Here is a 72089-nt window from a genome sequence, read left to right on the forward strand (position 1 = left end):
TTCCCTTACTTAGATTCTTGCAATAATGCACTGGCCTTGTGGCCAGCTGCAGAAAAGAATGCTCAGTGTGTCTTTTCCTTCCATACCCAAGCCCCTTCCATGGAACTGAGGGCCCTTCCACCTTGGGCTCCCCCATGATTACACTGGCTGACGGAGTGTAGGCAAACCCAACACAAGCTGTGCTGGAACCCTCCAACAACATGTGACCAGGCCTTACCTGGAGGGCTAAGAGAGAAAATCTTGAGTGAAGAATAATGATCCCCACCCTAACTAGAAACTGACTGAAGAAGTCAGTCAAGAGAACTCTCAGGCCAAGCACAGCCTAAATTGTCAACAAAACCCTAAATAAATGGTGGTGGGTTGTTATTGTTGTTGTTGTTTGAGAGACAGGGTTTTACCATGTTGCCTAGGCTGGTCTTGAACTCCTGGACTCAAGTGATCCTCCCGCCTGGCCTCCAAAAGTGGTGGGATTATAGGCATAGTCCACTAAGCCCAGCCTGGTGGTTGTTTTAAACCACTGTGTTCGGGGTGGCTATGAAACAAAACCTCATGGAAACAGGACCCTTCATTCATTCCCCAATTGGGAGCCAGTTACCTTGCTCAACTGCAAATTACATCAAATGTCAATTGATTTCCATCAATTTCCAACTAAAATTTAAATGGAAACTGATAGACTAACATTAATATATGTGTGTGGGCTGGGCACAGTGGCTCATGACCAATCCCAGCACTTTGGGAGGCTGAGGCAGGAGGACTGCTTGAGCCCAGGACTTTGAGACTGGCCTGGGCAACAGAACAAGACCCTGTCTCTACAAAAATAAAAAATAGGATTAGTCAGGCATGGTGATATGTCCCTATAGTTCAAGTCTTGAGAGGCTGAGGTTGGAGGATTGCTTAAGCCCAGGAGGTTGAGGCTGCAGAGAGCTATGATCATGGTGCTGCACTCCAATCTGGGTGACAGAATGAGACTGTCCTTAAAAAAAAAGAAAAGGAAAAGGATATGTGCTACAATCTGTCCCATATTACCCTTCAGGTCTGCCTCCTACTCCAAAGATTGTCTTTTATCTACAGCTACTTGGGTAGCTGAGGCACAACAATCGTTTGAACCTGGGAGGCAGAGGTTATAGTGAGCTGAGATCATGCCACGGTACTTTAGCATGTGTGACAGAGACTCTGTTTCAAAAAAAAAAGAAAAAAGCATATCCAGCCAAAGTATCTTCAAAAACTAAGGTAAGGAAACCTCCAGGTAACTAAAAACAATGGCCAGTGAGTGATAAGCAACCTCCCCAAATCTCCTCTTAAATTCTATAAAGTAACTCTCTAATTATGAACTTTTACAGAAAACTACACCTTCAACACTGCCTTTAAGACAGAGAGAATGCCAAAATTGCAAAAAAATTATGAGTAAAATGAGAAAAACCATTAAATCTTAGCACCACAGTCCCACACATGCCCACCAGAAGGCTCTGTGAGATAAACTGCAAGAAAGATAGACAGCTGGTGGGGGGCCTGAGACAGAGCTGGAGCAAGACCCTCAAACTGATATACCCTTAATTTGAAAATGCAAAAACAAAAACAAAAAACAACAAAAAAAACCCTAATCAATCATAGGAGAACTGCAGGAAATGAACTTAAAACTATGTGTCATTTATAGACCTCAGCAACTGTGTCTCATGGTGCTAATAAAGACATACCCAAGGCTGGGTATAAAGAGGTTTAATGAACTCACAGTTCCACATAAACTGGGGGCCTCACAATCACGGTGGAAGGCGAATGAGGAACAAAGTTACATCTTACATGGCAGCAGGTAAATGAGGAAAAAAGTTTTGTTTTACATGGTGGCAGGCAAGAGAGCTTGTGCAGGGGAACTCCCTTTTTTAAACCACCAGATCTTGTTAGACTTATTCACTGATCACAAGAACAGCACAGGAAAGACCTGCCCGCATGATTCGATTACCTCCCACTGGGTCCTTCCCACAACACATGGGAGTTATGAGAGTTCAATTCAAGATGAGATTTGGGTGGGGACACAGCCAAACCACATCAGAGAGTCTTCTAAACACAAAGCTTCTGGAAGACAGAAGCAAAGGGAGAGGGATCCTTTGGCAATTGGGTGGTGAAGGAAAAAGAGAAAATTTTACAGTTTTCTAAGACAAACACCAAATTGAAAGACTCACAACCTCTCTCCTACCGTTTTTGAGTTCTCTCTCCAGGACCCCAACTAGGTTCTTGCTGTGAAGATCGGCCTGCGGGAGGAAAGAGTATTTCTGATTTACACCCAGAACATTCTGTTCTTAGCAAGGCCTGCCCTCAAGGGAATCTATGTTGCCAGAGACTAAACTACTGGAGTTTTACCACAGTCTAAGTGACCTGGGGAAGGGAAATATCCAACTCAGGCTCACTAAAGACTGAGACCTAATCCTGCTATTATAGACGCTTCACTGTCTGCACAGTAACCACCACATCAGGGCTCCTATATAGTAATAGGACTTCAGTTAGAAGCATTGCAAGCCTAGCTCCTATTTCAAGAGTGTCTAGGAAAACTGAAAGACAATGTAGGGGATGAGAGTAAAGACGCTAGAGGGAATTTTAGCCTCTGATACCACCGCTACAGCAAACAGTAAACAGAGGCTAACTTTTAACCAGAACAACCTCAATGAACGCCTTTTGTACTGCTGTTCCTTTCACTGAATGCACCACGCCCAGCTTTCAACAACAAGCTACAAGGCACATTAAAGTTAAGGAAACACAGCAGGCCAAGCCAACAAAGAAAGCATTAGAACCAGTCTCAGATATGGCAACGATTAGGCAATCATCAGATTGGTAGTTGAAAATAACTATGGTTAATATACCAAGTATTCTAACAGAAAAAGCGGACAACATGCAAGAACAGATGGGAAATCTGAGTGAGGAAGGAGACAGGTAGGGCTTATTTCCTAGTCTAGACAGAATGAAAAAAGAAACTGGCAGATCCAGCAAACGGTGCTGAAGGCTACCTCCAGGCGTGCTTTCTGCCCATCAGCATAAGACACTCATACCTGGAAGTTACCACTCCTTTTCTAGAGCTATACGAATAGCTCACCCTTTAATTTGCGTGTAATTAAAAGTGGGTATAAATATACTGCTGGCCAACAGTCCATATGGTGCTACTCTGGGCATACTGCCTATGAGTCACCCCTGCTCCATAAGGGGCAGCCACTCGGCTGTGCCCTGGTGCTCCAATAGACCCAATTTCTTTTACCACCAATGGCTCTTGAATTCTTTCCTGAGCAAAGCCGAGAATCTCCTGGGCTAATCCCCAGTTTGGGGGCTCATCTTCCTTGCATTATCAGCAGAAAAATGGAAACTCAAAGAATCAGAAGGAAATATTCGAAATCAGAGCCATCATAAGAGAAATGGAAGAATGCCTTTGATAGGCTAATCATCTGAACATAGCCAAAGAATCAGTGAACATGAAGAGGCATGCCACAGAGTGGGAGAAATATCTACAAAACATATATCCACCCAGTGGGCTCACATGCAGAGTATGTAAATCAATAAGACAAGAAAGGCAATGTGAGTATCTTCTGGTCTAACTCCACATAATAGTTTGTTGGACTATAAACTGTAGAAAATGGGCAGCGTCCACTGAAAATGAACAAATGCATCTCATATGACCCAGCAATTTCTGTCCAAGGTATGCACCCAAGAGAAATACATGTACTGTGCACAAACAGAAATATTAAAATGTGCATATAGCAGTATTAATCACAATAACCCCAAACTGCAAAGTTCAATGGCCATCAGTACAAGATGCTTACATGAATTGTACAATATTCAAACAAAGGAATAGAATAAAATGTACTAGTTAGAGATACAGGAAACAATATGTATCATTTCACAAAAATATTGGGAAAATTAAGACAGACAAAAGGAAAAAAGAAAGAATGCATACTTTATGGCTGCATTTGCACAGGGCTCAAAAACAAAAAGCCAGACTATGCTGTCAGAGTTGGAATACTGGTTACCTACAGAGTAGAGTGTGTAATTTGGAGGAAAAAAGAGGAGGTATCTGAAATACCAGTCATATTCTTTCTTGATCTGGTGGTTATGTGGAAGTTTTCATGTGATAACTGGTTTGTACACTTATGAATTAAGCACATTTCGAACTGTATGTTACATTTCAATAAAATCTGTTTTAAAACACGTGCACGCACACACACACACACACACACAGTATTATTATACAACCATAAATAAATTTAAAAGAAAAACAAGGAAATATCCACAGCATTAGAAATAACTTTGGCATTATACTGATAAGATGAACATGGAGAGACCTAACAACCCAGAAACTTCGCACTCCTGGAAAAACTTACCAGTGTTCCAGAAGGCATGTACACCTTGCAGCAACACTGTTCATAATCGGGAAAAATGGGAAAAATCGACTGTTCATTAGCAGTACGAAGCATACTAGTGGGATAACAGTAAAAGGATCACTGTCTGGAAGTGAAAATGAAACTACAACTATGTTCATTCATCAAAGTGACTCTCTCTCCAACCACTCTTCCTACTACTTCATCTGGCCGCCATTACATTTCTTTTGAATTCTGCAACGACCTTCTTTTTTTTGAAATTTTAAAAATGTTTTTAATAAATTTATTTTTACCTTCATTTCAGCAAAATCACCAATTATGCAGTTGTAATCACTATTTTCACATAATTTGGCAATATTTATAGCAATTACAGATTAACCATTCTTTCTTGGAACACTGTAGCTCTTTGATGGTTTGTTTTAAAAAGTTTCCATTAAGATAAACTTCATTATGCTGACAAAGTAATACCTGAGATTTTTAAATGACATTTTAAAAACATTCCTTATATTTGGAAATTAACCATGAATTTTACAAGTCATGTTTAATTATTGTAATAGGGTAGATTGGATGCATGATTAAGTTATATAATTTATTGCAAAACATTTTAAGTGTATCATATAAGTCACTGGCACCTATGTAGCAATTTCATGTCCTCTTAAAACAATAACTAGGTTCACAGAGTATTTAAGTTTGACTTTAAAATTTTTAAACATTGGAATATTCTTAAGAAAAATATAAAATGTAGTATATTGCTATTTCCTTTTCAAATTTCTCTTTAATTCAAGACTACACTTGATATACAATGTCAAGAAAATAATCTGTAGAGAAATTAGTCTGGAGATTATTTGTATGTGATTCTTCTCTTTACAGTCCTATAAACATTGCCACTTCCTTCTTACTTCTACATATTTAAAAATAATGTCATGCTTGTTACATCATTTATATAAATTTTCTTATAATTTAGGAAAACATTTTTCTAGATTTTTATTAAAAAATCAATCATTCGGGCCGGGCGCGGTGGCTCAAGCCTGTAATCCCAGCACTTTGGGAGGCCGAGGCGGGTGGATCACGAAGTCAAGAGATTAAGGCCATCCTGGTCAACACGGTGAAACCCCGTCTCTATTAAAAATACAAAACATTAGCTGGGCATGGTGGTGCGTGCCTGTAATTCCAGTTACTCAGGAAGCTGAGGCAGGAGAATTGCCTGAACCCAAGAGGCCGAGGTTGCGGTGAGCCGAGATCGCGCCATTGCACTCCAGCCTGGGTAATGTGAGCGAAACTCCGTCCCAAAAAATAAAAAAATAAAAAAAATAAAAAAAAATCAATCATTCGAAAAGTGAAATACTCAAACTTATATCTGCTTGGAGATTTTGTATTCAATAACTGTGAATAGAGCAAAATTCTAAATAAATTTTCTTTTCCATGAAAGACCAGGATTTACTCAACTTGACGATCTTTTTTTGTTTAGCTCAATTATTCTGATATGCTTCATATCTTTTAAAAATTAAGTCTAATTAGTTTAACAGTCATGAAATGACATTTCCTCACATGTCCAAGAATTCTTGGGAGGAAACCCAGCATGGAGAGAGCCAAGGGAAATACCTTGATTGCCTGTTCTAGCTCTCCATTGGCCAAAGCCAGTGGATGCCAGAAAGCACAGATATTAGCTGTTGCTATGCAGCCCAGAGCCTTGAGAATCCCTCTCAAAGATTTGGTTGGTGTGCTCATTCCTCAGTTTTTGCAGATGCTTCTGCTATAGACTTAACACCTGCACCCTTCTCAGAAGGCTTACCCTTAGGTGCTTGAGGTCACTTTACCTGGAGGTGCCTGGAAATTATACATTCTTTCCCCACCTAGTGGCCAATGGCCTAGGACTGACTGGAGAGGTACTGCAAAGTCCTTGTTTCCTTGTCCCAAGTTGAAAAAGACTGCATCAGAATTTACACTCTAGAGCTTTTCACGGGATCATGCCATGGAAGCTAGATTTCACCTGAAACCACATTCTTCCATAGCTCTTTTTCATCCCCTATCTGCCTCCCTCACTCCCCTGAGGGTTGCTCCTGGGAGCACTGTCTCAATATGTCACGTGTACTCAAATCCCCACCTCAGGATCTGTTTCTAAAGAACCTGGCCTGGGAAAGCATGGCGGCCTCTGGAACGCAGCCCTGGAGATCAGCCTCCAGAGTAGAGAGCAGAGTGGGACGGGTGGAGAGTAGATCTGAGGGAGCACATGGAAGAGTCTGACAAACTGGGATACTGTGCAACTGTGGGAGGCACTGCTTGGTGCCATTTCTACTCCAGCCTTCCTTACGAGGACATTCTACGTTTGTTAGAGAGTGAAACGGAAACAGCTATGTGCCATAGTTCCGGCTAATGAGATGTAGGCAGAAATCTCGGGGGGAATTGTCTTTCCTAATCAAACAGACAAAGCTGCACTAGGAGAAAGAGGTCCGACCCTCTTTCTCTTCCTCTTCTTCAGTCTGGAACATAGGAGCTGGAAGCCAGGAAGGGCAACAGCCATCTGGTGGCCAAGATATAATCACAAGGTGAAGTCCCACGACAGGCTGTCTGCAAACTGAAGAGCAAGGAAGCCAGCCTGAGTCCCAAACATCAAGAGCAGGGAAGCCAACCGTGCAGCCTTCCATCTATGGCCGAAGGCCCGAGAGTCCCTGGCAAACCACTGGTGTAAGTCCAAGAGTCCAAAAGCTGAAGAACTTGGAGTTTGATGTTGGAAGGCAGGAAGCATCCAGCATGGGAGAAGAACTTGGAGTCTGTTGTTAGAAGGCAGGAAGTATCCAGTGTGGGAAAAAGATGAAGACGAGAAGACTCCGCAAGTCTGACCTTCTAACTAGCTTCTGTTCATATCTCATCCCTCTTTAGCCTATCAACCCAGAAGCCACTGTGATCCTTTTGAAAACTGAAATTGGATAGTTGTCACTCTTCTGTTTAAGATCTAGTTAACCAGATGCCCTTGTGAACAGTCTCTGATACAGCTCTGACCTCATCATCTTCTACGATGCCCAAGCTTGCCTCACTCCACCACACCAGCCCCTCTGCTGTTGCATGGCTTCCCCAAGCACAGTTCTTCATGGCCTTTGAGCTGCCAAGGGTGCTCTTCCCCACATTAAGGGCACATGCTGGCAGTTTCCTGACATCTCTGCTTAAATCAAGATTTTTTCTACCCTCCCTACAGCTTCCTTCAACCTACATACTCCCTCTTGTCACCATAGTTGTTTCCATTGCATTTACCACCACCTGATACACAATATATTTACTGGCTTGTTTATCAGGTGCCCCACCCCTAAATAGAATGCAAGCACCACCAGGGCAAAAATCTGGAATCACTGCTATAGACTATGGACACCACAGAACAGTGTCTGTGCCTGGCATAAAGGAGGCATAAGCTCTGAAGCCAGGCACCAGGATTCAAAGGCAAACACTGCTACCGCTAACAGGCTGACCTCGGACAAGTAAACCTCAACTTTCTTGCCTCAGATTCCCCATATGCAAAACAGATGCCGACAGTAACTGTCTCCTTAAGCTTTTGTGAAAACCAATGTGCCTCTATCAATAAGTCAAGAAAAATACAAAGGTAGATCGAAGACCTGAAATACAATGTAAAAGATTGGTTTAAGCAAATGAAAAAACCTGTATCTTACAATTAAAAGTATACATGTTATGTCCACACGTTTAGGTACTAGTTGTAAAACTCACCAATGACCAGGTATATGGGCTCCAGGCAGAATCCAGTTGGGTGTAGAGCTCCCCTCCCACCAATAAATAAATTAAATAGAAAAACAAGCCAGATGTGGTGGCACTTGCCTGTATTCTTACCTGTTTAGGAGACTGACACAGGAAGATTGCTTGAGCCCAGGAGTTTGAGCCTAGCCTAGGCAACATAGTGAGACCCCCATCTCAAAATAAATAAATTTAAAAGAACAACAATGAAATATCAACAGCAGCTTAAACCAATAATCAGTTTTATTTTTTCTCATGTGATAGAAGTCTGGAAGTAACAAGTCCAGGGCTGGTGCCGGCACTCAAAGGACCCATAAGGGAGGCCAGGGTCGCTGTGGGCTTCCTGCAGTCACTTCCTTAGACTATGGCCTTTACCCGCATGGTCATAAGGTGGATCTTCCAATACTAGGTACTGGATCTCATTGGAAGGTGAGAAGTAGGGGGTAAAGCAAAGAGCCAAACATACAGGGAAAAATTCAGGTTTAAGAAGAACCCCTGTTCAAGAGCTTTCTTGGAAGCCCATGCAGTGACATCTGCTGATTTGTCAGTGGCCAGGGCTGTGGGACATGGATGGTACTAGTTGCAAGAAAACCTGTAAGAGATTTTAAAAAATAGCACACCTTACTAATCTGACAGAACCCGGATTCTTTTGATATTGGAAGAAGATAAGAGTGGATACCAGGGAAGCCACTAGAAGTATCTGCCACTCTTGGCTGGACAGCAGGCTGCAAACATGCCACCACTTGATGGAGACACCATGCTGTGGTCATAATGCATGTGAATTAGGTACCAGTAACAATCCGGTGCTGAGAAGTACTCACATGTCACACAGATCTAAATATGCGATTGGTCAAGCAGGTTGTCCAAAAGGAAATCAGGATGCTATCAAGGATGAAGCTATAGTAAAAATACTATATACAGATCTTTGGTGATGAGGCTTCAGGGTTATTCAGAGGAGTGTAATCTTAAAAATCAAGATGAAAAATTTATGAGTGGGGGTCTGTTTTCATGATGAGAGAGTAAGTGCAATCCCATATTCACTGGAAAATCCTGCTGGGGCTTCTCTCCCAGTGACAATATTCACATGCACAAGTGAGGGGACCATGGCTGGAATAATTTCCATATACAAATTATTAGCACTGATTGTATTTTAAAAGTTTTGTAAAAGACATTTCTCCTAGCGTAAATGCTCACAAGATGCAGAAAACTGAGGGATTGTTGCAGGCAATAATTGAGGAATGACTGCAAGATTATTTCCAACCTCAGCAACAGAGACATTTGGGGGCACAAAACTCTTTGTTGTGGGGGCTCCTGTGCACTGGAGAGTTCTTAGCAGCATCCCTGTTGTCTTCCTACTACAAGTCAGGAGCACTTTCCCCCAGTTCTAACACCAAAAATGTCTCCAGATACTGCCAAATGATGCCTGGACAGCAAAATCGCCACCTGGCTGAGAACCCCTGCTGTCGATGAAGGATTAGCCAAGTTTCTCCGGAAAGGGACAGATGACAGGAAGTATTTCAGACTTCGCTGGCCACATATGTTCTGTATCACACATTCTTCCTCTTTAAAGATGGAACAACTATTGTTAGCTTGCAAGCCATATGATCGACAGCCGGCCATGGTTTGCGGACCTGTTCATGACCTTCCCACATTCCTTACATCACTGATTTCTCTCTTCAGTGTGGTTTCTGTCATGAGGAATCGAGTGGGACCAAGAAGGGTTTCCCCAGCCTTGCATTTACAGAGATTCTCACTAGTGTGCTTATTAAATTACTCATGGGCCCAGAGGCTAGAAGTCGTGCTAAACTCATTTTGACATTAAATGCCAAGCTGGGATTTCTCGCCTTAAGTCCTCCTGTGTTAAGAGCTTCTCCACGCTACAGATGTACACTTTCACCCCCAGTGTGAGTTCTCACAAATCTCCTATGGGATGAGATCACTTTGTCTTCCCACAGTTTTTTTTTTTTTTTTTTAGATGGAGTTTTGCTCTTATTGCCCAGGCTGGAGTGCAATGGCACAATCTTGGCTCACTGCAACTTCCGCCCGCCCCACCAGGTTCAAGCAATTCTACTGCCTCAGCCTTCTGAGTAGCTGGGATTATAGGCATGCGCCACCACGTCTGGCTAATTTTGTATTTTAAGTAGAGATGGGGTTTCTCCATGTTGGTCACGCTGGTCTCAAACTCCTGACCTCAGGTGATCCACCCACCTTGGCCTCCCAAAGTGCTGAGGTTACAGTTGTGAGCAACCATGCCTGGCCCTTCCCATAGTTTTTACAGGAATTGGACTTCTCCCCAGTTACATGGATTATTTTGCACCCATGAAGGTGTGGGCTCACAGAGGCTTCCTTTTACATTATAACATCTGTTTCTGGTCTGAGTAATCCTGTGTCTTTAAAGCAGACAGCTCACTGGAGCCTTTTCCACACGGATGAAACAAAGAGCTTCTCTCCCTGGTGAGTTTTTACCTGGCTTCTCAGGGATGAATGATTGCTGAAGACTTTCCTGCAGACAGGGCATTCGTAGGGCATTACCCTAGTATGGATCCTCCTGTCCATGTTCAGGTTGGAGCCGACGCTGAAGGCTTTTGCACAGTGATTGTATTCCTATGGTTTCTCCCTTGTGTGGCTTCACAAGTACATCTTCAGCATTGACTGGTTCCTGAAAGCTGTGCACACTGCCTACACTCCACGCGTTTCTTTACAAGTGAATGCCCACGTGCCTCCTCTGGAATAAACAATCACTGAAGACATTGCTGCAGGCGGTACATTCGTTATGTCTCTCTTGCATGGGTATTTTCCTGTGTGTGCTGAGGTTTGAGCATGCAGCCGAAGGCTTTCCCACAGAGATCACACCTGTATGCTTTCTCTCCAGTGTGAGAGTTCATGTGAGTCTTAAGGATGGACTGGTTTCAGAGGGTTTTCCTACACTGCTGACATTCCACAGGTTTCTTGATAATGTGACTCTCATGTGTTTCTTCTGGGACACGAGATCGCCAAAGGATTTCCCATATTCTTTGCATTTGTAGGTCTTCTTCACCATGTGGTTCTTCTTGTGCAAATTAAAGTTCAACTTCCAGCGGAAAGCTTTGCCCCACTGTGTGCATTCGTAGGGCTTCTCCCCTGTACGATTCCTCACGTGTCCTTTGAGGTGGGAGGGGTGCTGGGAAGCTTTCCCACAGTTGTGACACTTGTAGGGCCTCTCTTTGGTGTGCGTTCTTTTGTGTGCAATGAGGTGGCAGCTCCAGTCGTATGCCTTCCCACACTGATCACACTTGTAAGACCTCTTGCCAGTGTGAACTCTCGTGGATTTTCAGGGCCGAGAGGGTCTAGAATGCATTCCCGCATTGACTGCAGTCAGAGGGCTTCTCTTGAGGTGAGTTCTTGCATGGCTCCTAAAGGCTGAAGGGCCGTTGAAGGCTTTCCCGCAGTTGCTGCATTTGTAAGTCTTCTCCCTGGTGTGTACTCTCCTAAACCATTCATGAGAAATCCACCCACATATTCCAACCACCTCCCACCAGGCCCCACCTCCAACACTGGGAATTACATTTCCATGTGAGAGTTGCATGGGGGTATACATGCAGACTATATCAGAGGGTCTCAAAGCAATGGTGGCCCTGAATACAAATGCAAAAGATTTCAGTATCTAAGTGACCCTGGCAGGTTGTGGAGCAGGGAGTCTAGAACAGCTGTAGGATCTATGAACTCAAAGATGTTCTGTCCCATTTCTATGTGATACATGAAGAAAAACCAGGATGATCAGAATGCAGTCACCATAAATGAGTTAGGATAGATAAGTTAATTTTTCACAGCTGTTAAGGCTGCTTAATTTCTCTTTTAATTTTCTCTGCAGCATGGCAAAAGCAGTTCTATCTTTCTATTTCTACAAATCTTACTCTATTCTTATTGGGATCTGTTTTTCCTCTCCTCAGGGCCAGGACTGGGATGAGGTAGCCCAGGCTGCTTGGTAAGCGTGTGCATTTAAGAAGGCACTTCTGGTGTCCAACAAACACAGGGCGGGCTCAGAGTGAGTGGCTGTTCCCTGGCTCTGCACTCACAAACCTCACCCTCGCCCAGCCCTGCTCTTCAGTTTTAGAAGATCTGCCTCCTCCAACAAGTTTGTGGTCCAAAACAAATGTTGCTCAAAACTGTTCCATTATGAGCTGTCTTGTGACCATAATTCTCCCAATATTTGATTTTATCCCTATATTCAGCTAAATTACAATGTCCCAGGATATTCAGAATTCACAGATGTAAATATTTACAGAGAAAATAATTCTTTTGTTACTTTTACTGACTGGTATTTCTGCCCTTGCCAGGACTATTTTTACCACTGTTATTTACATAAATATAGGCCCAGCATGGTGGCTCATGCCTGTAATCCCAGCAGTTTGGGAGGCTGAAGCAGGGAGATCATTTGAGGTCAGGAGTTCAAGACCAGCTGGCCAACTTGGTAAAACCCTGTCTTTACTAAAAACAAAAAAAAAATTAGCTAAGCGTGATGGCGCGTGCCAGTAGTCCTAGCTACTTGGGAGGCAGAGGTGGGAGGATCACTTGAATCTGAGAGATGGAGGTTGCAGTGTGCTGAGATTATGCCACTGTACTTCCAGCCTGGGTGAAAGAATGAGACCCTGTCTCAAAACCCCCGATATATATATATAAAATATAAAAATATAGAAATCAATACATAAAAAGTATGCTTTCTACAGGACAATTACAAATGCTAAAATAAAAGCAAAATGGAAACCCATAACAAAAGTCCTAATAGCTTTTAGATTACATACAACCAAAAAGAAAAAAAAGAATTTGTTTCTTAAATACAATCTGCTGCATAAACATCCCCTGGAGCACTTTAAGTAATTATGATACCCAGATCATACCACAATTCAATTAAGTGAGACTCTTTGGGGTGGGCTGATGAATCAGCACTTAAACTCCACATGAAATATTTCTGAAGGCTGAAGTTTAAAAGCTAGTTATAGCAATAAATGCAATGGAAGCAGAAAAAGAGTTGAGGAACATAAATATAGCTAAGGACCATGGGGGTGCAGGGGGGCAGAAGATAAAGAACTGAACCATTTCTAACTGGAGTTAGGATGAGAGACAGAGAAGGATCACAGGCAATTACTGCAAAATGTAGTGGCTGTAGATTTTTCATTTCATAAGGAAAATATAAACAGATTGAAGAGATAAAAAGAAATCTTAGGCACAATGAACCAGAGAATACCAATAGTAAAAAGAATATCTTAGCAGCAGTCAGAGGAAAAAAGACAGATCACCTTTTAAGCAGTAGTTCTCAAACTCTGAGTTACATCAGAGTCACCTGGAGGTCTTGTTAAAATACGCTGTAAATATCTCTCTATTAAGAAACAAACGAAACCCAGGCTTGTTTCTAACAAGTTCTCAGGTGATGCTGATGCTGCTGGTCAGGAGACCACACCTCAAGAACAACTGCTTTAAAGAAACAAACGTTAGACTGACAGCTGACTTCTCATTAGCAACTGTGGAAGACAGAAGGTAGTGGAACAATTTCTGAAACAAAATATAAAATCTTATAACCACCAAAAATGTCCATGAGAAACAGAAAAAAACCAGTATCTTTGGGCTTGCAACCCGCAGAAAAGAGACAGCATTTAAGATGTGTTTCAGGGACAAAGAAGTAATCCTTTGATTACTTAACCAAAGCAAAGATGTAAGAATTACATCAGAGTGGAAGAATCAAGTAAAGCACTGGAAGTGGCAAATGTGTAAGAATAATGAAACAAGAAATGACAGCATGCAACAACAATAAAAATTTCTTCTGAAATTTAAAAAAGACAGAACTAAATATGTGCAACTATGACATATCAATAAAAAAGAATGAAAATGCATGATAAAAAAACCATGTAAATCAGGAGAGTAACATATATCCAAATCTAGATTTAATGAAAAAACATGGCTAAGAGTTGTTTAGGGGAACCACTGAAATAATAGAGTAAATAAATTTAAAATGTACAGAAAATAAAAAAGAATGACAAAAATATGCAAAAGAAGCTAGAGAAAAAATAGAAGAAAAATGTAACATTCAATTAATCCAGAATAAATGCTTTAACTAAAATATTAATATTCACTGAATAGATTAATCCAATTTTGTGCTATGTACAGGAGACATTTAAAATAGGCAAGTAAAAAGAAAAGAAAGCTGCTTTGAATGTTAGTATCAGACAGAATAGATTAAGGCAAAAAGTCTCATAGAGAAAAAATTAAGTATTACATAATAAAAAGAGTTATAAATCAAGAAAGAGGTGTGTGTGTGTGTGTGTGTGTGTGTGTGTGTGTGTGTGTAAAACATAGCCTCAAAAAAAATAAAATAAAAAGGGACAGAACTCTAGGGAGAAATGATGAAGCCACCACCAGAGCTCTCACAAATACAGTTCAAGCAGGCAATTAAATAACTACACGCAGATTGAACATGATGAAACAGCATTTCCTCACTGTGAAATCCAGCCACGCATGGGAACATGTTTGTCTCAGACAATGCTTAATCACAGAGCAATGAAGTTAGCAAACAATGACCAAAAGATAACCAGAAAAAAAGTCATAGAAATAAAAATTAAAAAAATTCTAAATTTGCATGCCAAAGAAGCCATATTTGATATTTTAGAATTAAAATAAATAAAGTATGATACTGCAATTCTTTGCAAAAGTAATTTTTTTCTTTGTTAGTTTTACTGAAAGATAAGGAAACTTTTTACAGCCAGGGGGCAGCAAATGATTGCTTTTCAACTATGTAAAGGGCAAAAGAAAATTGTAGAGGTAGCTTTTCTGTTTAATTACAATTAACAAGCACCCAAATAAGACAATGGAAATCTTCCTTGGTTTTTTCTTTATTCTTTTAGAATAAAATTACTTTCATAAAAGTAAAACTTAAAAGTCAGAGGAAAAAAGACAGGTTACTTCTTAGGCAATATTTCTCAAACTTTAAGTTACATCAGAGTCACCTGGAGGTCTTGTTAAAACACACTGTAAATATCTCTCTATTAAGAAACAAACCAAGCCCAGGTTTGTTAGTTCTAACAAGTTCCCAGGTGATGCTGCTGCTGCTGGTCAGGAGACCACACCCTAAGAACAACTGCTTTAAAGAAACAAATGTCAGATGGACAGCTGACTGTTTTATTTTATTGCTTTAAAATATTAAATTTACAAAAATAATTTGTGCTATCATCTTGATCTGAATCTTAATATAAATGTCAGTATCACTAATATTTTTTCACTTTGATTTTATATTAACATGCCAAGTCTTGGATATTCTTTAAAAATATTTTAATTGCCTTTATCACAACTAGAGAATGTACTAAAATGGGTATGTATTTATGCTGATATATTTTTAATTAACAATGCAGTTTAAAATTCATGGCCTGGTACTATGGTTCATGTCTCTAATGGCAGCCCTTTGGGAGGCCAAGGCGAGAGGATCCCTTGAGACCAGGAGTGCATTTTTTCTTTTGAGACGGAATCTCGCACTGTCACCCAGGCTGTAGTGCAGTGGCCCGATCTTGGCTCACTGCAGTCTCCGCCTCCTGGGTTCAAGCAATTCTCCTGCTTCAGCCTCCTGAGTAGCTGGAACCACAGATGTGCGCCACCACGCCCTGCTAATTTTTTTGTATTTTTAGTAGAGATGGGGTTTCACCATGTTGGCCCAGATGGTCTTGATCTCCTGACCTCGCGATCCGCCCACCTCAGCCTCCCAAAGTGCTGGGATTACAGGTGTGAGCAACCGCGCCTGGAGGGCAGGAGTTTGAGACTCAGTTTGGGCAACATAGCAAGACCCTGTCTCTACAAAAATAAAAATTAGTTGGACATGGTGGCACACGCCTGTAGTCCCAGCTATGCAAGAGGCAGAGGCAGGAGGATCATTTGAGCCCAGAAGTTTGAGGTTGCAGTGAACTATGGTCTTACCACTGCACTCTAGCCTGTGACAGAGCGAGACTTTGTCTCTTGAAAAAAAAAAAATCATATATTGTCTGAGCGTGGTGATTCATGCCTGTAATCTCAGCACTTTGGGGAGGCTGAAGTGGGAGGATCACTTGAGCCCAGGAGTTCGAAACCAGCCGGGGCAACACAGCGAGCTCCCTGTCTCTCTATATATAAAAATTGATGTATGTAAAAATATTTTTCAAATATTAAAGAAGTATAAAAAGTGACCACCAACTTAAGTATTAACTTAGGTTTTCTAAGCTGTAAAAAAATATGTTTGCCACATACTATAAATAAAGATTTAGGGGGTACCTTTAGAGCATTTTAAAAGATAATACATAGAATAGTATTATCTCTGTTTAGTCTTTAGAGAACTTAAAATAGCAATAAATAGCAACTTATTAAGTTTTTTTACAATTTGAAATTATTTTTTGTGGGTACATAGTAGGTGTACATATTTATGGGGTACATGAGATATTTTGATATGGGCATGCAATGCATGATAATCACATCAGGGTAAGTAGGGCATCCGTCTTCTCAAGCATTCATTCTTTTTTTGTGTTACAAACAATCCAATTATACTTTTAGTCACTTAAAAATGTACAATAAATTATTGTTGACTGTAGTCATCCTGTTGTGCTATCAATTACTAGATTTTATCACTAGTTCTTAGATAACCTTATGGGAAAACTGAGGCTTAAATCTAATTTCCTTAAATCAAATGGAAGAATTGGAACTGAGACACAAGATCCCTAGCATTAGAATGGATTTGAATTTTAAAGCTGAGGAAATCCATTGTTCTCTATTAACCACTGTGCAGACACTAATCCAAAGTGAGGAGGGTAGGCATTGCTCTGGAAGAAGCGTAGGGGTGCCTGAGCCCAGCCAGTCAGTGCTGCAGGAAGGGTGGAGGGGGGCCTTAGATGAATTTTACCCTCCAGGCTGCTGGGTGATGGGAGATGTCCAACTCCTGCCAAAGCTCTTTTTCGGGCTGGGTTATTGACGGCACGGGCATAACTGAGAGCCTCAGGCAAGGAGGGCCCGCCTGCTACTCTCTAAAAGAACTTATTCCAAAATATCTCCTTTCCTAGAGCCACCACCCGGGGTCCATTTCTCTTATTTAGAATAACTCTCATACTAGCTGTTTTTCATTATTTTAAAATAGTAGCTACTACTCTTTAAAAATAAGAAATGTGCAAAACACCAGAAAGGACATCGAGAGAACCCCACTTGTGACTATCCCAGACAAACCATTTGCCTTGCGAAAAGAAAAGAAAAAAGTAAAGATGCCCGAAGGAAAATGCATTATCCTACCATTCATCATTAACACTTTAGGAGGCTTATTTTCTTGGGCCAGCTTCTTCAGATTAGGGAAAAAGAGTTAGCTTTTCTTCCAGGACTCATCCTCCCCTTCTTGGCTTGTAAATCCCTTGCTCTAGGGGCCTGCGTCTCTCTTCTCCTATGCTTCCACAGCCCGGTAGGGGGCGTTGTTGTAGTTCTGCGTTGTCATTACTGTCGCACTGGGTTGCAGTTGCCTGTTTACTTGTCTTGGCCCCCACCTTGTTGAAGCCAATAATTATTTCTTGTTCATAATTAAATTCCCCAGACCCTAGCAAATGCTTGGCACAGATGACTGAAGGAAAAGGAACCCACGAGCGTGAGGAGGAAGAGAGATTTTTTTTTTTTTTTTTTTTGCCAAGGGAGGGAAGGTATAGATTCTGGACGTAAGAAAGCATTATTGTGGTAAAGTCAGAGGTCTATAGTTGGTATGGAGGGACATATGAAAGGAGGCATACATTTCCTGATACTGTTCAATAGTTGTCTTTGGCCAAAGGGAGAGAAAATAATTACCTGGACTCTTGGGTTCCAAATTAAGAACTAGATTCCATTTTCTCGGCACCCTCTCACCCTCCACTAATAGGACTTTATTTTTTTATTTTTTGTGAGACAGGATCTTACTCTGCCACCCAGGCTGGAGTGCAGTGGCTCCGTCTTGGCTCACTGCAACCTCCACCTCCCAGGATCAAGCGGTTCTTGGGCCTCAGCCTCCTGAATAGTGGAAATTGCAGGCATGCACCACCACACCCAGCTAATTTTTGTATTTTTATTCTTGCCATGTTGGCCAGGCTGCTCTCGAACTCCTGGCCTCAAGTGATCCTCCTGCCTTGGCCTCCCAAGGTACTGGGATTACAGGTGTAAGCCATCGCCCTCGGCGGGGACTTTATATTTGACAAAGAACGTTCCACCTCTTTTTCTCAATTAACAAATGTAAGAAGAAGCCCTACTCATAACACATTTGAGGTACCAAGGAAAGTTCCATGCATGAGGAAATAGCACATATTTAATATATGGCCACACATTTTGTATGTAATATAAATATTACATAACATTTATATTACAGGTAATATTTGTACATTTATATATCTGCATAATATTTAAAGTTTATATGTGTTTCCCTTTTTTGATTCTGACCCTAGCTGGCCTCTGGGTGCCACTTCATTGACCCACGTGCTTTATAAAGGCTCTTTTCAAACTTAAGTTCCTATGGAGTGTTGAAAAAAATATTAATTTTATTTTTTAACTTTTTTGAGACAGAGTCTCGCTCTGTTGCAGGTGTGATCATATTTCACTGCAGCCTCAGTCTCCTGGGCTCAAGTGTCCTCCCACCTCAGCCGCCTAAGGCTCTGGGACTACAGTTGTGGGCCAACACGCCTGGCTAATTTTTAATTTTTTTGTAGAGATGGGGTCTTGCTATGTTGCCCAGGCTGGTCTTGATCTCCTTGGCTCAAGCAACCCTCTTGCCTCAGTCTCCCAAAGTGTTGGGATTACAGGTGTGAACCACTGCGCCCAGCCCCTCTATGGAGTGTTTTTAACTCCCACTCCCACCTCGCCCTACCAGCTAAGCCTTCTCAACAATGTGATTGCTTTCTTTTCTGAACTACTCTGGAGTCATGTTTGCATCTTTCTTTTAACTCTTAAAAGGTCTGGCCAGGCGCGGTGGCTCACGCCAGTAATCCCAGCACTTTGAGAAGCCAAGGCGGGCGGATCACGAGGTCAGGAGATCAAGACCATCCTGGCCAACATGGTGAAACCCTGTGTCTACTAAAAATACAAAAATTAGCCAGGGATGGTGGCAGGAGCCTGTAGTCCCAGCTGCTCGAGGGGCTGAGACCAGAGGATTGCTTGCGCTCAGGAGTTTGAGGCTGCAGTGAGTCCTGATTGCTCTACTGCACTCTAGCCTGGGTGACAAAGCGAGATCCTGTCTGAAAAATAAAAAAAGGTCACCTTTTCAGTGGCTAAAATCACCCTGTGCCACAACATTATGTAGCTCCTTTTTCTGCTTTCTTACTAGTTTTTCCTTAGCACATCATACATCTAGCTTTCTGTATTTTAAAAATTCATCTAGTTAATTTCCTGTCTAGATTGCAAGTTCCATGAGGACAGAGGTTTTTGTCTATTTTGTTCACAACTGTATCCCTAGTGCTTAGCATACAGTAGGAGGCCTATAAATATTTAACAAATAAAGGAATAAATAGATCACAGCACTGAATAAATACAGTAGAAATGAATCAGAGTATACAGGCATTGGATCTGAGCCTAGAACTAATGTCAAGGGAAATGAATGATTCCTTCCAACATGTGTAGAAAGGCACTGGCTAAATTAATTCACATTTACCTAGACCAGACCAGTTAAGTTTATGAAAAGCCAACTAATTGTCTCACTGGTGTTTGCAATCTTTTTAAAATAAAGAGTGAGTGTATAAAGATTTCCAACCTATTTCTGCAGACCAAAGGGTCTTTGTCTCCTGGATTGCCAGAGAAATGATTATGTTTCAAAGACATCTGTTCAGCTCATCATTTTTGTTTCCTCCTGTGGTTTATACAATTGAGCCCATTGGTATGTATTTGTTTACATAATGTGGCATATGGTATTGGTCAGTTCTGGACATAGAAGTGTCCTGAAGATTTGCGGTAGCACTAGGTCTGACAATGTGGTTTTTGTCATTGAAAAATTAGATTTCTTTTCTGGTAAACAACTGAGAACTAAGCCTGTTGACAGGAATTTTGAATGAAGGTATTTAGACTTCTCATTCTATTGCAAAAGAGTGAGTTGCAAGAAGTTCTAGTGAGCTTATGTTAAAGAAGCAGTTCTTTCATTGATTGAAGGTAAACTTGGATCTGGACAGATGTGGCTAACTTGATAGGCCAGGATGACACTGGGAAAATCCTGAGAGTTTTAGTCAAATTTGTAAAAAAAAAAAAAATTAATGTCACCTTTTATTCATCTGAATGCAAATATTTTCCATAAAGCCTTGCCCTTGAAAAATTTTGCAATTTTATTTTTGAGTAAAGAAAAAAAATACAAGAAATAGGAATAGTCTTAGGAACATTATATAGTTTTGCTTCTAGCATAAGAAGACTTTATCTCATTAAACTCTGATTTATTTAGTCGATTTCATTCAGTTTAAATTAGAATTCTTCGTTTTGTCAAATAAAAAACGAATCCAGGCTTAGTAAAGAGATGGTTTATTCAAAAGTATTATTGCAAGGAGGGAACAGACTATTGCAGTAGGGAGAGGGATTTTCCTGCCTCATCCTCCTGAGTAGCTGCGATTATAGGCAACTGCCACCAGCCCTGGCTAATTTTTGTATTTTTAGTAGAGACAAGGTTTCACCCTATTGGTCAGGCTGGTCTTGAATTCCTGGCCTCAGGTAATCCGCCTGCCTCAGCCTCTCGAAGTGCTGAGATTACAGGTGTGAGCCACCACACCCAGCCCTAAAAAGGGTGTTTTTAAATAAGAGGAGAGAATGAGGCAAGGAAGAGCTGGTGTGAGGAAGTGGGTTGAAAACAGTGTATAGGACAGTGGAACAGGGAGCATTTTATCCTGATCCAGCCTATTTTCTAGTAGGGGTGAGACGCTGGCGGAGGGTGGGCTGAAGGATCAGGGACCTCGAGGAAGGATTAGGAACAATCATTTTGTTCCTATTGATCAGTAGGGACAAGAAGTTCATTTATTGTAAGCTAATCATTTATGAACCAAAAAAGATACTTTAAAGTGTCTGATCTTGTCATAGGTGAAAAAAGGGTGTCCACAAGTCTTACCTATGCCCCCTAGAAAGTGTGGTTCTTTGCAGGAAACCATTTTATGGAACACAAAAGGGTGGGCCATTAATCATTTAACCTTTGAAGGCTTCGAGGAGGACAGGGCTCAGGTAAAATTCAACACTGTTAGCTTCTAAACCTCGAATGAATTCGAATAATATTCTGGCCTTGTTAGCTCTTGTTTACAAAAGGACCACAATGAATTTTGACATTAAAAATTTCCTCTCCAGGGTGCTTCTGGAAAAAAAGGGGAATAAAGTATTTCTTTCTTTCTTTCTTTTTTCTTATACTTTAAGTTATGTGGTACATGTGCAGAATGTACAGATTTGTTACATAGGTATACACATGCCATGGTGGTTTGCTGCACCCAACAACCCGTCAGCTACATTAGGTATTTCTCCTAATACTATTCCTCCCCTAGCCGCCCACCCCCTGATACCTCTCCCCTAGCCTCACCCTCCCTCCACTGACAGGCCTTGGTGTATGATATTCCCCTCCCTGTGTCCATGTGTTCTCATTGTTCAACTCCCACTTAAGAGTGAGAACGTGTGGTGTTTGATTTTCTGTTCCTGTGTTAGTTTGCTGAGAATGATGGTTTCCAGCTTCATTCATGTCCCTGCAGAGGACATGAACTCCTTTCTTATGGCTGTGTATTATTCCATGGTGTATATGTGCCACATTTTCTTTATCTGGTCTATCATTGATGAGCATTTGGGTTTGTTCCAAGTCTTTGCTATTTTGAATAGTGTCACAGTAAACATACATGGGCATGTGTCTTTATAGTAGAATGATTTATAATCTTTTGGGTATACACCCAGTAATGGGATTGCTGGGTCAAATGGTATTTCTGGTTCTAGATCCTTGAGAAATCACCACTGTCTTCCACAATGGTTGAACAAATTTACAATAAAAATGTGTTAAAAAAGGAAAAAAAGGTTTGCTTAGAGTTTTATACTTGCAGATAAAGTATATATTAAGGGATACATTAGGTCTTTAGAACACTCGTTAATTAAAATTAATATTTAGAAACTTTACCATAAAGCCAAGCACCCAGCCCATCCTAAGCTACTTGCTTTTAAAAAATAATGAAGACTATTTCCTGATCATCTAGCAAATTTCACTCCACAATGAGTGACAGTGTTATGACAGAAAGTTGCATAAAGATAGAAGGAATTAAAGATAAAAAGCTAGGTGTTTCCTTTAGCTGTGTGTGTTGAAAAAAGACTATAAAAATTTAAAATGTAGATTTATTTTATTCTTTTCAGAAATATATCGTATTAGATACACTGACTTAGAGATAACTTCCATTTTATTTTCTTTCTAAGCTACGTATTCACATTAAATTCTGATTTCCCTCAAAATAGCTCAAAGAAAATGAGGAAGGTGTGTATGAAGAAAATGTATAATTCTATTGAGCTTCTGAAATTCCAAACATATGCAAAACAAATAGAAACAGAGTGGGCAGGAAAACTTTTGAGGACTCTTTTGTAGGGATGGCCACCTTACAGGGACATGTATTCTCACTGGGCCCAGTCGGCGAGGAAATCTGGTATCCAGACTGGGTTTTGTCACTCACCAGCAGGTGAGCGACCTAATTTTTTTAAGCTTGTTTCTTTATCTGTTAAACACAGAGTAGATGTCCTACAAGGACGGGTCTAGCTGTAGATGTTCACTGTGTTATCTTAAAGCTAGAAATTCCTTGATTTATGAAGCAATTTTAAAAACCTCAGATCATCAATGGTTTTCAGTTCAAAAAGATTTGCAGGAGATACAGTTAGGGAGGAGAGTGGGAAAGGAGAGAACAGAGAGATATAAAGTAAATGGCACAGGGAGAGATTTTCTCTGAAAAGACCTAAGTGCTCAGACAAAAAAATAATACTCCTGGTGACACTCTCCTGAGCACCCTGCCTTCCTCCTTGCTTGGTACCTTTGCAGGTTCACTGCTTATGCTAAGTAACTCTTCCTTCTTCTGTTTTTATTTTCTTCCTTCTCTTCGGTCTGCAGAGTACTCTCACCAGCCAGGCTCACTCTGCTTTGCATCTTAGCTGCACCTGTGACAACGCACCGCCTTTTCCCAGTGCCCCGCGCATACAGTGTAGGAAATGCCTTCCACTGCTATTTCCATTTCCAGACAGTAGATGTTGCTGGTTTACCATCAAAAAGTCTTCCTGGCTGTCCATTTATAAGTGTTCTGAAGTCTCATATAACAAATCTGTTGTTGAACTACCTGAGAGTTACATGTGCTAGATTTTTAGTTGTTTGTAATCACATCTTCTAAGCAGTAACTTCACAAATTTATGTAAAGTTTGCAAATAGTTCTTCTACATTTTGGGTATTTCTGAGGAAGAGTTATTTTCTGATTCTGATGCCAAGTGGTAGCGAAAAGTAGCTCTCTGCCTTAGAGATTTTCATTAAATCATCCCAACCCCCGTGAGTTGCCTTTTGGAGTTGTTTTTCTTTTTTAAAATCTGTATAATTAACAATATCTTCCAGCTAAAATTTTGCAATTCTGGTTCCAATAATAGTTTTTGAAGAAACTTCAAATTGTATCACCCATTTGATTTTTATGTCTTTGTATATTTCCCTTTTGTTTTAAGCCAGAAGACATGCTTTAGTCTTAAAGGATGCAGTTGAGAATCAGTTTTCTGGAAACAGTTTGCCATTTTCTTTCTAATGTTATGCCAAGAAGCTAAAGAGAGGGTTATAGAGCAGATATATATATTTGCAGAGTAGACAAACAAAATGATGTACCACCATCAGAAATATCTGCCTAACTTCTGTCAAAATTCCAAAGATGACTTCATGAGAAGTGTTTTAAGCATTTTCGTGAAAAACAAAATTGTGAAGAAAATTTGTCATTAATAAACTTGTAATTTTTGTAACTCTAGTAACTGATGATTCTAATATATAATTTTATTTGTTTTACTAAATGCAGGTTTAAGTATAAGTTAAATCTACTGTAGTAGATTTTTTTCTTAAATATAAAAGTATTATATTTATATAAATATGAATCTGTGCATTTAAAATACAAGTTCTCTTTTGGGGAATGTTATTTGACCAAATGATATTTATAACCCCAAACTTAAATGCATAAAATTAGAATAAAGAGGGTTTAACTTCCATGAAAAGTTTTAAAAAATTTATTGTTTTTCACAAAACCTCAAATAATATTGGTTTTTCTTAAAAATGTCTAATTAAAAAAATCAATCAATCAGCTCCTGATGCCGTTGTTTAAGAGGGTAAACTAACTCTATTTTAGTAGCTAAGTTGAATTTTTGATGATTTCAGTTATTAGCATTAAAAACACTTAAAATGGTCCCATATGTTCTCAAATCTAGTAATTCTGAATAGATTATAATCTAAAAATGATCTCTGACATCTCTTCCAACAGCAGAGAGGCTATTCCTATTTTCCTCTTAGTTTCCGGTTATCTGACTGCCTGGGCACCGAACACAGTGACTCCCTGACTTATGATGGAATCGTGTAGCTGTCAATTCTAGATTTATTGCTTAGTTTGGGAATGAGCCGTTTCAGTAGCGCATGCCCTGCAGATCCTTCAGAACTAGCAAAAACTTCATCTGAGGCAAAATATTAGTCCACACCTCACAAGTCTGCAATTCTAGGTTAATGCAGGTTATTTTTTCTGAATAAAGTTAAAAATCCAAAATGACAATACAAATTTTTTAACTTCATCCTAACTCTGTGATATTGCTGTCTGGCAACAGCCACAGCCAAACCCATGATTTAGATTTCAAACTTAGTAAGTGAGAAATCGTCTTCAAGAGCCAGAATACACAAAGCAGCAGTTGCAACAATATCCTTCTACAACATAAGTTAGAAAGAACATCAAAAACACATTGCTAGTATTATTAATTTTCTAGAGGAAAAACACATGAAGCAAATCTGCTTGTAGAACCAATACAGTTGCATGCCTTGAAAAGTGCTTTAACTAGCAATAATACACAGCTATTGAATTATATGTTCAAGACATTGGAATTCTTGTTAATTTATACTTTAACTGTTTCATAACTCAACTTGAAGAAACCAAATATCTTTAAAAGCGGAAGTTCTGAGGATTCAGAATATTTTCTGGAGCCAGACTCAGTGTCTCATATCTAAGAATGAGAGAAGGAAGGGTAAGGGTGCCGGCATTGCATTATTTCCTCTTCTTCCCTTCCCCTTCTCAGAACCAGTCACTATTGTATAGAACAGTTTTGCTCAGAAGTTCTGTTTTTAATTTCAATATTGGAGACATTAACCAATCTTTCTCTCTTCCAAACGACAGTATTTTTAATAAAATGTATTTCTGTGTCTTCAATCAGGTTCAAAAATCAGTGGCCATTTGAAATCTTTCCTCTCCTTTGTTCTCCCTGTAAACCTTCACTACATTCTTTCTCTAAAATGTTTCCTCTTTGGGATCATTAAAATAAATATCACTCTCTCCCTCTCACCTTGGATTTTGATAGCTCAGGTTCAACTTAGTCTATCTACAACATTGCTTTTTAACTTTTCCCTCATCTTTTCTAGAACTTATAGTTTAGACCCTATTGCTGATAAGAGCAAATACTGACTTTGCTGGGAGACTTTTTTACAGGATCTCACTCTGTTGCACAGGCTGGAGTGTGGCATGATCATAGCTCACTGCAGCCTCAATCTCCCAAGCTTAAGTGATCCTCCTACCTTGACCTCCCACGTAGCTGGGACTACAGGCCTGCACAACCATGCCGGCTAATTTCTTGTGTTTTTTGTAGAGATGGGATCTTGCCATGTTGTTTGAAGTTGTCTCAAACTTTTGGGCTCAAGTAATCTGCTCGCTTCAGCCTCCCAAAATGCTGGGATTACAGGTGTGAGTGAGTCACTGCACCTGGCCTTGCTGGTATACTTTTAAGACCCTAACATGACTGGCATGTCATGTCTTAGTCTTCCTTCCACAATGTTAAGGCTGCTCCTGACACAGTGCCTCCTCGCTGCCTTACACCTCCTTCCGTGATTATTCCACCTCTTGGCCTTAGTTTACGCCATCTCTGCTCAAGTTATCTTTTTGCCTATTCAGATTCAGTGTGTTCTTCATACCAGTCACAGTGCAAGTCCCAATGCTGCATTTTTCCCCCAAGAGTGCCCAACTAGCCCTTTTCCTGTTGGAAGTTCTTTGCTGGCATCACTAATGGACATTCCGTGGCTTTCCTTGCATTCTTCCTATGGCCTCCCATGACCGCTCTTACATCTCCAAGAATATTTCAGATTTACAAAGGCTGAGACTATTGATAATCTTTCAAGTTGCCCACCGTGTTTTTGTTGTGGTTGTTAATGGTATTTGTTTTCTCCCTCAGGATTCCAAGTACTGTTCCCTGAAGCACTCTTCACACAGGAGAAGGTGGTGGCTGTTCATTTGCAGGTTCCTTCCTTTTGAGGAAAGAAAGAGGACTGGTGTGTGATTGGAAACATAGCTTCGCTCTGCTCATAGCTTGGCTCAATTTCCTGCCAATCTCCCCACACATTTAATGTCCTAAGAACACTTCACTGCTGTATGCTTCTCTGCACACATTGTAACTTTTCATGCTTCTCTTCATATTCCTGCAGTGGTTGTCCTTCCATCTTTCTTTCCGTAGGTAATTTTGATTATTTTTTTCAAGACAATCCAAGTGTCATTTTTTTCAGAAAGGCTTTCCTTGACCATAGGTTAGGTGAAGACCCCTCTTCTGTACTCCCACGAGACCCCTTGCTCACGTCTATCCCATCACTCCTCTCATCATTTTGAATTAATTTGGGTGTGTGTCCCCTCAATGGTATGCAAATTCCTTGGTGGCAGGGAGCATGTTTTAATCATTTTTGCATTCCCAGTGTCTGGTAGGCAGTAGGTACTTTATAAACGTTTGCTGCCCTGTTGTGTACTCTATTGAATAACTGACTACATTTCTTGGTTCATGGATCATTTTCGGGTTTTATTTTTTTTTTTGGTGCCCTTCCTCTGGATGTTTGTTCATCTCAGTTTTGTCACCCTAATTTGCAACCAGTGTTTTCTAGAATCTAATGGGTATAAAAAATTTTAAAATGGTATTTATGGGAGTAAATTAAGCTGATCTTAGGATGAAAAATGGTAGGTAACGTTCTGTGTAGTATTTCTTAAAAGAACTGTAATAGCCCTGGGTCAAAAATGCCTGCAGATAGTTTTAGTGTCAACCTGATGGTAACTCTTCATAGGCTTACATTTATTTGTTGATTAGACATTTTCTAACCTGAAAGTTAGATAATTGATAATGATTGTTATTATGATAGTTATCATTTCATCACATATCAGGCACTTACTCTAGGCCAGCCTCTGTACAAGGCACCTCACATTTAGTATATTTAAACATTCTATCAACAAATGAAGAAAAAATTATTAGTCTCATTTTACATCCAGAGAGACTGGATTTTACATCCAGGAGACATTTTACATCTTGGGTCTCAGAAAGATTAAGTTGCCCAAAATTACACAGCAACGGGCTGCATAGCCAGGATTCAAATCCAGTGACATTGAGCCCTAAAGCCCACATCTTGTCCACTGAGGCTCAGTGGCTCCTGGAACGGCAATTTTTGGAAGAATGAGACAGAAAGTAATTATGAGTAAGGAGGTGGAGAGTGAGCAAGTCACAGTCAGGCACCCCTTGAAGAGGACAAGTCTTGAAGTAATAGGTCATGAGCAAGGTTGGCGTGGAGTGGGTGTCCCTGGGGAGAAGAAGGGGCCTCCTTCAGCTGTGAAGAGGACCCTGGAGGGAGCTGCAGGATCGCTAAAGACAGCGCTCCCAGGTTCCGGTGTTGCAGGCTACTGGTTCTGACAGGAAATATCCTGATGCTTATTACTCAGCACATGAACCAGGAAAACTATGCATTGATGAATCCTTCCCCTGCCCCTAATTCCACTTGTATTCCACCAGGGAGCAATGAAAAAGATGGAAAAGAAAGAATTTAAAGCACAAGAAGAAAAAGTATGTACAAATTGGCAAGGATATAAAAATAAAGATATAAAGGGTTAAGAAATAATCATAACAGAGTTGGGACTGGCCACCAGATACTTCTTTTTTCTTTTTGAGATGGAATCTTGCTCTGCTGCCAGGCTGGAGTGCAGTGGCGTGATCTTGGCTCACTGCAACCTCTACCTCCCGGGTTCAAGAGATTCTCCTGCCTCAGCTTCCCATGTTGCTGGGATTACAGGCAAGTGCCACCACGCCTGTCTAATTTTTGTATTTTTAGTAAAGATGGAATTTCACCATGTTGGCCATATGGTCTCCATCTCTTGACCTTGTGATTCACCTGCCTCAGCCTCCCAAAGTGCTGGGATTACAGGCGTGAGCCACCCCGCCTGGCCCACCAGATACTTTTCTATGCAAACATCAGGTCCTCTTGAAGAAATTGTTCCTCTCCAAAATATTTTGGGGGCTAAGTTATATACAACACAAATTATTTTTCAAGAAAATCTGTTTGGTTTCATCTTAGCTTCAGTATGTAAAAGACCTCAATCATCATTCTATTTTATACTTCATGATTTTTTCAGATTCCATTTTCTCAACATTTGATCAGATTATTGAAACAGAAATGAAAAACCATGGATTTCCTCCAAATGGCCTGAGCATTGCTTCATAATTTGGTGAAGGAAGGCTCTATAGTTTTGTTATAAAATCTGGGTGTGGGCTTTCAATTTTAAAACGAACGTTATCTGCGCAAGTTGTAAACTAGAATGTTTACAATAAATCTTTTTCTTCTTTCTTTTTTCTCCTGAGCTAAGTCTTTCTGGTAGGTGAATTTCTGCCCAATGTGAATGATGGCAGACTTGAATTAACAATCTTTTTGAAATTGAAAAAATAGTAAGTGTGTTGATAAATTGTGTGTGAGGAGAAACCTTGACATTGCATGGTGAATTACAATTTAAAATGACTTAATTTTCATAATATGTGTATATATTCTTATGAGACTCAATCACATGCCCTTGTCTCTAAATACATGTCTATGTAAAATAGCACATTTAAAAATAGTTTATTTTTAAATGAGACAAAATTTAAAAATTTGACTCAGAGGAAAATTGAACAATGGTGAAAATGAATTTCCTTTGACCTGGGATAAATGAAAAAATGATTTCAACCAAAAATAACATTTCTCCCTGCAGAGCAGGAAGGTAATATATGGAGATACCTTTGCAGCATCCAGACATGTGATTTCAGGATGCTGCCAGATGTTACATGTGTTCCAGGAGACCTCACAGAATTGGGTAAGAGTATGTTGCCTAAGCCACACACAAGGAGGGACCACGGGGCAATAAGGAAAGATTGCTGCATAAATCAAGCCTGCCGAAGTGCTGTAGGTGGAGGCTCGGGAGCCCTCCGGAAGCTTGTGTTAGTTTGCCCCATCAAATAGGAGGCAAGGCTACTCAGGGTGGGCAGAACCAGATCCAAAGCTCACTCCCAATTCCTTTCGATGTCCTCTTCCCTGAGGATGTCGGAGGAAAGGACACGCAAGGAAATCATTCAGATTATGCAGAATTCAGTTCAATTTTAAATTTCAGGCCCTAATGATGTCACTGAGTAGTTAGGCCTGCCTGTTATATATGTCATTCTTTTTATTTTAGTTATTTATTATTTTTTTAGAGACAGGGTTTCACTGTTGCCCAGGCTAAAGTGCAGTGGCGCTGTCATAGCTCGCTGCAGCCTCAAACTCCTGGCATTTTCTCATTTTCTCAACATTTGATCAAGTTACTGAAACAGAAATGGAAACACATGGATTTCTTCCAAATGGCCTGAGCATTGCTTTACAATTTGGCCAGCCTGTGGAGGTGAAGGAAGGCTCTAAAGTTTTGAGCAATGTCCCTACCTTAGCCTCCTAAGTAGCAAGGACTATAGGCATACACCATCATGCCCAGCTAATTTAAAAGTTTTTTTTTTTTGAATTGACAGGGCCTCAGTATGTTGCCCAGGCTAGTCCCCCACTCCCAGCCTCAAGCGCTTCTTCCACCCCTACCTCTTAAAGTGCTGGGATTACAGGTGTGAGCTACCCCACTCAGCCTATGTCCTCCTTTTTGGCATTCATTACAAATGGGCTGGTTTGTTCATTCATTTCTTCATTTCTTCCTTCATTCAGCTGTCAAATGTTAATTGCATTATAATTTTGCTAGGAGCTAAGGATTAAAAAAGGTCCAGCCCATGAGGGGCTTGTAAATAGGAGTTAGTATCCCTGGTTTCAAATATGCATGGTGGTCAGGGATAGCCTCTTTGAGGAAGGGACATACAGGCTCCACCAGAATATGGGGAGAAGCCAGCCATGTAGAGAAGGAGGAAGAGAACATTCCAGGCAAATGGACTACCAGGGGCAAAAGCCTTGAGCTCTGAAATCTTTGAGGTACAAAGGCTTTTGATACATTCAAGGCACAGAGAATGACTTTCTTACATAGTTGAAGCTTTTTCAAGTAAGGGAGAGTGACACAAACCGGGAGGATGAATAAGTGTTTGCAGATCACACAGGGTCTTTTCTTTCTTTCTTTCTTTTTTTTTTTTTTTTGATGCAGAGTCTCACTCTGTCACCCAGGCTGGAGTGTCGTGGTTCTATCTTGGCTCACTGCAACCTCTGCCTCCTAAGTTCAAGCAATTCTCCTGCCTCAGCCTCCCAAGTAGCTGGGATTACAGGTGACCACCATGATGCCTGGCTTTTTTTTTTGTATTTTTAGTAGAGATGAGGTTTTACCATGTTGGCCAGTCTGGTCTCCAACTCCTGACCTCAAGTGATGTGCCCACCTCAGCCTCCCAAGGTGCTGGGGTTATAGGCATGAGTGACTGCACCTGGCCAGTCTTTTTCATTTTTAGAGACAGGGTTTTGTTCTTTTACCCAGGCTGGAGTGCAATGGCATAATCGTAGCTCACAGCAGCTTCAAACTCCTGGGCTCAAGCAATCCTCCCACTTCAGCCTCCTGAGGAACTGGGATTATGGGTGTTTGCCACCACCCCTGGCTAATTAAAAACATTATTTTTGGAGAGATGGGGTCTTGCTGTGTTGCCCAGGCTGGTCTTGAACTCCTGGCCTTAACCATCCTCCCACATCAGCCCCACCAAAAGTGCTGAGATTATAGACATAAGCCGCTGTGCCCAGGACTGTAGGGTCTTTCAAGGTGAGGCAAGGAGTTTGGAGTTTCTTTGAAATGAATTCGGAGGTGGTTCAAGGAGCTTAGGTAGGATGAGAAATATAAGCTAACTTATGTTTTAAAAGAATATGGGGCTACTGTGTGAAGAATGGATGGAGGCAGCAAGAGAAGAGGCAAGGAGGGCAGTAAGGAGGCTCCTGTAGTGGTCTGCATGAAAGGACAGTGGCTTGTGTTGGGCGTGACAGGACGGAGTGGGGAGGGGGCTGGCTGTGCCCATAGAATCGGCAGGGCTGAGTGTGGGAGTGGCTCTCTGCTTGTCCTTACGGTTCACCACTGCGGAGCCCTTTGTTCTGGGAATACATTTTGAAAATCATTAATTCAAAGCGTGCAAAACGAGGTTGACTGCAAGTTTTAGATACACAACAATAATTTGGCTGAACTGATCACATTACCTGGTGGTTAGATCTACAGTTCTAAAGCTAAAATTCTAGTTTGTCATATTCAAAAGTTACAAGACAGTTTTTGATGATGGCAGTGCATTTTCTGAGGTACATAAAAACTGTTTACCGCATGTTTTATTTAAAGTGTTGTGTGGAGGAAATAATTTCTAAATCCTTACTTTCGGCCTCATGATTGACATCTCAGGATTGAAAGTCAAGATCGAGGGAGCAGCATAAACAAGGGGAAAGGCCATCAGGAGGAAAAAAGAGCGGAGATTGTTGGAGTCTATGATTTAATGGCACAAAGAGAAATAAAACCCAATCATGTTGCTGTGCTTGATCCCAATTTTTTTTTTCTAATGCTGCTCCTTCTTCCAATGAATGGTATTCGAAAGGTTAAAGCAACGGCTTTGTGTTTTTTAGGCCTTAGGCAGGGTGTGCTCCTGTGTTTAATTTTGCTGCAGTAACACATGCCCTGATGGAGCACAGGCTTGATTATTGTAATTCTCTTTTAGTAGGACTTCCAGCAGGGCTTTTCTGTCACTTGCTGCTCATGCAGAATGCAGCAGCACATCTGCTGGCTGATTTGAGAATGGGCAATCACATTACCCCATCCTGTATAATTTGATATGTGTGGGTCACTGAGGATTCAGGCAATGTTTCTTTGTTTCTTTTCCCCTCTCTCCCTTTAAAAAAAAGATGAAAATTACATTTCCTTTGTATCCACGCCTCTCTATTTCCACAATCATTTATCTTTTCTTAGGGAGAATTGTGTGACATTTTACCTACTCCCAAGTCATGTCATTTAAGGCTAAAGATATCTATGCTGTTTGTAACATGAATGACAAGGAAAAAAAAGAATATATGACAAGATTATAAGGCATTGTTTTAATATATTTTATTTCTACTTAATAAAAGAGGCTTATATGTCTGGAAGGATGAAAATATTCTGTTCTATTCTATTCTACTCTATTCTACTCCTATTCTATTCTATTCCATTCCATTCTATTCTTTCTAATTCCACCCCACTCCACTCCACTCCATTCCACTCCATTCCATTCTATTTCATTCTTCTGCTCACCAATTTTTAAGCCTGGCAATGGCCTGCTTGCAGAAGAGGGGCAGCCATTTCTAACGTTGCAGCTTTGCCTGGAGTTGGTAATATGGCTTTTGACCCACATGGTTAGTGAATGCTAAAAACGCTTTGGGTGCAGAAACAGAGGAGTCAGGAATCATCACCCTGCAAACCCCCCTGGACCATCGGTAGTTTCTGTTTATTTTCCCATGAGCATCCTAGTTTAAGATTGTTCAGAATGGTGGGAAATTGGATTTGAAGAAAGATCAGCAATTTGTGTGCACCACTCTGGGTTTCTATCCCATGGGGAAATGCATGACAAGGCATACAGGTAGGGGACTCACATCTTGCCTTCAAAGGAGGCATTGGATGTCTGATTCCCTTCTCTGATGTTCTCTTTCTGATGTTAAGTGCATCTCTTAACATCTGATGTTAAGAGATATTAAGGGCATGGGGGAACAGGAAGAGGCTGGAAAGGGTGGTAGGGAGCTCAAATAAAGTATTCCACCCACCTCTGGTACCCTAGGAGACAGAGATCGGCTGATCCTACAGAGAGTATCTAAATGGCTCTATTCATAGCTAACCATTTCTCGGTTATAACCAATCTTTCTCAATGGTCTTCTACAACATTTGCTGCATTTATTTTTTAAAATTTTTAGACACTAGGTCAATGCTAGTGTAACCTTTCAAAAGACAAGGACAAACTTGAGGAAGAAGAGATGATGTGCAAACTGTAATTGCCATTATTAGATGCTGGTGTAATTTACTCAAGGTGATGACTGAGGTGTCTCCAGGACGACATGGTTGGAGGCTGGAGTGAAAATCCTAGCTTTGAGTCACTATGCTAGTTCTCATTAGTGTCTCTGTAGGCAGGTGACTTTATGTGTCAGCTCCTCACTTTCTTCATGTGTAAAATGTGGATAAGTGTATCATCTTTAAAGTGTTGCTATGAAGATTAAATGAGATAAGGGTCGTGTAGCTCCTACCAGCACCTTTTTCTGCTTCCTTCAAGGTGAATCTTGAGTTCCGTCTATGTTGGAGAGCACTTCCTGACTGATCATGTTCGCAGTGTGGTGCATGTTTACTTTATGTTGCTATGCACTACTAGTTAAGTATGTATCTTATGTTCCTAACTAGTCCAGGTGGTTTCTAATGTGTTTGAGAACACAGCCCATGCCTTATATTTTGTGTGTGTGTGTGTGGGGGGGGTAGGCTATTGATTCTAGTATGGTGAGTTGTATATGAGCCACGCTTAACAGAGATTTGTCCACTGATAGCTGGGTGACTTGCTGACTTTCTAAATTCAGTAGCATCTCTAGTAATATTCTTGGGCATCGCTATATAAATCACTGTGTCATGTCTACAGATATTCTCCAGAGGATTTGGTGCTTCTCTTTGAGACAGGAACCAACCTATATACTTGGAGAATTTACCTGTTTCAAGACAGTATAGCAGAGGACAGGAAGCCATGAAGAAGAATTTCCCTGGAAGATTTTTCTTAAACACACCACTCTCTTTGGTAGTCTAGGTTCTAACTGTAGTCTAAGGATGATGACAATGATGATGGCTAGCACTTACAGTCCTAATTACATGCCAGCACTGGGCCAGCGTTGTCTCCTATGTCCTCACAATGACTCATGAGCTAGGAATAACTATCATCTTTTTTTTTTTCTTCAAGAGGCAAAATCTTGCTCTTTCACCCAGGCTGGAGTATAGTGGCATGATCATAGTTCACTGTAATCTTGAAATCCTGGGCTCAAGCAATCCTCCCATCTTGGCCTTCTGAAAAGCTGGGACTACAGACATGTACTACCGTGCCAGGATAATTTTTTTTTTAACAGATAAGGAAACTGAAGTTCAGAGATACTAAGCTATTGTCAAGGTCACAAGTAACTTACTCAAGGTCACAGAACTGGTAGATCTTAGTAGGTATGAAATGTGAAGGATGACTCCAATACCTTGCTTTCGATTGTGCCTATAGTATAGAGAAAACTGGAATGTGTGTATACACGCACATGTGCACCATACATACATATACATATATATGTTTTTTGGGTACTGGTATTTGTGATAAACTAGATGGAAAGAAACTCCTCATTAATTTTGATTGGTATATTTAATTCTATCTATAGAACAACTTTTAACTCAGCGCTTTAGTTTTTTTCTGTTGTCTGGGTTTGACTTTTCTGTTTTGGGACATATTTTTGTCTTGGGAAAATAACTTTATTTCAGCAGGTTCCTACTTCTCTTTCTCCCTTCTTTCCTTCCTTCTAAAGAAGAGTAAAAGTAGACACACACTAAGACATTCTTTCTTAATTGGGATAGAGGCCAGATTAGTGATTATGTGGTCATAGTAAATGAATCGAGTTGTGCGAGAAAGTTGTGAAAAAGTTCACTTTAAAACTATTTGTATTTTTTTGGTTTTGTTTGTAGAAAGTGATATATTTACAGAGAGAAAAAGGAGAAGGAGAGAGTAAGAAACAGCTAATTCTCACACTGAGTGAGAGAATCCAGAAAGAAGGAATCCAGGAGAGGAAAGCAGCTTCCACACTGAGTGGAAGGGAATAGAGAGAGATGGAGTTTAGGAGGGAGAGACAGGCTTCCAGGAGAGAGTGTGGAAGGGGACTTCAAAGGGGAAATCCAGGATAAAGATGGTTTCCAGGAAGGGAGTATTTGTGGAAGGGGACCCATACGTGGAGTCCAAAGGGGTGTGGAAGAAGGGGACTTTTAATCTGGGAGGAACTCCCACCTTCTCTAAGACCCCTGGCCAATGAAAGGAGTTCCTTAGAATTTTCACCGGAGTGATATAGTTTCTTCCGGAGCCCATGAAGTTTAAATATAAACTGTTATATCTCCCGGATGAAGCTGGATGGGAGGGGGAGAAAATATGGCTCTGGGAAGTTCTTGCCCTTAAAACTATGCCCCCCTGTGGACCTGGAAAGAGAACACATTCCCTCATTCCCCCCACTCTGAACTGGAAAGCCCAACTTCTGTTGGAACACAGGCGTGGATTCTCTTTACTTCCTGCTGAAATGGGACATAGAAGGGGCCCTGCAGTTGAAGTTTCCTCCAGAGGGGAGTCTTTCAGGGGTGCAGGTTGATCCTGAGGTCCGTGATAGAGCACACGAGCCAAGGACATCCGGGGTTCCAGCGGCAGGATTATTTGCGACCTTATGGTTCTATTAGAAACAAATGTGATGAGGCGGTTAAAGATGAAAGGCCCAGAGGCCAACAATTATAGAATGGTTATAAATGAGCCTAGAGGAGAATAGAGCCAGGACAGTCAGTTGCTAAACAAGCTTCACAATACTGTTTCTGGAAGATTTTTAGTCCTGTGTTTGATTGATTCCTGAGTTCTATGTTCAAAACAACACTTAACTGGTTTATAAAACAGCAGCATTTTTTCCTAGAAAGAGTCGGGTTCCCTTCTCACTATGAAAAGGATAATTGGAGTTTGAGAGATAGCAAAGTTGAGGGTTATAGATAGTCCTATTAATGCCAGGATATAAATTAGACTTACGAGTGGTTATTTCCCTGAGGATCTTATGGAAAAGCAGATGTAGATCTTCTAAAGGCTCACAGGTGAATGAAGGGTCATCTCCTGGAACTTCAGGCTGAGAAGTGGAGGGTCTACAACTTTCCTCAAGAGATATCTGAGGCTTCAGCCAAGTGTGATGAAATCCATGAGTTAATTCCCACCACCTTAACTGCTGTTGGGGTAGACAGAATAACTGAAAATGGTCCTTCCCAAGATGGGCCTAGAGAGGGAGAGTCTGAGGGGAGAGAATTAACAAGCACCAACTCTCTAGGACAGGAGAGAAATACTGAGAAGGCCATGCAGTGTCCAGGAGAAGATGAACTTCCTGGACCTCTATGGTCAGCTTTACCCGGGGCTCTGTGACGGTGATGGCTCATGCTGGCACTTGCTCCAGGCACCCTCAGTCCTGCCATTGGGTCATCTGGTCAGACACCTCAGGCCCTGGGAACCTTCACCTCCTGGGACAATGTGCTTTCCAGTGATTACCTTGGCACAGCAGGTATGGTCCATTCCTCTGTAGACAATTTCTAACAAACTGTCCCTTCAGATAGCACTGGTAGCAAGTTCTGCCACTGGTGGCTAACCCAAGCCTTTCCCTCATTTGAGCCCTCGTGGTCTGCTTGCCTGAAAGCCATGACAAAGGCTGGTCTGTTCCTTTCAGCCTGTTCCTTCTGGTCTCTATTATAAAACACTGAGGTTGCCTGGTTCAGTAATGATTCTAGACTCTGCTCTGGCCCCAAGGCCAGTTTCTGGAGCTTCCACTTGATGTCTGCTATTGACTGAGTAATAAACTTGTCCTTTAGTATTAACTGATTCTCAATGGAGTCTGGAGACAGGGAGGTGTACTTTCTTAAGGCCTCCTGCAATCGCTCAAGAAAAGCTGTTGGCTTTTCTTCCCTTCCCTTTGTGGGCTAGATTTTCCACTCGGCAGAGGGTAATTTGGCGCTTCTTCCTTGAAGATTGTGTGTCCCAGTTTTCTAGGATACAATTTAATGTTGACTTAAGCTTGGGGATATAAGCACCCATCCGAAATTGAACACATTCACAAGGAATGCCAGTATTCCCAGTTAAAGAAATTACAGCCACTTTGACCTAAGGCATCCCTTAGGTAAAACGAGTGCTGAAATGAAACGTCTTTTAGTCAGTACCCTGAAATTTTGTGTGCCCAAGATGCATGATCCATCTTATCAGAGGGCCTCTTATATACTGGATTTCAATCACGACCTACCAGTGTCATAGGACCACTCACTGTCTGCATGACCTCCAGTGACCACCGTAGAGGCATTAAGGGATTGTTGGGTTGAGGGGTTCATACCGACGAGTCCTTGAACCAGGCCAGTGAGGCTCAGGAGATGAATACCAATATTTCCCAGCAAAAGTCCAATTTACACAGGCCAATTTATAAAACTGTCCTGGAAGGATAAACTTCTAGGGAGGAGCCATTAGAGCATACAGTTCAAAGAAGACAGGCCGGGTATGGCTGAGGCTGGAACAACACCCTCAGGACCGAGGCCTCCTCTTCCTTAACCCATTTTCCACTGTAGGAAAATGCTCTTAAGGTTGTGAGACCTGCTATTGACTATTTGGGGTCTGGAACCGTTTAACTGTGATCTTCTAGATGGAAAAGTTCTGCCATAGAGAGAGAGCCAATCCTAAGCAAGACAAATTATACACCAAATCCAAAGTCCCATAGCCTTCAGCTTCTGAATTTCTCCAAAAGATTTCCCCAAATTCAAGACTGCTCCCCCAGGGAATCAAACTAGTAACCCAGCAGCTGCCATCCCTACACCTAAACCAACTGTGCAAACAGGCCACTGGTGCTAAAGGAAGGCAGAAAGCTTTCTTAAGCCGTATTTTGAATGAGAATGCTGCACCCTGCCTAAAAGCTGGGCGGGGCTGACAGCCAGCAGCCACTGCTTTTCTTTCAGCCTGCGCACCCAGAGAAAAATCCGCTTGCCGCTTTGGGTTTAAAAGTTAAAAGCTGCGTTTGCAGCCACTGCTGGCCGGCTGTGAGTTTCCCCGCCCCCGCCCCTGCCAGAACCACGTGAGGGGTTGGGCCACTCCCCCAGCTGCTGCGCACACCGGAACCCGTGGCCCGCAGGCCACGCCCTAGGGAGCCTTTTTACCCTGCTGCCTGGGACTGGGGAACGCGGAAGGGCCTGTCAGAACCATGTGCCAGGCCACCACGCTCCCTGGTCCCCTGCACTCTCGGGCTGTACCTCACCCCTCCCCGCTGTTTTTCTCTGGCTCGAGGTGCTGGCGGCTACGGCTTGCTGCACACACCCGGGCCCACCCATGGGACTGGGCTGTGGTCTCTGCGCTCCCCATTTCCCAGCCAGCAAGGAACGAAAGTGGGGGTGCTCACCCTTTCTACCCCTCAGGCTCCCACAGGTTTTGGTCCCAGAGATAATATCCGAAGGATAGAGAAGGAGAGGGAAAGCAGAGAGAGAGCTTGGAGGTAAAAAAAAACTGTGCTTTTAATTCTGGCTGGGCCTCCACGACTGTGGCTCGGCACCGCTGCTCCGTGTTCTTAAAGAGACAGGACAGAATGGGCCTGGTTTTACTCACGATTTTGAAATCTTCTTCTCTGGCTGGTACCCCTTTCTTGGATGTACTCCTCTTCTGGTGTACCCTTCTTTCTGGTGTACCCCTTTCCTGGCTGGCTCACCAAAGTATAATATTGGGGTTCAGGGGTTCAGGGTGCCCTCAGCTCCCCTGAGAGGATGTCCTCCAGGTTCTTGGTCTCCTGCCGTCTCAAGAATGAGACAGGGGACCATGGCACAGTATGCAGTAAATGCCGGACTCGAAAGTGTTTGTAGAAAGTGATTTATTTTTAGAGAGTAAAAGGAGAAGGAGAGAGAAAGAAACAGCTAATTCACACACTGAGTGAGATAATCCAGAAAGATGGAATCCAGGAGAGGAAAGAGGCTTCCATACTGAGTAGAAGGGAATAGAGAGAGATGGAGTTTATTTAGGAGGGGAAGACAGGCTTCCATGAGAGAGTGTGGAAGGGGACTCCAGAGGGGAAATCCAGGAGAAGGAAAGATGGCTCCCATGCAGGCAGTGTTTGTGGAAAGGGATCCAAACATGGAGTCCCTATTTGTATTTTTTTATTAAAATTTTTTTGTAGAGACTTTTTGTCTTTTAAAAGATAGAATACTATATCTGAAGATTTTATCTTACACAAATACAGTGGAAGCAATGTGTAAGAGACTAAAGCACACTTCATTAGGATAAGAAGGGGGAATCTAAGAAAAAAGTATTTTTTTTTTTTTTGAGACAGAGTTTTGCTCTTGTTACCCAGGCTGGAGTGCAATGGCACAATCTTGGCTCACCGCAACCTCCGCCTCCTGGGTTCAGGCAATTCTCCTGCCTCAGCCTCCTGAGTAGCTGGGATTACAGGCACGCACCACCATGCCCAGCTGATTTTTTGTATTTTTAGTAGAGATGGGGTTTCACCATGTTGACCAGGATGGTCTCGATCTCTTGACCTCGTGATCCACCCGCCTCAGCCTCCCAAAGTGCTGGGATTACAGGCATGAGCCACCGCGCCCGGCGAAAAAAGTATTTTAATAGATGTATAGTTCCACCAAGATCAGAGTAGCTCACAGAAAGAAGTATGATGATGTATTAGTCTGTTTTCATACTACTATAAATAACTGACTGAGACTGTAATTTATAAAGGAAAGAGGTTTGACTCACAGTTCAGCATGGCTGGGAGGGCCTCAGGGCAGAAGGTGAAGGGGAAGAAAGGCACCTTCTTCACAAGGTGGCAGGAGGGAGAAGAGCAGAGCAAAGTGGGAAGGGCCCCTTATAAAACCATCAGATCTCATGAGAACTCATTATCATGAGAACAGCATGGGGGAAATGATCCCATGATTCATTTATCTCCACCTGGTCTCTCCTTTGACACGTGGGCATTATAGGGATTATGGGGATTACAATTCAAGATGAGATTTAAGTGGGAACATGGGGAGCCTAAATATATCAGATGCTACAATTAATGCTAGGTGAAAATAGTAAAAGCAAGGAAGTTATTTCTTATGGCGCTGAAAGCCAGCCTTGCTGTGTAACTATCATCACTTCTGAAATAAACTGTACGGTGCTAGTCTCAGGTTGGTGATTGGAGAACCTAATTCTTGGGACATTTCTCAACCAAAGAATACTAAAGCTCTTGAGATAATGTGGCCGTTCAAGGTTGCCATTGGTTTTACAGACTTACAGTAATATATTGTGGGGCTCTGTTAGGTAATAGAATTGGTTACTAGCTTTTGGAGGGCATTCTGTTTAAATTTGGAATCTCCAAATTAAGAGTGGGGTCCACTCCTCAGTCTTCATTATAACATAAATAAGTCTCCAGTGAAGTTATTTACTTTGTCAGAGCCTACAGAGGCAAGGAGCCCATCAATGAATGCATTGTTTCTTGTGGATGAAGGGCTTGTGAAAACCGAATGCTACTTTGTGGTACTTTTTCTTTAAACAGTTCAATAAAATTACAATGCATACTTGGATGTAACAAAGAAAATGTTTTAGGAGCATATAGTAGAATGAGTCACTTCATGAATTCTAATATAAGTGTGCAAAAAGATTACGCAATGCCCCAGCCTATAGCTTCTGCAGGATATACCCATGGCAGAGTCTCAATAGATTCTGACAGACACTGATGTAAATGAAGGAGACAATTTTGCATACCAACCTTGAAGGTAAAAACAGACTGCAAGTGCTGGTGGAAACTGAGAAAATTGCTTTCTTTTTGGGATCTGGAAAGGAGATGCCAGGCTTGTAAGGGCCAAGGTGAGCTCAGAGCATCATCCTAGACAAGTTTCTAGATTGTTGTGATTAATATACCCCTCACTTTTTTTTAAAAAAAACACCTCTGATGATCTGTAAGGGATTTATGTATATAACACAGGGAGAGTTCTTAAAAATATGCCTAATAAATTGTCTTCTAACAATATCCTAGATTGATGAAGTTCATAAAGCCTTTCAAGTGACGGTCAGAACCTTTTAGAAATAGCTAGACTCAAAGTTTTTGCTTTGAGAGTTTATGCATATTTTCATGAATGTTTGTGATTAATTTCATTTTTTTTTTTTTGCCTTTTAAAAGTGTGTATATTTGTATTTTTATTTAGGGGAATAGCCAAAGATCTTATTGAAAAACAAAGAGTACAAGGTGGCTGACTTAGGTTTTAGCTCAGCTTTGACCTGATCTTCTTGTGGCCATGGGCAAGTCAGTTGACTTCCCTGGTCTTCAGTTGCTTCATTCTTAAAGTGAGAGAGCTGACATAGGTGCTTAGATTTGTATGGATACAGAAAAATACATTATGCTTCATGTAAATATGCTTTCAATGTACGTAGACTGTTGCATGTAAATATGCTTTCAATGTACGTAGACTGTTGCATATCTTTTCCACTCATCACCATGAAGTGGATACTTATGCAGGTGAATGGAATACAGTGTGGATCAGGACTTACATGGGTGAGTGGAATAGAGTGTGGATCAGGGATGAAGGGGAAATATAATACAGGACAGGGAGCATTGTGTTCACTGATGACAACAGGGTGCTGTGAGCCCAGGAGTGTTACGAACTTAACTCTCTTTGCTCGTGGCCGCCCTTTTTTTTTTTTTTGAGAAAGGGTCTCCATCTTTGACCCAGGCTGGAGTGCAGTGGTGTGATCACGAGTCACTGCAGCCTCAATCTTCTGGGCTCAAGTGATCCTCTCACCTCAGCCTCCTGAGTAGATGGGACTACAGGCATGTACCACCATGTTAATTTATTTATTTATTGTAGAGATGGAATCTCACTATGTTGCCCTGGCTGGCCCCAATTTTTTTTTTAAAAGAGAAGAACCAAAAAAAGAGAGCTGGACAAAACAAGCAGTTCCCAGTCTTTTAAATCTCGTCAACTAGTCACATGCAAGAACAATGTTTGAGAATTGACAAATTGTATTTAGTAAGGACATAAACAATCTAATATATCACCTTCATTTTATACATAAAATGACATTCAAATACATAAAATATGAGAAGCATATATCATTAGAAAAAAGACTGTTCTTTGAATTCAAAAAGTCTATCTCTGGAAAACTCATTACGCTGTCCTTATTTTTCTTGTTTTTTTTTCTTAGGCTGATAAAAAGAGTCATTTTATATGGTCATGGATCCTAGGACTGGCATTTGGAAACCAATGAGTCTTTTCCAGAATCACATTCTATGAGTCTTGCCTGTGTTTTCTGGGAGAGAGCATTTGGGCAATGCTGTCCTAGGCTTTTGTAAAATCCTGAGGCTAATGTCTAGGGTATTATTAATCCAGGGTGGGGAGGGGAAGAAGCACTCTGTGTTTGTTGTCTTCTAGGGATGCTAGCTGAGCTGCTTTTTGTGTCAGAGGGAATGCGTGTATGAGCACATGTGCCTTTGGAAACAGTGAGGAGCACTCAGATGGAACCTTTGTAACCCTGCTGGGATTATCATCTTTAGATCGAGCTTTACAATTAGAATGGTATGAATAACATAAATAAACTGATGGTGATTTACCTTGTCTTTTTATTTCATTTCCTGGAGTTTTATGACTTGAATTTTGTGAAAATCTCTATTATCAGTCGGCGGGTAGTCCACCCATCTAGAATTATATGTTGATTGTCTGAGAAATAATTTTTCCCCAAGGAAAACAAGGATTGACATAGCACTGATTTAATTGTTAAACCATTCTGCTTCTTTTCCCATAGCTTTGTGGCCACGGGTAGGTAGCCTTTCTGTGTTCTGAGGGCACTCAATAACATTGAACTAGTCGTACTGTCTGTGTGAATCAGGCTACACTTGAGTGTGAAAGCTTGCTGGATGGGGCTCAGTTTTCTGCTTTGTGTATGGGAGGATGATAAAACCAGGCAGTTATTTCCTGGCGGCATGGATGAGAGCCTCCTTCTGCTCTGTCAGGATTCTCTGACGTCACTGAGCTCACTAACAAAGTATATCTACTGTAGAAGTTTCTTATTAGCTGAAGCCAGAATTTCTTCTGCAAAGTCGTAGTATGTATAGTAGCATAATAACAAACGTTCCTTAAGAGAAACTAGAAAGCACCTTGGATTATTGCTGTTAGTACATGTTAGTCCTCTGAGCTTTGGACTTTTTCTGGTCAGTCTGTTTTGGCAGGCAAACGGCCAAAGTTAGTCTTGACTCATAGGCACAGTGCAGTGGGGAGAAGTTGGGTAAGAGACATGTCTCCCTTTGTTTAAAGTCACACAGGAGGCTTAAAAGTCATCCTTTCATGTTTCTACTAGGTTACTCTTCCCCTCAAAGAAGGATGTTAAGTTCATTAAGTGGACATTTTATTCTACTTTCCTCCAATTGAATGTTATATATAATTAAGCTTATTGTCTTTTTTTTTTTTTTTAAGTTTTGTCTTGGTAATGGATTAGCTTTAAAAAATAGCCTCTTTGGTGAAGACAGGACCCTTTAAAGGCTGGAAAACAAAGAAAAGGGACATGTAATAGATGGAGAAACTGGCAGCCTAGAAAATGATGTGTATTTGTTCAGCCAAGACCTCTAACCTCTGCTCTTGTGTTGTGTACTTCCTTCTTCCTAGAAACAGAAATGCAGTTTCACTCAAATTAGAACTCTTAAAAATTTTTATCCTGCGAATCCCTAGGCCTTAAATGATGAGACCATCTAATTTTAGCCACCCATAGCACACATTTTAATCCATAAAAAAATCTATCCATGCTCCCAACTTTTCACAATCATTTACTAAGTGTAGGGGGCATCTTTCCAAATATTTCTCTCCATTCTTATCATAATTACATAACCTAGGTCCTCATAACTTCTTGACTGGACTCAGGCATGATCCTCCTAGTTTGCTTCATCAACCTCGATCTCTTTCCCTTACAGTTTATGTGTTTGTTTTTGGATTTATATTTCCTCCACCCCCATCATATCATCGTCTTCCCTAAATTAACTGGTATCCAGTGCATTAAGTCTCAACTCTAATACTTGGCTTCTCCATGATGGGTCTCCTCCACATGCACTTACTGAGAATCAACAATGCATCAGGCATGGTGCTAGGACCTGGATATAGGATACAAGCCTTGGCAGGGTGCAGTGGCTCACACCTGTAATCCCAGGAGGATTACTTTGGGAGGCTGAGGCAGGCAGATCACCTGAGCTCAGGAGTTTGAGATCAGCCTGGTCAACATGATGAAATTCCATCTCTACTAAAAGACACAAATTAGGGGGGTGTGGTGGTAGGCACCTGTAATCCCAGGTTTCCCTCCCGGGTTCAAGCAATTCTCCTGCCTCAGCCTCCTGAGTAGCTGGGATTAGAGGTGCCCACCACCATGCCTGGCTAATTTATATATATATTTTTAGTAGAGATGGGGTTTCACCATGTTGGCCAGGCTGGTCTTGAACTCCTGACCTCAGGTGATCCACCCACCTTGGCCTCCCAAAGTACTAGGGTTACAGGCATGAGCTACTGCACCTGGCCAGCAACTACTGTTCTACTTTCTGTCTCTATGACTACTCTAGCCATATGAGTGGAAACATACAATACTTGCCCTTTTGTGACTGGCTTCTTTCACTCAGCATAATGTCTTCAAGGTTCATCTATGTTATAGCATAGAAAGACTCGTCTATGTTGCAGAATTCCCTTCCTTTTCAAGACTGAATAATAATCCATTGTATGTACTACCTTCTATTTATCCATTCACCTGTGAACATGGATGTACACATACCTGTTTGAGTACCTGCCTTCGCTTTTTTGGGGGTGATTTTAAACTTTTGAAAGATTTTTCAGGCCAGAAGTGATGGCTCACATCTGTAATCCCAGCAATCTGGGAGGCCAAGGCAGAAGGATCACTTGAGCCCAGGAGTTTGAGACTAGCCTGGGCAACATAGTGAGACCTCGTCTCTGCTACGAATTTGGTATGAAATTATTGTCTCATTTATTGCTGATATCATTTTATAATGCTATTGAACACCTACTAAGTGGTATAGAATAGGCACTTCATGTATAGCAACAACCATAGCCACTAACACTTAATGAGTGCTTACTATGTACTAGGCACTGTTCTGAAGGCTTTACATGTAGTAACACAACTAATCCTGAGAATGACTTCATGAAATGAACACTTATCCCCAGAGGAGAAAATGGAGGCCCTGGGCAGTTGTACAATGTGCCCAAAAACACATGGGTTGTAAGAGGCACGTTTCATCAACTCTCATGGCAACCCAGGAAGACAAATATTACCATTTTTATTTATTCAGATGAGAAAATTATTATCAGAGAAACTAAGTGTCTTGTCTGATACCACACAGTTGAGAAACAGCAGAGTTCAAACGCACCCTTGCTTCACCAGACTCCAGTTCCCACGCTCTTGCCCCTGCTGAGTATCTTTATTTCATTTTATTTCTTCTACTAGATCACACACTCTTGAGAGAAGAAAACTTCCTTCTGATTGCTACACATTTCTAAGCACATAGCCAATGATCACTAAATATCTGATTTCTCGTAGTTAGGTTAATAAGTGGATGAATGTATAGAGTTCAGGGAAAGGACAGCATACTTCTGAATGGAGACTTAAGGACTTTGAGGACAGGGAAATGGAAAGAAATGACTTAAAATAATCCTTTAACAAAGAAATCAGTGCTCAATTCTTATTGTTTTTCCAAGTCTGTGTGTCATAATACATGGAATGTTAAATATGCTGCATTCCATGCAAAAGAACTATTGATTATTCACAAGAATTATATTGGTCTTGTGAATTATTAAAATTTGCTAATGAGATACAAGCAGACCAAAACTCCCATCAGACTGCTGTTTCTGTCCTGCCATGGATGGACGTTTTCTGTGAAGAGGGGAGGGCTTTGTGGGGAGTCAGGCTGGGAGGGGATGGCTGACAGGGCAAGTCAGTGTGTGGATGGATGGCCCCAGTGGGAGGAGGGCACACGTGAATTGAGAAGTAGGATCCATCCATTATATAAAAATAAACAATAAGCAACTTTTGAAACGTGGTGCTGTATTTCCTTCTGGGATTCAAATGACTACACAAACCACTTGAGCTTCATTTTTATGGTTTATGAAGCTCAAGGGAATTATACACTCATAATTTATAGTTGCTGGTTCCACATAGTGTTTATGGCTCCGTATGCTATGTATGATGATATCGTGTGCATGCCTGTACACAGTGTTTAATTGATGACCTAGAGATTATCCTTGGTCTGACTTATTGATGTCTGTGTGTTGGAAAGCATGTGCTCACATGCTGAAGAATAAGAGCAATTTAGGGCTGAGAGCAGCAGCCTTGGAATTGCAGAGCTGATTTTTGGGATTCTGCATGTGCTGTGACCTTTCCAGTTCATCCTCTAAGCTTTTGCAAAAAGTGAAACAATTAAAAGTTAAATTAGATTTTGAATCCCTTTGATTCTGTTTCTTTCTATATTTTTTGGAAAGTGTAATGGACATAAAAGTTGCAATTGATTTTTTTGAGCTACTCTTTCAGAAGCAATTAGCTTTTTCCTTTCCTGCAGCTGGGGGCGAGTCTCCTGTAGTGGACCCCTGCAAGGTTGTCTTTTGGGATGTGAAGAGAAGAGGGAAGGTCAGGGATGCAGGTTGTAATTTCATTAAGTTTTTTCCTTAGAGTAGCTCTTGTTAGAAGGAGATTTTAGAATGTAAAAGTAGAAAATGACTTAATTAGATTGAGTTCAGTCGTTTTCAAACTTTTGAAAATCCACATATCTCTTCTTTACAGGTGTATGTAGTGGTCAAGAGATGAAACAGATAAAATAGTAGCCACTTTAGTCTCTGGTCAGTTGAGTGGCAGTGTGGTGCAGCGGTTAAAAGACTAAACTGTGGTGTCAGGCTAATTGGGTTCTGGTCCCGAGTTTTTCCTCCTTATGGAACTAGGCAAGTCATTTAACCTCCTTGTGAATCAATTTATCCATCTTATGTTGGTGATTATAATAATAGAAGCTACGTCATAGGGTTTTCCTGAGCATTAAAGGAAGGACTTGATATAAGTTAAGCTTCGAATAATGTTTTGGATGTGGTGCTTTCTATCAGCTAGTGCTATTATTATTTGACCTACTTAAGGACCCAGTGAAGCAGCTTGAAAACCTCTGAATTATTCAAATACTTATTGAATACCTACTATGTGCCGGGCACAGTTCTAAGTGCTGGTGACATGGTGTGAACAAAACACAGTCTCTATTTTTTTTTTCTCTTATAGTCCTGTGCTCTAGCCCAGAGGTTGGCAAACTTTTTCTGTAAAGGGCCAGATGGTAAATATTTTAGGCTTTGTGAACCACAGGGGGCTCTATCACCACTTCCCAGCTCTGCTGCTGGAGCACTTAAGCAGTTGTAAACAATATGTAAATGAGTAGACATGATTGTGTTCTAACAAAATTTAATTTACAAAACCAGGAAGTGGTAGGGATTTGGCCTGAGTGCAGAGGTTTGCCTCTTGGTCTAACCTCACCATTCTTCTTATAAAAAAGACAACCGAGGCTCAGATCACATAATAGTGGCAAAATCCACATGGGAATCCTGTTTCAGACATCCTGTGTAGTACCATCTCCATTCTACCATGCTGTCTGATGTGCAGGCTTTGCTAGGGCCTTGGCCTGTTTCCCATCTTGTTTCTCAAGTTGTACAGTGAGTGAGCTGGGTGGAAGAGGGAGAGTTGAGGAGTCCTATCAGCAGATCCCGTGATCTGCTTGCTTTCTTATTCTAATTCTCCAGTGTGCTAGAGAGTAGGAAGGAATGTGTACATTTAGGGACAGAACATGAGGTGAGGATGAGGGAGAGATCATGCATGGTTTGTTTAGCCCAAGTGCAGTGAGGAGCCATTGTAGTCTGAACAGATCGACACCATGCTCAAGAGAATAGGCTTATTCTAGTTGCTCTTGAGAATGGAGTACAGATGCAGACTTGTTAGGAGGCCATTGTAGGGATCCAGATGAGAGGTGATGTTGGCTCAGGCCACACCATGGTGATAGTGATGGATAGAGGAAGGGATAGAGGACAGACCCTGGATATGTATTTTAAATGTAGCACCAATAAATATTTCTGTTGGATTGAAGGTGAAGTATGAAGAATGAGGGGAGTCAAGGATGACTGTCTGCTCATAGGGTTCATAGTGTTCCCATGCTAATCACGTAGCTGAAGAACCTTCTTTGAAGTATGGGAGAACGAAGAGGAGTGACTTGTTCCAGGTCCCAGCAGCAAGGAAAGGCTGCACCTGGTCTAGAAGGCACAGCTGTACCTATCTCCCTTTTCCATTTACAGTCCTTTGCTTTTTTGAGTTAATCTTCTTGCTTCTCTGAGTCCACAGAGCTATGTGCCTGCCATGGTTTGAATGTGTGCTCCCAAAACCATGTGCTGAACATGGAATCCCCCTGCAACACTGTTGGGATGTGGGGTCTAATGGGAGGTGTGTAGGCCATGAGGGCTCTGCCTTCAGGAATAAATTAACGCTGATTATAAAAGGGCTTGAGGCTGGGAGTTTGATCTCCTGCTCTCTCTTCCTCTTTTACCTTCTGCCATGGGATGAAGCAACAGAAGGTCCCCATCAGATGCCAGCCCCTTAATTTTGGACTTCACAGCTCCGGAACTGTGAGTCAATACATTTCTATTCATTATCAATTACCCAGCTGGTGTCACTCTGTTATAGCAACATAAAATGGGTTTGACAATGTTCTTCCACCCCTGACCCTTGCCACATCATCCTGTTTTTACTTACCCTTGTCACAAAATTTCCCATCCTGTTCTATAATTGCCTGTTTTCTGTCTCCTCCACTAGGGGAACTCTTTGAGGACTCCTAGCATAATGCTTGACACATAGTACATGTTTAATAAATATTTGCTGTATGAAGAAATAACCAAAGTTTTTCAAATTGCCTTTCTTCTCTCAATTACAGTCATTCTATAAAATCTCATTGTTGTTCCTTTACAGTTTTTCTTTTTTCACCAAACTTCTGTTTGGCATTTTCTTTATATATATTTTTTTCTCTTAGACTCTTACTTGGGTTTACTTCATGTTTTCTACTTAAGAATTCCTCCAGAGCCTGTCATAGCGAAGGGAAAAGTCCTTTGATTTTCATTTTAAATTACATCCATTAAACAGTAACACAACAAGTAGTGAGGCATTTGATATTTTAAATCTCTCTTTTCACTTTCTTTTAGTTCCTCAACAGGTCTCTCGGGGGGCATATACAATCAGAGCTTCTTGAACTTATATGCACCCCGAGGACTGGATGGAGTTGCAGTGGTGTGGCTCCTACCTGAATGTGTGGAGTGCAGCTGGAAAATGTGGGGTCTATGCGTGCCCAGTGCAATGCATTTGCCTAAACCCGCTCTTCTCTTTTGGCATTACTCTTAGTTGAGAATTTGCTGTAAAAAACACCAGGTGTCAGCAATCTAGGCAACCATGCCCCGACTAAATCTTCTCAGGATGAGGGTGCACCTGCTGGAAGCATCTTCTAGAACTGCTAGTTGCTGAAGCTGCAAATTCACATAACCCTTGCTTTTAGCTAAATTATGGCTCTGTGTCCCGCAAGCTATAAAAAGACAGAATCAGGCTAGAGGACATAAGGGGTAAAATATCTACTTGTTACTCTGACCTGAAAGATATATTTTTATTCATATTTATTCTCTTGCATATTAGCTTTTGGGAGGTATGAGTCTTTTCCTTGTCTTAAGAAGGACTGTGAGCTAGAATTTGATGCTTTGTTGTCATATTTTTGACCTTATGATCATAACATCATTCTTCTCAATTCAGTGAGAAAATAATAGATAATACTTATCAGCCTGGCATTGTTCTGAGTATTCCACATGTCTCTTATTTAATCCTCACAGTAATTCTAAGATAGGTGCCATTATTATTCCCATTTTACAGATGAGGAATGAAGTTAAGTAACTGATCCTGTGATGGGTAATTTTATGTGTCAACTTGACTGTGCAAAGGAATACTCAGATTTCAGGTAAAACTTTATTTCTGGGTGTGTTTGAGAGGGTATCTCTGGAAGACATTAGTATTTGCACTGCTAGACTGAGTACAGATCACCCTCACCATTGTGGGCAGGCATCCTCCAATCTGTTGAAGGCCCCAATACAAATAGAAAAGGGAGATGAAGCCAGGTACAGTGGCTCACACATGTAATATTAGCACTTTGGGAGGCTGAGGCGGGCAGATCACGAGGTCAGGAGATCGAGACCATCCTGGCTAATATGGTGAAACCTCATCTCCACTAAAAATACAAAAAAAATTAGCCGGGCATGGTGACACGTGCTTGTAGTCCCAGCTACTTGGGAGGCTGAGGCAGGAGAATCGCTTGAACCCAGGAGGCTGAGGTTTCAGTAAGCCGAGATCGCCTCACTGCATTTCAGCCTGGGTGACACAGTGGAAAAAAAAAAAGGCAGAGGAAGGGGGAAATTTACTCTCTGCTTGAGCTGGGACAGCCATCTTGCCATCTTCTCCTGCTCTTAGACATCCTGGTTTTCGGGCCTTTGGGCGTGGACACTGGGAGTTTCACCATTGGCTCCCCTGGTGCTCAGGCCTTTGGGCTTGGAATTACACTACTGGCATTTCTGGTTCTCCAGATTGCAGACAGCAGATCCTGGGACTTCTCTATCTCCATCATCCTGTGAGCCATTCCCTCATAATAAATCTCTTTCTATAAATCTACATATATCCTATTGATTCTGCTTCTCTGGAGAACCCTGACTACTTCAGGCTCCGTAATAATATCTCTACATCCCAGGGCATAATCATTGTCATCAAATGGTATTTGTACATCTATGGTACTGTGCTACCTTATATTCCATTATTACTTATACATATTTTAAATTATCAGTCTTTTGTGAATACAGACTAAATCTCAAAAAGCCTTAACGTTGGCCAGGTGCAGTGGCTCACACCTGTAATGCCACATTTTGGGAGGCCAAAGTGGGTAGGATTTCTTGAGCTCAGGAGTTCGAGACCAGCCTGGGCAACATAGTGAAACATTGTCTCTACTAAAAATTAAAAAAGAAAATCAGCCAGATGTGGTAGTTCATGCCTGTAGTTCCAGCTACTCAAGACACTGAGGTGGGACGATTTGCTTGAGCCTGAGAGATTGAGGCTGCAGTGAGCCGTGATCATGCCACTGCACTGCAGCCTGGGCAACAGAGTAAGACCCTGTTTCACACGCACACAAAAGCCTTAAGGTTAATTTGTGTTTAATATGGCACATAATATTTTATAAAAATTCTCAGCATTTATATGCCACTGTAGTATTCACAAAGTGCTTTTGTAGGCAATGTCTCTCTTAATTTTAGTGTTCTGTTGACACTCAACCTATTCTATTATGAGAATCATACTGGTCATCTTAAGTGAAGAGAAATCTCTTGTCCTTCCTTTTATTTTTTAATTTCTCCCAATTCCCACCTTCCCCACATCTATTGCTTTAGAATATTCAAATAATTTCATATCACTTACTCCATGTAATCCTTAAACCAGTCATCTGAGGTAAATGTTTATTTTTTCCATTTGCTACTGAAGAAGTTAAGACTTAGAGAAATGATGTGACCATTGGTGGGATGAGGCAGAAGGATAAGTCAGAAAGATTGAAGGTGTGGGATGGACTCAACCCACTGCCGCTAGCTTTGAAGATAAAGGGGCCACAAATCAGATAATATGCTTCTAGAAGCTAAGAACAACCTCTGAATTCTGCCAACCACCAGATGAACCTAGAAGCATATTCTCTCCTAGAACCTCTAGAAAGGAATCCACCCCTGCTGACAGCTTGATTTCAGCACTCTAAGACTCTTACCAGAAGATCATCTAAGCAACGTTGTGCCTGGACTCCTGATCCATGGACATTGTGAGATAATAAATTTATTGTTTTAAGCCACTAAGTTAGTGGTATTTGTGACAGTGGAAATAGAAAGAGTGTAACCACAAAGCTGTTCAGTGGTGATGCAGGTGATGGCTGATTCCACACTGTTTCCACTGGCTGCCTGGGACAGCATCCTGTGCTGTGGTCTTCTAAGGGAGGCAGGGGCATCAACTCCAAGGTTGCACCAGATGATCCGTCGAGATAAAAAAATATATATGTGGCCGGGCGCGGTGGCTCAAGCCTGTAATCCCAGCACTTTGGGAGGCCGAGGCGGGTGGATCACGAGGTCAAGAGATCAAGACCATCCTGGTCAACAAGGTGAAACCCCGTCTCTACTAAAAGTACCAAAAATTAGCTGGGCACGGTGGCGCGTGCCTGTAATCCCAGCTACTCAGGAGGCTGAGGCAGGAGAATTGCCTGAACCCAGGAGGCGGAGGTTGCGGTGAGCCGAGATCACGCCATTGCACTCCAGCCTGGGTAACAAGAGCGAAACTCCGTCTCAAAAAAAAAAAAAATATATATATATATATATATATGTAATCTCAACTTTTAAACTTATAGTTCTTTTAAAGTTTTGGGATGTAATTAATGTGTTAGCACAGTAGAATATTATGTAATTTGCACATAGCATGTTTTCCATTTTTCCATTTTTTTTTTTTTACTAATAGGATTGCATGATCAAAGTCATGATCAAATGACTGACTGTTCACAGTGACCTAGAGGAGAGCAGAGCATGGAGTCGGCATGCTAGAGTGGAAAGCTCACTGTGTTTGGAGTTGGAACCACAGATTCTTTTTCCATCTGTGATGATAATTGGTATGGTGGCTTTGGCTAAGCCACTTGATATCTTTGGCTTGAATTTCCTTATGGAGCTTGAGGTAGGCATCATGTATGTTCCCTGAGCTTTCCTTGAGAATGTGGAGGTGCCCACATGGACCTCTAAATCATTAACTACCATCTCTGAACCATATCTCTGTTCTGAATCTCTGTTCACGTCTTTGCTATTCCCCCAGCATCCTAACTTGGAAACCTCACACCCGTATCCAAACAGTTGCCAAGCTCTGTTGGGTCTACCTCTATCAAGTCAGCAGAATTGATGTTGCTCTCTGTTTTCCTATGGCTGAGGATTTAGTTCAGGTCATCATGGGCAGGCTTGGATGATAGGTATAGCCTTTTAACTCCTCTCCGTAACTCTCACCTCCACACTGCTGCTGGTTATCTGTCCAAAACATAAGCTGAAATATTTTTTCTAATGAAAACTCCCTTTACCTTTACACCGCTTTTAGCAAGGCCCTGTGGAACCTTACCCTTTTCATCATTACATTATGTCTAAGGAACAAGATGTCCACTTGGTGGCGGTGATCTTGTGTTACCTCTGGAGTACATGAGTGTGTTGGTGGTAGCTGGATAGGGTGCACTAACGCCTGGGTAAGGCAGCCCCCAGCACTGAGGTTACTCAGAACAACTGGTCAGAGATTGAAGGGGACTAGAATATCACTCCCTGGGACCATTAATTTCTGCTTCCCTTCCACTTTTCACCTCTTTTTTTTTTTTTTTTTTGAGACGGAGTTTCGCTCTGGTTACCCAGGCTGGAGTGCAATGGCACGATCTCGGCTCACCACAACCTCCGCCTCCTGGGTTCAGGCAATTCTCCTGCCACAGCCTCCTGAGTAGCTGGGATTACAGGCACGCGCCACCATGCCCAGCTAATTTTTTGTAGTTTTAGTAGAGACGGGGTTTCACCATGTTGACCAGGATGGTCTCGATCTCTTGAGCTCGTGATCCACCTGCCTCGGCCTCCCAAAGTGCTGGGATTACAGGCGTGAGCCACCGCGCCCGGCCCACTTTTCACCTCTTAAACATTCCATTTTTATCAGCACTTCCACCAAGGCGTACACAGGAGGAAAGAAAGCAAAGCCTTGAGGATTTGCAGTAATCCACAGAAGGACTCTGGAGAAATTCTCTCTGTGAAGTTACTGGGAGATACCATGGATATAAGCTTTGGTTTCCAACTACATGATTTATAGGCCTGTTATCCATTAGGTTATTAAGCTATCACATAGTGTATTTAAAAGGAGTGTCTTAATAGTTATCTTTGTGACTTCTGAAATACAGGAGCATAATCTATGTCACCATTCTATTTACCACCCAAAAGTGTATTTAAATGTTAATTTATTTTCATTTAATATGTAGGATCCAATCAGCTATTCCCTTTTTCATTTCTTCCCATTCTTTAGGAAAAACCTTTATTCATTAAATTAAAAAAAACACATTTCTATAACCCTTATCGAGTATCAGGCATTGTTCTAAGAACTTTGCAAATTTTAACTTATCTACCTCTGTGAGGTAGCTACTATTATAATTAGCCCCATTTTGCAGATGAGAAAACCGAGGCACCGGAAAGTGAAGTAACTTGTCCACACAGCTGGTTTGCCTTTCAGGTCAGATCTTATGTTACAGACCTGATCTCATTGCTCTCTGTTGTCTCTCTCTTTCTGGTCTTCTTTGCATCTCATGACCTTGTGTAAGTATGCTAGGTCTAGCATATAGTCTTCTTTGTTCTTCACTTGTTTGTCCCAATGGGAACAGTATTATGTTATGAATATATTTCCGAGTGGCAGAATTCTAATAGCCGCAATTTCCTTAACAGTGGGAACAGACACATTTTAATGCAAAGGCCTATTTTCCTCCCCTTCCTCTGTGCTTCCCGGGGTGTCTTCCCCATCTCTGTTGGGAGAACCACCACCCATCCTTGCGTTCAGGCTACTCTGTCTCTCTTGGGAAGATACCTCTCATCCCTGTTTTAAGGCCTACTAGCTTGGAATTTTTCCTGACTCCTCTCTTGCTCCCGTAATTCACATCTCTTCTCTGCAGATCCCGTCCGTTCTACCTTCCTAGCCTGCCCTGATTCAAACAATTTCTCTTCTCCTTTTCCAATCCCAGGCAGGTCCATACCGCAATTGCTTCTTGCCTGGACCACTACAAGAGCCTCCTTTTGGTCTCTTCCTCTCTCGCTCCTTCCAGTATGTTCTCCGCAGGCAGCCAGAGTGATCATGCCATTGCTCTTACTCACCTCCGGCAGCTTTCTGTCACCTTCAGGACACAGCCTGGGGGCTCACTGTGGTCTCTAAGGCCTCTCATAGCCAGGTCCATGGCTGCCTCCCCATCATAGCCAGGTCCATGGCTGCCTCCCCATTGCCGGTCCTTCATCCCTCCCCTGCCTGCTGTCTCATGTCCACTGGCCTCCTCCCTCCTGCTACAGCCTCACTCCCAGCCACCTCCCAACTCAGAGACTCCCTGTTCACCTGTTCTCCTGCAGCCTGGAATACTCTTCTCCCAGAACTGCCCATGGCTGCTCCTCCTTATTCTTCAAGTCTCTGCTAGCTTCTAACACTGTTTGTTTTCCTTCAAGGCACCTGACTTTTTTGCTATACATTTATTTGGTTTTCTGTTGTCTGTCTAGACTATAAGCTCCATGACATCAGGAATTCAGCACCTAAAAAAAACAGCTGCACATATTAAGGCTTTGTTAAATATTTGGAATCAATGAATGAATGCATTTTTTTTTGAGACTAAGTCTTACTCTTGTCCCCCAGGCTGGAGTTCAATGGTGCTATCTCAGCTCACTGCAACCTCTGCCTCCTGGGTTCAAGAGATTCTCCTGCCTCAGCCTCCTGAGTAGCTGAGATTACAGGCACCTGCTACCATGCCTGGCTAATTTTTGTATTTTTAGTAGAGACAGAGTTTCACCATGTTGGCCAGGTGGGTCTCAAACTCCTGACCTCAGGTGATCCACCTGCCTTGGCTTCCCAAAGTGCTAGGATTACAGGCATGAGCCACAGCACCTGGCCGATTGAATGCATTTTTTAAGAATTAAAAATGAATATGGGAGAAGGCAGTTGATATTTCCAAAAAAACTTCTGGTGAGAGAAGCAAGGGAGCTGGAAGGCAGTATCTAGGAGTGAGTCCCTTCCCTGGGTAGCAAAAGGAAATTTACCTCCCTCAGGGAACAAAGCAAGCCTGAGTTGAGGGAGCCTTCCCTGCCTTGTTCTGTCTTACCCAGTTCCGTCTTACCCACCTCTTGCCTGCCTGTGGGACCCCTAGTCTATGGGTTGGAGGCTTAGGGGAAAGAACCTGATTGGCCATCACTGAGCAGAGCAGCGCTGCTTTTTTGCAGTTCCACTCTGCAAAGGGTCTCACCAGGAAACGGCTTACAGGACCTTGGTGCATGGGATGAATTTCCCTCCCTGGGATGGGTTAGCAGGCACTGAGAGCCTATTTGTCACTTGGAACCAAAGTCCTTTCGGAGAAACTTAATACTTTGGTTGAATAGCAGAGCCTTTCTCAGGGAAACTCTCCAAGGAGTTTCTGCTAGGCCTCCCAGGGTAGAGCAGTGATTCGTAGCAGTTTTTGGCCTCTTTATATTCTAGTTTCATCTCCTCATTGATTTTGCCATTTGCGGCTTATAATGGAACTGAGGATAGCAGGTGCAGACAGAGAAGTTACTAGACTCTCCTCCTGTCTTGAGGCTGACGCACTCCTGGGTAATCAGAAAAATGGGTATTTGCTTCCCTCACTCTTCTCTGGGTTTCACCAAGTTGGGGTCACCTGGAAGATGGACATCAATTCTGTGGATTGTTTCATATTGTACAATGAGAAAACAGATGAAAGGATTAGGACCACCTCCAAGCATAAAATCTTGAAAGAGAATATGTTATAGATTGTGGCAATTTACACCTTGTAGGAGTTTCAGGAACACACTGCTAATACAGGATGAAGAATATATTTTGTTAAGACATGTTCCCTTCACCCAGGTCTTAGGGGGCAATGAAATGTTTACTGTAGCTTGATTATGATGCTGGTGTCATTAGGAATGCCAGTAGGTATTTGCTTTAAGAAAACCCAAGGTAAATATGATAGCATCTCCTGCATATAGAGGTCAGTCTGGAAGATTTCAGCTTTGATCGGAAACACAAAGTGAAAAAGGCCTTGGAGACACAAAGCATTGTCCCTGCATTAAAGCCAAGCTCCTTAGCACTTCCTAGGATCCTCACTGATTCCCATTTAGTATTCTATTTTCAGCCTTTCCAGTTGTCTTGTTTCCCAGCCCAGAGAAGCTAAGAAGCAGCAAACTGGAAGAGGGCAGAGGAGGTTGCAAGTCGGAATCGCTCTGATGGAAGAGAGAAATGACAGCTGACAGCCTGACAGCTAGGGAGGTGACAGTAAAGCTTTCACCAGAAATGAAGGGCTGCTGCCACTAGCTTGGAATTGTCGGATTTGTCTGCAAGGCCAGGACAGACTCAGTGGGGACTGTCTGCCGATGCGACACACAGAAAGGGACAGTAGAGGCTGTGGCTTAAACTGGGAGGATGTTAATCTCTAAAAGTTGTTTATGAATTTGCCACGTTAAAGAACTCTGCCTGGGGAAGAAGCCAGGATAGGGAAACTGAGTAAATATTGTTTGACTTAAACTGGATGCTGGAAGACCAAAAGATATGGTTTCCAATGTAGGTGGGCATGAATGCTAGTAAGTAGATCAAGGTGATTATGGGTGGCTGGGTTGTTTAGAAACTAAATTAGGAGGGTTTGGGGCTTGCACAGTGGCTCATGCCTGTATGCCTGTCATCCCAGCACTTTGGGAGGCTAAGACAGGAGAATCACTTGAGTCCAGGAGTTCAAGACCAGTCTGGGCAACATAGAGAGACCCTGTCCCTACAGTTATAAAAAAAAGAGTTTGGGTTTTTGTGGCAGGGTTTTTTTTAATATAGCTATTAAAAAAAATTTGGCATAGACTAGTACTTTCAACATGGAGAATATACCCTCTAGGAAGAGCACGTGATAATCTTAGGTAAGTGATATGTATAGTGTTTAGTGCCTTTTTATACAAATGTAGAAAAAAAATTAAGCTTTAGTTAAATAAAAATTGACAGTAGCATTTGCATGAAACTTATAAATAAATATACATATATTTGGGGGTGTGCTCAACTGAAGTACTAAATAAACAGTGTTTGGAAATGACTGGCCTATAGGATAATATAGCCTGATCCAATAACCTGCATGAATTCTTTCAATTTTCTTCTTCCAACTTTATGTGCAAATGTATCTGTATCTATAACCTTGTTTTCCCCCTTCATTCCTTTTCTCTGGAAAAGATGTGTTTTAATGGAAGGGGTGGCCTGTTGCCCTCCTTCTGAGGGTGGTTCCTCCCCTTGCATTCAGGGTCCCAGCCCCACCAGTTTAATTTTGAAGCCTTACTTCTTAAATCTGTTCTCTCTCCCTCACTTGCATGTTAACCGCTTTTTGGCTCAACGTATGAATAGTTTCACAACTCTTGTATCTTAAGAAACACTCTCCAACTCTCATGCTGAATCTCTTGTCCTTTTCTCCCACAACACCCTGCCAAGTTTTTGCAAGTGGAGCCCGAGCTCCCTGTCTACACTTTCTCCCTTCCTTTTACTTCTCTTTCCCTGCAAACCGAGCTCTGCCTTCTAAGGTCCCTTCCTGTGTGGCATCTGCAGGCAGTCCCCACTGAGTCTGTCCTGGTCTTGCAGATGAACCCCACAATTCCAAGCTAGTGGCAGCAGCTCTGTATTTTTGGTGAAAGCTTTGCTGTCACCTACCTAGCTGTCAGTCTGTCAGCTGTCATTTCTCTCTTCCATCGGAAGATTTCCAAACACTCAGATTTGCATGGAAGCTGCCCTGACTTTAGTGCTCTGGCTCTAATGACCAACAGTCACCTAATGCCAAATCTGGAGCACACTTTCTACTGCTCCTTTTAGTCAACCTCTCTTTGGTGTCTTGACCATTCCTTTTTTTTTTTTTTTTTTTCCCTTTTTGAGATGGAGTTTTGCTCTTGTTGCACAGGCTGGAGTACAATGGCACAATCTTGGCTCACTACAACCTCCGCCTCCTGGGTTCAAAGGATTCTCCTGCCTCAGCCTCCTGAGTAGCTAGGATTATAGGCATGCACCACCATGCCCAGCTAATTTTGTATTTATAGTAGAGATGGGGTTTTTCCATGTTGGTCAGGTTGGTTTTGAACTCCCGACCTCAGGTGATCCACCCACCTTAGCCTCCCCAAGTGCTGGGACTATAGGTGTGAGCCACTATGCCTGGCCCATTCCTTTTTTTTCTAACATCTTCTTTCAGTTCACCTCTTTGTTAACACTCATGACCTATGTCCACTTTGGAAACCATCTCTTTCAGGTAAAAAAAAAAAAAAAAAAAGGAAAATGTCATCTTTGATCTAAACTGGTTCCTCCCCCTATATTTCTCTATCTTGATAAAGGCCAGCACCATCTGCCCTATCACCTACCTGAGAGTGAGACTCAGCTCTCCACTAGTCAGCTAGTGAAAGGCACTCTTCACTTCTGTTACTGTGTTTTTGATTTCTAGCATTTCCTTTAGATTCTTTCTTAGAGTTTCCATCCCTCTACTTATATTGTCCATCTCATCTTGCATATTACCTACCCACTTTTTCTCTTAGAGCCCTTAACAGAGTTCTTGTATGAAATAAATTCCTTGTATGATAATTTCAACATCTGTGTCATATCTGGGTATGAATCTGATGATGGCCTTTTCTCTATAGACTGTGTGTTTTTTCTTGCCTTTGGCATGCCCTGGAATGTTTTGTTGAAAGCTGGACACATTATATTGGGTAATAGGAAGTGTGGTAAATAGGCCTTTAGTGGGAGAATTTATGTTAATCTGGCAAGGAGTTGGGCTGTGTTTAGTGTTTATTTTAGTTGCAGATGCCAGAGGATCCCTTTTCTCTAGTGTCCTTGTTTCTGTCCTGTCTGTTGGCTTTGAGGCTTCCCTATACAGTTCCTTGGAGACAGCCTGGGTCTTGCACTTCTTTCAGCTCTAATCGGTGGTTATTACACTGGAGCCTGTTGGTGTGGTGGTAGGGTATGGGGAAAGGAAGGGGAGCATTCTACAATCTTCTGATTAGGTCTCAGTATTTTGGGGGCCCGTGTCTTGAGGCTGTGGCCTTCACGTGTGTTTCTATCCCTCCTCCTGTGGCATAGCATTTCCTACCTTGTCCTTGGTCAATCCCTGGCTGCAGCTTTCCCAATCTATTTCCTTGAAGCCCTTGATGACTATGGGATTGCTTTTTCATCTTAAGTGAGAGGGAAAGGCTGGAGGGAGCCACAGTGAGGAGAATTCCTTTCCTCCAGGTGAGATAAGGGTTTGGAATTATACACAGGTGAAGTCTTTCCCCTGGCGAATAGGCCTTTGTTTTGGAGAAGGCTCTGGGTGAGCTTCATGGCAGTTACTCTTCCCTTCCCTGTGCCAGGGACAGGAGGAGATCTTGCTCAGATCCTCACTGTGAAAATCTGGTGGGTTTCTGAAAGGGATCAGAAAGGAAAAGTCCAAGACAGTGTGACCGCCCCCCTGCCCCCCGCCCCCGCAAGACCGTGGCCCCCAGGAATTTCTCACTCTTACACTAGTTCACACTCAGCTTCCAGCAATTCATCGAAGTTACCATTTTGGTGTTTCTACCAGTTTCCCCGCTAGTACAGCTGCTGCTCTAAGTAAACAGTTCTTGGTTGTTGTATCTTTGGGATGTAACCATTTTTCCAGGTTTTGGGATTGTTGTTTGGTCTGCTGCCTTAGTTCTGTGATAGGTCCAACAAAAGTTGTTGATTTTCAGTTTGTCTAGCTTTTTCTTGTTTTAAGACTAGGAGTGGTGGCTTCCAAGATCTTTACGTGTCAGAGCTGAGATCTAAGTCTTCTTCAACTCCCAGTCTCATGTCTTCCATATCCAAATCCTATTGTGTCTATTTCCAAAATATGTCTTGAGACATCCTCGGGTTTAGTTCAGGGCATGGCGAGTTTTTGTCAGGATCATTGCAGTGGTTTCTTGACCATTCTCCTCATCTGCAGTAATATGCTTGTTGAGGGGATCCTCTAGGTCTTGTCTTAGGACTGTCCAGCCCCCTTAGTATACATATGGCATCCTGCTACTGCCCCTGTCCTTTAGTCCCTTACAATCTAGCAGAAAAGACAATGTTGTGAATGTGTTTTATAAGATTTTAATTGCTCTAATTTCCATTGCTTTAATTAGATGATCTCTTTAAACCAGAACATGTTTAAAAATGAAAACAGATCAAAGAGGAATAAAATTCAGGTAGAACAAATTTTAATATATGGCCTTTCTATTTATTGTTGTGAAATACATGTTTCTTTGTGATCACATGGACATACCCATAATATTTTGTATTGCATATGGGAAGGGACTGGATCAAAATATCTTTAATTTGAGTCACGATTGCAATAAAGTTATGGGGCCTGTGATGTGACACACATTTTGTCTGAACACACATGAAGCTGGACATGGGTAAGCTGAAGGCCCGTGGCATAGGCATTTGACCTATTTGCGACCTCAGGCACTCTTAATTCACTTCCAAAGACCAAATGAAGTGATAACCATAATGTGTCAACAGTCCAGAATTTAGCTGGCCCTGGAGATGCTGCATTAGTGTCCTATGGGCAAAGTCGAAATTAGATGGCAGTCAGGTATGTACACAGGATCGGTCATTACTGCGGGCAGATGTGTACAGCTAATGGTTGGCAGTGGGGATTGCTGCAGGGGGAATTCCCTGATAAAAATGAGTTAAAATGAGACAATGGATTATCCAGAAGGGTGCTTTTCCACAGACTACACTTTTATTGGTGAAAGCAATCAAAGGAAAAAAATTGAGCCATTAAAAAAGAGAGCTGCTATAATGTATTTATTTAATATTATTGGCATAGCACACAACTGTGTGCATATATATGAATTTATTTCTCTTAGTATGAGTAAACTAAAGAAAATAATGCTTACATTCTTTTCCAAATAAATGTAGATGGGAGGCTGGTACATTAAAGCAATCCAGAAACATAATGTACAGAGGCAGAGGGACTACTTGCAAAAGAGTGAAATCTTTATGCATATAATCCAAACTGCCCATGATCTCATTACACTACAGAGAGCTTGCAAGCTTAGCTCCCAAATCACAAAGAAAAATCAGCGCACAAGTGACCTGTGTATTAGCATCTCTGCAAATCTCAGGCAGAAGCTGAGATTTATATACACTTTACACACCCCTGAGGAAATACCCTTTTTATGCCATTGATAGGCCAGATATATTTTCCTCTGTGAAATGTGATCAGAATGTAGTTAGAAGAAAATATACTGTGTATTCAAAAATAAATAGATGGTATTCTTTAAAACTCCTTGGTAATTTAGCATGGGCAGCAGTATCAAATTAGTGGAGTGGTATGGAAGGGTTATTAGTGTGTGATTGGGCCTGTGTGGTTATGTTTGCTGCAGTGTACTGATTTACTTGTAGAGCTGAATAGAAAATTTCACATGTCCAAAAAATCGTTTTCTCTGAATATGATTACTAATGTGATAAGATGTCTCACGTTAGATAGTGTGATTCCTTAAAAATGCCAATGTGGATTTGAGTCTTTTTTTTTTTTTTTTCTGAACCAATTTTATATGGAAGGAAAGAAATAAAGATGGCTTTCAGGAACAAATACACATATTTCTAATAGAACTTGCTAGAGTAATCACACAAACTGCTATTATTCTACTGGGTCTGTCCGTGCATTTTACTGTAACAAAGTGATTAATGTGCTTCAGAATTTGAACTTATGGACTCAACTATTTTAGTGTCATATCATTAAAATACACAAAAACCTGACAAATCTAATTTCTATGTAATCCCAAGTGAAAAATTATATGTGTATTTATAATGCTTAGGCATTTGAATGGATTGTGTGACACAAGCATGGACAGTTATATACAGGAACATGAATAAAACATTTTAAAATGCATAAACAAGGCAGACACCAGCCAAAATAATTGTATATGTGCATGATGAATTAGGATGAAAATTCATTCTTTAATCTTTTCTAGACTTTGGATCACAATATTTTATATAAGACTAAATACTTTATGGGAAATATCTGGGAAAAAAGGCATAATCTATAACCTGTGAACTACAAGGATTTTAATCCTTAGTTTTATGCGAACCAAAAAGATGAGTAAAACATTGTTAGTGTTTTTAAACCTCTCTGAAGAGGTCCAAAGAGAGGATGGATTAGTGACAATGTATTTAAAGACAGGATTAACAAGGGTTGCTCCTCAATTGAAGGCATTAGAAGCCAACTGTACAAAGAAGTGTATTCTCACAAGTGGATTTGGGTATAATTTGGGACTATTGATGGGTCCCAAGGAACCAGTAACCCATAGCTTTGCTCTGGTATTTGTCAAAATCTTACAGAATTGAAAAATACCTAGAGAAAGAGAAAGTTTGTAGGTGCTCACTAAGGATTAAAACAAGATATGTGACTGTTTAAATGGCCCCAAATTTGTTGATACTCCACCCATTGAGAGGAGGGGTCTGTGATCCTTGCCTTTGAATCTAGGTGGGTGTATGACTGCTTCAGCCCTTTAGATGCAATGGAAGTGGTGCCACTTGGTCAAAAAAGGCCATGCAGCTTTCATTCAGTTCTCTTGGGATGCTCACTCTGGAAGAAAACAGCTGCCATGTAAGGAAATCCTGTCACCATGAGACTGCCAGGCTGGAGAGGCACATATAGGTGACGAGTTGACAGGCAGCATTTACTGCCAGCTGTTAGTGAGCCAACATGGACATCCAGTTGAGCCTCCAGATGGCTGCGCTATGCATTTTTGCAAAGACCCAGGCATTGAGGTGCACAGAAAAGCCATACTCTGTTTTCCTTATCCAAATTTCAACCCATAGTAGGGTGAGAATAGGCTGAGAGCTGTGGCTCATGCCTGTAATCCCAGCACTTTGGGAGGCTGAGGTGGGCGGATCACGAGGTCAGGAATTTGAGACCAGCCTGACCAACATGATGAAACTTTGTCTCTACTAAAAGTGCAGAAATTAGCCAGACATAGTGGTGGGTGCCTGCCAGCTACTCAGGAGGCTGAGGCAGGAGAATCATTTGAACCTGGGAGGTGGAGGTTGCAGTGAGCCGAGATGGCGCCACTGCACTCCAGCCTGGGTGACAAGAGTGAGACTCTATCAAAAAAAAAAAAAAAAAAAAAAGGAGGGTGAGAATAATAAAGGTTATTATTTTACGTTGCTAAGTTTTGAGGTATTTGGTTTGTAACAGTAGTGAGTTGGGCAAACCAATATTTCCTCAACTTATTTTTTAATAATTACCACTTGGGGACCATTTTAAAAGCTAATTCCCGTATTTCACCCATGGAAGTTATTGACTTAATCTTTCCTTTCCTTTTCCCTTCCCCTTCCCTTTCCCTTTCTCTTCCCCCTTCCCCTCCCCTCCCCTCCCTTCCCCTCCCCTCCCCTTGCCTTCTTTCGTATTCCATGTACCACTCTATGGAGAAACCTGTTCTTAACAAACAGTATGGAAAATTAACTACAAGAAAATGACTCTAAGAGGCCACATGATTTGTTGGCTAATTTTGATCTATGAATTTTTCATGACAAACATGTTTCTTTGATTACTTGGAATGGGCCCACGGGCCCATTGTTTTCCTTATTTTATGATTGTGCAACACACTGCTTAAGTGGATATCTATCTTTCTAGTCCCACTTGTGAAAGAGCAGCAAACAAGACAAGCGCACTCTCATTTAGCACTTAATCACAGTAGTGAGAGGGAGGCTGGTGAGGCTTGGAATAGGCGGGGAGTTTTGTGGAGCAAGTGGCCCTGGAGTAAGGCCTTTGACACTGACAGCATTGGAGCTGGCTTAGGGGAGAAGGAAGAGGTCACAGGTGGCAGATGGCAGCAGGGCAGTAGAAAGTGGGTGGAGAGGCTGCTTGGTCAGATACTTGGTGGTAGGGCAGAGATGCCCAGTAGGATCCATCAGACAGAACCAGGAGATGTCTTCTCTCCTGAATTTCCAGCTTTCATCATAGCTCTAGGGGTACTTTATTGCACTTGTGTATTGTTACTGTGCTCTCTAATAACAGCAGCAAACTAAGCCATCTTTTACTGTTTTCTGTGTGTGCATTGCCCTCGTTTTGCCCACGCGTGTCTCTTGCCTTTCTAGTGCAAAAATAATGTCTTACTCTTCTTTATTCTGTGATTAGCTTGGTGCCTGGCACATGGTGGCCATGTGTATTAATCTTTGTGAAGTAATAAGAGAAAATAATAAGAGATCATATTTAGGGGACACTTGCTGGGCACCAGACCATGTGCTAGGCACTTTAAATGGATTCTTCTATTTAACTGTAACAGTAACTCTGTCAAGCGTTCAGGTCTTTATTCCCATTTTACTGAATGGGGAATGAGGCTGATTGGCTACTTGCCCAAAGTCATGCAGATGCCGAATAGTGGTCCCTGCATTCTGACCTAGACAGTTGGATTTCAGAACTTGACTCAATGAATTAATGAATCTGTGAAAGAGAATGCATTGTCTGTCACTCTTGACTCCTCCATCGACTCCTTCTGCCTGGGACACTCCTTTTGCCCTTCCTTCCCTAGCTAACACCAACTCATCTTGCACTGCTCTTTCCATGTGGGGGTCTATAATGACAGGGCCCGAGCTGTCCTCTCTCCTTCCCTTCCCTCTCCACCTCCTCTTTCATTGCTCACAATGAAGTTGAAATTACCGGTTTCATGTCTCCCCTTCTATCTAGACTGTAAGCATCATGACGGAAGGGCTCATGTCTGCCTTATCCCCTCACCACAGCTCCCCCAGCTGCCAGCATGGGGGCAGCACATGGCTGCTCTCAGTACAGTGTTTCTGATTACTATTCTTTATTTGTATAGTGCATGCTACATGCTAACAGGGTGGTATGTTGAATATTCTGGTGCACACAGTGTTAAATACTGGGGCTACAGAAATGAGGAAGCCACACTGTTGATTTCCAGAGAGCTCGATGTTTGTCTGGGAGACTGACAAGGAGACAAATAAATGTTAGGCCTCTGAATGGAGGCTGATGTGGGGAAATTGTCAGAAAATGCTGGCAAGATGAGGAGATTCTTGAGCTGCCCTTGCAAGATAAGTACAGGTTAGTCAGGTGAGTGTGGAAAGCAGGGATTGGAAGGGTACTCCAGGCAGAAGGAACAGTGTAGGTGGAGGTTCAGGGGTGTGAAAGGACAAAGTATGCTCATGTGATGGCATGAAGATGGGTGATGCTGGGGCCAGCACAGGACATTAATCTGCCAGCAGCAATGGGGACAGGCCATGAAGGACTTGGCCAGATGTGATGAGATTTGAACTCCCTCCTTAAGGAAATGGGAGTATCCTTGGATAGCACTCATTCAACCAATATTTAGAATAGGTTCTTATGAAGAGGCTTGAGTAATATGTGGGGGTGCTCTAGGAGGTCACACTGACTGGCAGCACCTCCAGCATTTGGTGGAGGACAGAAATTGTGCTAAATGTGCTGCAGTGTATGGAACAATTCAACACAATATGCCGTGAGAACCCCACTTGAGAAACACTGCATAAACTCCCTAACTAACTAAAAGCTTGAAGGAAAGCCTTCAAATATTTACAGGGCCCAAGTAGTGAATACTTTCATATATTTACCAAATCTTATTAATAAGGGAAGAAAATATTTTCTCTTGATCCCTTTTAAGTGTCAGACTTACAGGAAATAACTTATTTAAGGGTTGATTCTACAGAAACCTAAAATGGTAGCATTTTTAACTTTTGGATCTGAATCAGGGATATTTTAATCTTCTAGTTCTTTATACAATTTATTCATTTATTCTTATGGTCATTCATTTGGTTAACAAATATTTATTGAACACTTTTTGTGGGCCTGTTCTAGGCTTAGTAGACACAACATGAACAAGATAAGCCATGATTCTGTCCTCGTGCAAGAGGGAGTTTACAACCCCAAGGTTCCAAAAGGGTATAAAACAGGAGACAGATAATTGCTTCTTCTTTTTTGCAGGCCAGAATTATTTATGTGAGATTTCTGAAAATATAAGTAGGGCCACATTTCTTCATAACTAGACAAGCTTGTATCCCCATGGGTGTATGCATTGTCCGTGCCTTACAACAGAGGTAGATGCAGACAGTGTCATTACTGCCAATAGTGAACACATACGTTGGACCGTTTGGGGGCTAGGGGAATTGAGGATTTATTTAAAACTGGGAGAACAAGAGTTGGCACCTACAGGAAATCTTGCCACTCTAGTTATATTAACTGTCACAAATATTTCAGTATAAAACCCATGGCTAAAAGGACACTAGCATTGACATAACTGGTTGCAAATAAGGCAAAATCCAAAGGCTGCCAAGAATCCTTTCGAAGCAGACTTGGTTTCATTTTATTTCTCTTCATTTTTTCCACACACCTCTTTGCTGGGGCAGCCAGGCAGGAAGCAGAAATATACATAGGGTGTTCATTGTTATATCATCATCATTATTATTTTACGTATTTTTTTGTGTTTGTGGTACTTCAGTTAATATTCTTCTTAATTTGATGGACCAGAAGAAAGAGAGCTGAGATAGTTTCCTAACCACAAGCTCGATGTAATTGAGGGAGAGACCAAGGGAAATATTTCCTACTTATAACTAAAGCCAAAGACGTGATAAAAGATAAAGAGATGCCATGGGTAAACAAAAGTTAGCCACAGTGAATCACACCGAGTTCTTGCTGCTGTGGCAGATAATTTGTTGAGCTATGACCCATTTTGTCTTTCCTGTGCAGGGGGCCACTTTTGGGTCCACCTGCCTCAGGGAAAGTTTGGACCAGAAGGGAACTTCTCTTCTTGTCTTTGGTGAAAGCCTTAACTTGTTGAGATGATTATATAAAAGTGGCCTTGCTGTCAGGACAGAGATGTAAGAGGACAGGTAAAAGACGGAATAACAGGAGAGAGATGGGATCCTCCAAGACTCACCAGATTTTGGAGTAGTGGTTAGCTGTTCTCTGTTCCCATATAGTGGCAGAGCTTCAGAGGGGAATGGAAATATGGAAAGCTAGATCCTAAGCACAGAGTTTGCCAGTCAAGGCAAAGATTTCATTATCTATTTTGACACAAGACCACTGAGGTCAATGTCCTCTATGAACAAAGTGAGCCTGGGCTGTAAAAAACCAGCTGTCATCAGAGGGATGGAAAACTGGAAACCTATCTCTACTTTCTGGATACCATGTAAGTCTCTCAGGTTTCTGTAAGATTCTAGAGAGAGTAAGGTGTCAAGAACTGTGAAGGATCTGAGAGCTTACCCTACCTACAAACTGATAAGTTAACTTATGACTGTTTCATAAATCTGGCAGATATGAGACTCTTGGGCTAGAGATGGATGGTAGTTTATTACTTGCAGAAATACTAGCAGCCAGGGTATTAGCATTTTTGCACTGATTCCTGGGCCTCAGTGCCCATAGGGTGATATGAATAGGGCTGGAAGATGCCTGCACATGTAATAGGTTGCATGACAGGGAGGACCTCTGAGCTTAGGGATCGCCAATCTTGTATCATAGGCAGTCAGTATGCTTGCCCTTTGCTCTGAAGGAGACACCATTGCGACCTTTCAAGGCTCTTTGCTACGGAAATATTTTTGAAAAGACCATCTGAGACAAAGGACAGTCGTCAGTGCCTCACAAAATGTACGGAAACCCAAAAGATCCATGGAGAATGATCTCCCAACAGAAGGGACCTTCAACATCGACTGAAGTTGAAATCCTGCCATGGAATAGGGACTTGAAATCAGATTTAGGTTGTTTTAAAGAAAATAAAGAAATGTGACATTTCTTAAAAGTAGAATCCGTGGAATAAGTGTTATACTTACTGCAGGCTTCATGCGATTTATCTCACTTAAGAGCATGTACTTTGGAGTCAGCCAGATCTGAGCCCAAATAATGGTTACCACTTCCTGGACTAGTCATTTAACCCTTCAGCTTCTGTTTATTCACCTGTGAAATGGTAATAATAATTTCTGCCTCAAATATGATTGAGGAATCAGTGAGGTGATGCATGAAACGAGCTTGGACAAGCTTGTCCCATCTGTGGCCCACAGGCCCCATGTGACTCAGGACGGCTTTGAATGCAATTACACAAATCTGTAAACATTCTTAAAACATCGCGAGATCATTACTACATTTTTTGGTTTGTTTTTTAGCTTATCCGCTATTGTTAGTATATTTTATGTGTGGCCCAAGACAATTCTTTTTCCAATGTGGCTCAGGGAAGCCAAAAGATTGGACACCCCTGGCTTAGCATATTGTCTGGCATAGAGTAGGTGCAAAATATTTGGGAGCTATTCATATTATTTAAAAGCATAATAAATGTATATGGGAAATGTAATAAGTGTATAAGGGAAATAGGGCAATTGAAGATAGGGAAAGAGATTTGTTTTTCAAGTCTTCTGACTTATCTCTGAGATTCTCATTCTTTTGAATTGGATTCTCATTCTTTTCTTTCTTTGCCTCTTTTTTTTTTTAAACTTTTCTTCCATTTTCTTTCTTTTTAAATTATACTTTAAGTTCTGGGGTACATGTGCAGATTGTGGGTGTTGAACAATGAGAACACATGGACACTGGGAGGGGAACATCACACACCAGGGCCTTTCGGAAAGCTTTCCCACTGGCCAATTTAGGTTGGAAAAAAATTCAAATTTTCCCACCAGTACCCCTTATGCTTTTCTCTGAGTTTATATATGATATAAAAACATTATTACTTTACATAGAAAATTGAGCCTAAAGAATAGGAAGGCCTCAAAATGCAGGTTGACCCAAAGGCAGACAATTAGAAGAATGGACCCAGGCTGGGGGCCAGCTAGCACCTTTCGGCAGGGCTTTCCAAAGACTGAGTATGCAGACAGGCTGTGGATGGGTTAAAGTGTGATAAAATAGTGGCACCCTTGGCTGAAGTGGCTGAAGAAGGGCCCAAGCCAGCTGGAGGTTCCTCCCTGGATCCGTTGCCTCTGACTGGGAACAGTTGTACCATCAAGGACATTTTTTTTTTTTAGAGAGATGGGAGTTTCATTCTGTTGCTCTGCAGGCTGGAATGCAGTGGCACAATCACAGTTCACTGTAACCTGCAACTCCTGGGTTTAAGCGATCCTCCTGTCTCAACCTCCTCAGTAGCTGAGAGGAGAGCCTCACATCACCATGCCTGCCTAATTAAAAAAAATTGTATATAGAGACAGGGTCCTGCTATGTTGCCCAGGCTGTCCTCAAACTCCTGGCCTTAAGTGATCCTCTTGCCTTGGTATCCCAAAGTGCTGGGATTATAGGAGTGAGCTACCATGCCTGGACCAGCAAGGACAAAAAATGTTTTTCATTCGTGCCATGATGTGAAAAAGGTTCTGAAGCTATGACTGAAGGATTGAGTCATAGGCCTATAACAGGCAGGACTGTTCATGAAGGAGGACAGTGATAGGGTAAAGTATCATTAAAAAGCTCAAACTATATTCAAGACTATCATGTAGACAGTGTCATTACTGCCAAGAGTGAACGCATACCTTGGACTGTTTGGGGACTAGGAGAATCAAGGATTTATTTAAAACTGGGAGAACAAGAGTTGGCACCTACAGCAAATTTTGCCCCTCTAGTTACATTAACTGTCACAGATATTTCAGTATAAAACCCATGGCTAAAAGGACACTAGCACTGACATAACTGGTTGCAAATAAGGCAAAATCCAAAGGCTGCCAAAGCAGGGACAGCATAGATGAATTTCAGGATTCCAGAAAGACAACTTTATTGCCACAGAGTTGCCCAGATGGAACACACAGTGAATGGTGCCCCCTGGAGTTGTACAATGCAAGAGATCCTGTGTGGGGATCTAGCTGTCAGGTCAGATGGAGCCTGGAGTTTGGAGGTAAAAATTCTACTCAAGCCATTGGGTTTGGGGGCTGGGACTTACCTCTGGGTTAGATTACTGCCACAAGTTACAAGGCAGAAACCCATTCATCTGATAAACTCATTTATTGGCCAATGCCAGGGTGAACCTGGAAACCAGAATGAAGTCCTGCAAATGCCCAGGCTAGTGGCTTAAGGCTCCTTGTGCTCCCCCAATTTAGGGCAAGAGGAGAAGCCTGGTGTCAGACTGGAGCAGAGACAGATTTCAAAGTAAAGGCTTTCCTGGATTTAGGTTTGAAGAAAGACACCAGACAGAAAGCCAAGCTAACCACAAAACCACCCTCTCTTTAGGGCTCTGGCAATTTGTGCTTATAGAGTCTAGGACTCATCAGCCAACCATTCCCCACTCCTGCATTTAGATAGCTTTGTTCCTTGCTGAAGTTCAAGAACATTTTGAGTCTGTTCTGCCACATCAGATTGCAGAATTTTTTTAAAAATTGAGTGGGTTAAGTAATAAGCTCAGATAATCATGCTCAGCCCTCATAGTAACATTTGAATCATTTATTAATGCAGGGACATTAATCTGCTCTATTATAAATACAGGATGATTACCCAGAGGATGTGTGAAACTCTTTCTAAATGTCTTTTCTTTATTTAGTCCAACATAAGAACTAACATATGGTGCCATGGGTACATGTGGATGAGGTCAGTTATGAAGTAAGCAAAAACTGATAACATGGGTGCTATTTTAAGGATCAATCAGCAATTAAGTACATTAAGGCCTTCTTCTATGACTAGAAAAAGGCTTTAGGGGTACAGGGACAAATGAAGTAAAAACTGTGGGCACCAGCCCCAAGGGATAGCAGGGGAAGGAAGGCTAAGCTATGGAGTCATTAGAGTAGGTGGGAACTTGGGAACCCATGGAAGTGAGTGAGACCCTCCAGCGTGGAGGAGCCTGGCAAGGTCACCTGCACACTGGCAGAAGCTGTGCACCTAAAAGAAAATACTTTTTTTTAAAAATCAGTTTTTGTTCCTTTTTTAAAAAAGTACAGACGAGATCTTGCTATGTTGCCCAGGCTGGTGTTGAACTCCTGGCCTCAAGCGACCCTCCTGCCTTGACCTTCCAAAGTGCTGGGATTACAGGCATGAGGCACCATACCTGCATC

At 41.7% G+C, this 72089-nt stretch overlaps 1 pseudogene; it reads right to left on the reverse strand.

The window, feature by feature from the left end:
* Positions 1-10499: 10499 nt before the first annotated feature.
* Positions 10500-37621, reverse strand: LOC116529829 (annotated as a pseudogene).
* Positions 37622-72089: the final 34468 nt, after the last annotated feature.

This window comes from Sapajus apella, unplaced genomic scaffold (assembly GCF_009761245.1).
Source record: "Sapajus apella isolate SASKATOON/1434 unplaced genomic scaffold, GSC_monkey_1.0 scaffold3, whole genome shotgun sequence".
In the NCBI taxonomy this organism is placed as follows: domain Eukaryota; kingdom Metazoa; phylum Chordata; class Mammalia; order Primates; family Cebidae; genus Sapajus; species Sapajus apella.